The sequence below is a fragment of the Squalius cephalus genome (genome assembly GCF_949319135.1).
Source record: "Squalius cephalus genome assembly, chromosome: 9".
Lineage (NCBI taxonomy): Eukaryota > Metazoa > Chordata > Actinopteri > Cypriniformes > Leuciscidae > Squalius > Squalius cephalus.
The window spans coordinates 183,928-252,500 of record NC_137130.1 but is presented as its reverse complement, the minus strand read 5'-3'; the positions used below and the strand labels follow the sequence as shown (position 1 = coordinate 252,500).

Sequence of the window (68,573 nt, the reverse complement as noted above, 5' to 3'; positions counted from 1 at the left end):
TGGGTTTGAGTGTATATCACAACACACACACACACACACACACACACACACACACACACACACACGTAATGTCGGATGTTTCAGAAGTGGTTTCTGAGTTTCTCAATAATGCCTCAAACTCGACAACTGTTGATTCGAGCTTTAACTGTTCTCTCTCTCTCTGAGACGATCTCCGGTCAGTAATGGGTCATTATCATATCACACGCACAGCAGATCCTTAATTAAATATAGATATTTCAGCACAGGAACTTTACAACATTGGATACACATTTAAATACTTTTACAATGTATAAATAGCATCATTTTTACAAAGAGTCAAAACCTGAGTATCACTACCTGAGGTAGTGTTAATGTCTCTCTCTCTCTCTCTCACACACACACACTCTACCCCCCCCCCCCCCCCCTCTCTCTCTCTCTCTCTCCCTCTCTCTCTCTCCCTCTCTCTCTCTCACACTCTACCCCCCTCTCTCTCTCTCACACACTCGACCCCCCCCTCTCTCTCTCTCCCTCTCTCTGTCTCTCTCTCTCTCTCTCTACCCCCCCCCCCCTTTATCTCGACCGGATCCATCAGTCTGTCACCTCTGATTGTAAATCAAATTAGCGAAACACACAGATGTGCAGAGATTCAATACCTGAACATGAGCTCTTGAACATTTATTTATCCCGCATCAAACTGCATTTGTTAAACTAATATCAGGAGGAGTGTTACGAGTGACAGTGCGGAGCAATGAGTCTGACATTAACAGCCTAATGACTGCGTTTACACACACACACACACACACACACACACACACACACACACACACACACACACACACTCGATGATATTTCTGTGCTGGTTTCATCCTAATGATCCAGTTTAAGTCAGAATGTGTGTGTTTGTGAACGAGTGTGTGCTGGAGAGGCTGAAGGGTATTCCAGGTTTCAAACACACTCGAGGGTTAGCAACGAGTTCATGAAGATCAATCCGAACACGGCGTTCCGGTATGTGTGATGGGAGAAGTTTCTGGAAAAGTTTTCACTGTTGACAGTGACGAGTGACGTGTCGAGAAACACAACGGAGAAAAGCAAACAAGTTTAGCAATTCATGAGCCGCTCGTGAACCCTTTCTCTGAAAACATCACATTCATAGTGTGTCATAAACATCATGCAGCTTCTCTTTACATCAGGACGCCGGTGTTGTGTTGTGTTGTGTTTATTTAATACTCCGGTGTTGTGTTGGACTGTGTTTATTTAATACTCCGGTGTTGTGTTGTGTTGTGTTTATTTAATACGCCGGTGTTGTGTTGGACTGTGTTTATTTAATACGGCGGTGTTGTGTTGGACTGTGTTTATTTAATACGCCGGTGTTGTGTTGGACTGTGTTTATTTAATACGGCGGTGTTGTGTTGGACTGTGTTTATTTAATACACCGGTGTTGTGTTGGACTGTGTTTATTTAATACGGCGGTGTTGTGTTGGACTGTGTTTATTTAATACGGCGGTGTTGTGTTGGACTGTGTTTATTTAATACGCCGGTGTTGTGTTGGACTGTGTTTATTTAATACGGCGGTGTTGTGTTGGACTGTGTTTATTTAATACGGCGGTGTTGTGTTGGACTGTGTTTATTTAATACGCCGGTGTTGTGTTGGACTGTGTTTATTTAATACGGCGGTGTTGTGTTGGACTGTGTTTATTTAATACTCCGGTGTTGTGTTGGACTGTGTTTATTTAATACGCCGGTGTTGTGTTGGACTGTGTTTATTTAATACGGCGGTGTTGTGTTGGACTGTGTTTATTTAATACGGCGGTGTTGTGTTGGACTGTGTTTATTTAATACGACGGTGTTGTGTTGGACTGTGTTTATTTAATACGCCGGTGTTGTGTTGGACTGTGTTTATTTAATACGGCGGTGTTGTGTTGGACTGTGTTTATTTAATACGCCGGTGTTGTGTTGGACTGTGTTTATTTAATACGCCGGTGTTGTGTTGGACTGTGTTTATTTAATACGCCGGTGTTGTGTTGGACTGTGTTTATTTAATACGGCGGTGTTGTGTTGGACTGTGTTTATTTAATACGGCGGTGTTGTGTTGGACTGTGTTTATTTAATACGCCGGTGTTGTGTTGGACTGTGTTTATTTAATACTCCGGTGTTGTGTTGGACTGTGTTTATTTAATACGCCGGTGTTGTGTTGGACTGTGTTTATTTAATACGGCGGTGTTGTGTTGGACTGTGTTTATTTAATACTCCGGTGTTGTGTTGGACTGTGTTTATTTAATACGGCGGTGTTGTGTTGGACTGTGTTTATTTAATACGCCGGTGTTGTGTTGGACTGTGTTTATTTAATACGGCGGTGTTGTGTTGGACTGTGTTTATTTAATACGCCGGTGTTGTGTTGGACTGTGTTTATTTAATACGGCGGTGTTGTGTTGGACTGTGTTTATTTAATACGCCGGTGTTGTGTTGGACTGTGTTTATTTAATACGGCGGTGTTGTGTTGGACTGTGTTTATTTAATACGCCGGTGTTGTGTTGGACTGTGTTTATTTAATACGCCGGTGTTGTGTTGGACTGTGTTTATTTAATACGACGGTGTTGTGTTGGACTGTGTTTATTTAATACGCCGGTGTTGTGTTGGACTGTGTTTATTTAATACGGCGGTGTTGTGTTGGACTGTGTTTATTTAATACGCCGGTGTTGTGTTGGACTGTGTTTATTTAATACGGCGGTGTTGTGTTGGACTGTGTTTATTTAATACGCCGGTGTTGTGTTGGACTGTGTTTATTTAATACGGCGGTGTTGTGTTGGACTGTGTTTATTTAATACGGCGGTGTTGTGTTGGACTGTGTTTATTTAATACGCCGGTGTTGTGTTGGACTGTGTTTATTTAATACTCCGGTGTTGTGTTGGACTGTGTTTATTTAATACGCCGGTGTTGTGTTGGACTGTGTTTATTTAATACGGCGGTGTTGTGTTGGACTGTGTTTATTTAATACTCCGGTGTTGTGTTGGACTGTGTTTATTTAATACGGCGGTGTTGTGTTGGACTGTGTTTATTTAATACGCCGGTGTTGTGTTGGACTGTGTTTATTTAATACGGCGGTGTTGTGTTGGACTGTGTTTATTTAATACTCCGGTGTTGTGTTGGACTGTGTTTATTTAATACGCCGGTGTTGTGTTGGACTGTGTTTATTTAATACGGCGGTGTTGTGTTGGACTGTGTTTATTTAATACGGCGGTGTTGTGTTGGACTGTGTTTATTTAATACGGCGGTGTTGTGTTGGACTGTGTTTATTTAATACGGCGGTGTTGTGTTGGACTGTGTTTATTTAATACTCCGGTGTTGTGTTGGACTGTGTTTATTTAATACTCCGGTGTTGTGTTGGACTGTGTTTATTTAATACGGCGGTGTTGTGTTGGACTGTGTTTATTTAATACGGCGGTGTTGTGTTGGACTGTGTTTATTTAATACGGCGGTGTTGTGTTGGACTGTGTTTATTTAATACGGCGGTGTTGTGTTGGACTGTGTTTATTTAATACGGCGGTGTTGTGTTGGACTGTGTTTATTTAATACGGCGGTGTTGTGTTGGACTGTGTTTATTCAATACGGCGGTGTTGTGTTGGACTGTGTTTATTTAATACGGCGGTGTTGTGTTGGACTGTGTTTATTTAATACTCCGGTGTTGTGTTGGACTGTGTTTATTTAATACGGCGGTGTTGTGTTGGACTGTGTTTATTTAATACTCCGGTGTTGTGTTGGACTGTGTTTATTTAATACTCCGGTGTTGTGTTGGACTGTGTTTATTTAATACGGCGGTGTTGTGTTGGACTGTGTTTATTTAATACGGCGGTGTTGTGTTGGACTGTGTTTATTTAATACGGCGGTGTTGTGTTGGACTGTGTTTATTTAATACGGCGGTGTTGTGTTGGACTGTGTTTATTTAATACGGCGGTGTTGTGTTGGACTGTGTTTATTTAATACGGCGGTGTTGTGTTGGACTGTGTTTATTCAATACACCGGTGTTGTGTTGGACTGTGTTTATTTAATACGGCGGTGTTGTGTTGGACTGTGTTTATTTAATACGCCGGTGTTGTGTTGGACTGTGTTTATTTAATACTCCGGTGTTGTGTTGGACTGTGTTTATTTAATACGGCGGTGTTGTGTTGGACTGTGTTTATTTAATACACCGGTGTTGTGTTGGACTGTGTTTATTTAATACGGCGGTGTTGTGTTGGACTGTGTTTATTTAATACGGCGGTGTTGTGTTGGACTGTGTTTATTTAATACGCCGGTGTTGTGTTGGACTGTGTTTATTTAATACGCCGGTGTTGTGTTGGACTGTGTTTATTTAATACGCCGGTGTTGTGTTGGACTGTGTTTATTTAATACGGCGGTGTTGTGTTGGACTGTGTTTATTTAATACTCCGGTGTTGTGTTGGACTGTGTTTATTTAATACGGCGGTGTTGTGTTGGACTGTGTTTATTTAATACTCCGGTGTTGTGTTGGACTGTGTTTATTTAATACGGCGGTGTTGTGTTGGACTGTGTTTATTTAATACACCGGTGTTGTGTTGGACTGTGTTTATTTAATACGGCGGTGTTGTGTTGGACTGTGTTTATTTAATACTCCGGTGTTGTGTTGGACTGTGTTTATTTAATACTCCGGTGTTGTGTTGGACTGTGTTTATTTAATACTCCGGTGTTGTGTTGGACTGTGTTTATTTAATACTCCGGTGTTGTGTTGGACTGTGTTTATTTAATACGGCGGTGTTGTGTTGGACTGTGTTTATTTAATACGGCGGTGTTGTGTTGGACTGTGTTTATTTAATACGGCGGTGTTGTGTTGGACTGTGTTTATTTAATACGGCGGTGTTGTGTTGGACTGTGTTTATTTAATACGGCGGTGTTGTGTTGGACTGTGTTTATTCAATACACCGGTGTTGTGTTGGACTGTGTTTATTTAATACGGCGGTGTTGTGTTGGACTGTGTTTATTTAATACGCCGGTGTTGTGTTGGACTGTGTTTATTTAATACTCCGGTGTTGTGTTGGACTGTGTTTATTTAATACGGCGGTGTTGTGTTGGACTGTGTTTATTTAATACACCGGTGTTGTGTTGGACTGTGTTTATTTAATACGGCGGTGTTGTGTTGGACTGTGTTTATTTAATACGGCGGTGTTGTGTTGGACTGTGTTTATTTAATACTCCGGTGTTGTGTTGGACTGTGTTTATTTAATACGGCGGTGTTGTGTTGGACTGTGTTTATTTAATACTCCGGTGTTGTGTTGGACTGTGTTTATTTAATACGGCGGTGTTGTGTTGGACTGTGTTTATTTAATACACCGGTGTTGTGTTGGACTGTGTTTATTTAATACGGCGGTGTTGTGTTGGACTGTGTTTATTTAATACTCCGGTGTTGTGTTGGACTGTGTTTATTTAATACTCCGGTGTTGTGTTGGACTGTGTTTATTTAATACGGCGGTGTTGTGTTGGACTGTGTTTATTTAATACGGCGGTGTTGTGTTGGACTGTGTTTATTTAATACGGCGGTGTTGTGTTGGACTGTGTTTATTTAATACGGCGGTGTTGTGTTGGACTGTGTTTATTTAATACGGCGGTGTTGTGTTGGACTGTGTTTATTTAATACGGCGGTGTTGTGTTGGACTGTGTTTATTTAATACGGCGGTGTTGTGTTGGACTGTGTTTATTTAATACGGCGGTGTTGTGTTGGACTGTGTTTATTTAATACTCCGGTGTTGTGTTGGACTGTGTTTATTTAATACGGCGGTGTTGTGTTGGACTGTGTTTATTTAATACGGCGGTGTTGTGTTGGACTGTGTTTATTTAATACGGCGGTGTTGTGTTGGACTGTGTTTATTTAATACGGCGGTGTTGTGTTGGACTGTGTTTATTTAATACTCCGGTGTTGTGTTGGACTGTGTTTATTTAATACGGCGGTGTTGTGTTGGACTGTGTTTATTTAATACGGCGGTGTTGTGTTGGACTGTGTTTATTTAATACGGCGGTGTTGTGTTGGACTGTGTTTATTTAATACTCCGGTGTTGTGTTGGACTGTGTTTATTTAATACGGCGGTGTTGTGTTGGACTGTGTTTATTTAATACGGCGGTGTTGTGTTGGACTGTGTTTATTTAATACGGCGGTGTTGTGTTGGACTGTGTTTATTTAATACGCCGGTGTTGTGTTGGACTGTGTTTATTTAATACTCCGGTGTTGTGTTGGACTGTGTTTATTTAATACTCCGGTGTTGTGTTGGACTGTGTTTATTTAATACGGCGGTGTTGTGTTGGACTGTGTTTATTTAATACTCCGGTGTTGTGTTGGACTGTGTTTATTTAATACTCCGGTGTTGTGTTGGACTGTGTTTATTTAATACGGCGGTGTTGTGTTGGACTGTGTTTATTTAATACTCCGGTGTTGTGTTGGACTGTGTTTATTTAATACTCCGGTGTTGTGTTGGACTGTGTTTATTTAATACGGCGGTGTTGTGTTGGACTGTGTTTATTTAATACGGCGGTGTTGTGTTGGACTGTGTTTATTTAATACGCCGGTGTTGTGTTGGACTGTGTTTATTTAATACTCCGGTGTTGTGTTGGACTGTGTTTATTTAATACTCCGGTGTTGTGTTGGACTGTGTTTATTTAATACGGCGGTGTTGTGTTGGACTGTGTTTATTTAATACGGCGGTGTTGTGTTGGACTGTGTTTATTTAATACGCCGGTGTTGTGTTGGACTGTGTTTATTTAATACTCCGGTGTTGTGTTGGACTGTGTTTATTTAATACTCCGGTGTTGTGTTGGACTGTGTTTATTTAATACGGCGGTGTTGTGTTGGACTGTGTTTATTTAATACTCCGGTGTTGTGTTGGACTGTGTTTATTTAATACTCCGGTGTTGTGTTGGACTGTGTTTATTTAATACGGCGGTGTTGTGTTGGACTGTGTTTATTTAATACTCCGGTGTTGTGTTGGACTGTGTTTATTTAATACGCCGGTGTTGTGTTGGACTGTGTTTATTTAATACGCCGGTGTTGTGTTGGACTGTGTTTATTTAATACTCCGGTGTTGTGTTGGACTGTGTTTATTTAATACTCCGGTGTTGTGTTGGACTGTGTTTATTTAATACGGCGGTGTTGTGTTGGACTGTGTTTATTTAATACTCCGGTGTTGTGTTGGACTGTGTTTATTTAATACGCCGGTGTTGTGTTGGACTGTGTTTATTTAATACGGCGGTGTTGTGTTGGACTGTGTTTATTTAATACTCCGGTGTTGTGTTGGACTGTGTTTATTTAATACGGCGGTGTTGTGTTGGACTGTGTTTATTTAATACGACGGTGTTGTGTTGGACTGTGTTTATTTAATACTCCGGTGTTGTGTTGGACTGTGTTTATTTAATACGGCGGTGTTGTGTTGGACTGTGTTTATTTAATACTCCGGTGTTGTGTTGGACTGTGTTTATTTAATACGGCGGTGTTGTGTTGGACTGTGTTTATTTAATACTCCGGTGTTGTGTTGGACTGTGTTTATTTAATACGCCGGTGTTGTGTTGGACTGTGTTTATTTAATACGGCGGTGTTGTGTTGGACTGTGTTTATTTAATACGGCGGTGTTGTGTTGGACTGTGTTTATTTAATACGGCGGTGTTGTGTTGGACTGTGTTTATTTAATACGCCGGTGTTGTGTTGGACTGTGTTTATTTAATACTCCGGTGTTGTGTTGGACTGTGTTTATTTTATACTCCGGTGTTGTGTTGGACTGTGTTTATTTAATACGGCGGTGTTGTGTTGGACTGTGTTTATTTAATACGGCGGTGTTGTGTTGGACTGTGTTTATTTAATACGCCGGTGTTGTGTTGGACTGTGTTTATTTAATACGGCGGTGTTGTGTTGGACTGTGTTTATTTAATACGCCGGTGTTGTGTTGGACTGTGTTTATTTAATACTCCGGTGTTGTGTTGGACTGTGTTTATTTAATACGCCGGTGTTGTGTTGGACTGTGTTTATTTAATACTCCGGTGTTGTGTTGGACTGTGTTTATTTAATACGCCGGTGTTGTGTTGGACTGTGTTTATTTAATACGACGGTGTTGTGTTGGACTGTGTTTATTTAATACTCCGGTGTTGTGTTGGACTGTGTTTATTTAATACGGCGGTGTTGTGTTGGACTGTGTTTATTTAATACGGCGGTGTTGTGTTGGACTGTGTTTATTTAATACTCCGGTGTTGTGTTGGACTGTGTTTATTTAATACGCCGGTGTTGTGTTGGACTGTGTTTATTTAATACGCCGGTGTTGTGTTGGACTGTGTTTATTTAATACTCCGGTGTTGTGTTGGACTGTGTTTATTTAATACGGCGGTGTTGTGTTGGACTGTGTTTATTTAATACGGCGGTGTTGTGTTGGACTGTGTTTATTTAATACTCCGGTGTTGTGTTGGACTGTGTTTATTTAATACGCCGGTGTTGTGTTGGACTGTGTTTATTTAATACGACGGTGTTGTGTTGGACTGTGTTTATTTAATACTCCGGTGTTGTGTTGGACTGTGTTTATTTAATACGGCGGTGTTATGTTGGACTGTGTTTATTTAATACGGCGGGTGTTGTGTTGGACTGTGTTTATTTAATACTCCGGTGTTGTGTTGGACTGTGTTTATTTAATACGGCGGTGTTGTGTTGGACTGTGTTTATTTAATACGACGGTGTTGTGTTGGACTGTGTTTATTTAATACTCCGGTGTTGTGTTGGACTGTGTTTATTTAATACGGCGGTGTTGTGTTGGACTGTGTTTATTTAATACTCCGGTGTTGTGTTGGACTGTGTTTATTTAATACGGCGGTGTTGTGTTGGACTGTGTTTATTTAATACTCCGGTGTTGTGTTGGACTGTGTTTATTTAATACGCCGGTGTTGTGTTGGACTGTGTTTATTTAATACGGCGGTGTTGTGTTGGACTGTGTTGTTGTGTTGGACTGTGTTTATTTAATACGGCGGTGTTGTGTTGGACTGTGTTTATTTAATACGGCGGTGTTGTGTTGGACTGTGTTTATTTAATACGCCGGTGTTGTGTTGGACTGTGTTTATTTAATACTCCGGTGTTGTGTTGGACTGTGTTTATTTAATACTCCGGTGTTGTGTTGGACTGTGTTTATTTAATACGGCGGTGTTGTGTTGGACTGTGTTTATTTAATACTCCGGTGTTGTGTTGGACTGTGTTTATTTAATACGCCGGTGTTGTGTTGGACTGTGTTTATTTAATACGGCGGTGTTGTGTTGGACTGTGTTTATTTAATACGCCGGTGTTGTGTTGGACTGTGTTTATTTAATACTCCGGTGTTGTGTTGGACTGTGTTTATTTAATACGGCGGTGTTGTGTTGGACTGTGTTTATTTAATACTCCGGTGTTGTGTTGGACTGTGTTTATTTAATACGCCGGTGTTGTGTTGGACTGTGTTTATTTAATACGACGGTGTTGTGTTGGACTGTGTTTATTTAATACTCCGGTGTTGTGTTGGACTGTGTTTATTTAATACGGCGGTGTTGTGTTGGACTGTGTTTATTTAATACGGCGGTGTTGTGTTGGACTGTGTTTATTTAATACTCCGGTGTTGTGTTGGACTGTGTTTATTTAATACGCCGGTGTTGTGTTGGACTGTGTTTATTTAATACGCCGGTGTTGTGTTGGACTGTGTTTATTTAATACTCCGGTGTTGTGTTGGACTGTGTTTATTTAATACGGCGGTGTTGTGTTGGACTGTGTTTATTTAATACGGCGGTGTTGTGTTGGACTGTGTTTATTTAATACTCCGGTGTTGTGTTGGACTGTGTTTATTTAATACGCCGGTGTTGTGTTGGACTGTGTTTATTTAATACGACGGTGTTGTGTTGGACTGTGTTTATTTAATACTCCGGTGTTGTGTTGGACTGTGTTTATTTAATACGGCGGTGTTATGTTGGACTGTGTTTATTTAATACGCCGGTGTTGTGTTGGACTGTGTTTATTTAATACGCCGGTGTTGTGTTGGACTGTGTTTATTTAATACTCCGGTGTTGTGTTGGACTGTGTTTATTTAATACGCCGGTGTTGTGTTGGACTGTGTTTATTTAATACTCCGGTGTTGTGTTGGACTGTGTTTATTTAATACGCCGGTGTTGTGTTGGACTGTGTTTATTTAATACGGCGGTGTTGTGTTGGACTGTGTTTATTTAATACGCCGGTGTTGTGTTGGACTGTGTTTATTTAATACGGCGGTGTTGTGTTGGACTGTGTTTATTTAATACTCCGGTGTTGTGTTGGACTGTGTTTATTTAATACGGCGGTGTTGTGTTGGACTGTGTTTATTTAATACTCCGGTGTTGTGTTGGACTGTGTTTATTTAATACGGCGGTGTTGTGTTGGACTGTGTTTATTTAATACGGCGGTGTTGTGTTGGACTGTGTTTATTTAATACTCCGGTGTTGTGTTGGACTGTGTTTATTTAATACGGCGGTGTTGTGTTGGACTGTGTTTATTTAATACGCCGGTGTTGTGTTGGACTGTGTTTATTTAATACGGCGGTGTTGTGTTGGACTGTGTTTATTTAATACGCCGGTGTTGTGTTGGACTGTGTTTATTTAATACGCCGGTGTTGTGTTGGACTGTGTTTATTTAATACGGCGGTGTTGTGTTGGACTGTGTTTATTTAATACTCCGGTGTTGTGTTGGACTGTGTTTATTTAATACTCCGGTGTTGTGTTGGACTGTGTTTATTTAATACGGCGGTGTTGTGTTGGACTGTGTTTATTTAATACGCCGGTGTTGTGTTGGACTGTGTTTATTTAATACGCCGGTGTTGTGTTGGACTGTGTTTATTTAATACGGCGGTGTTGTGTTGGACTGTGTTTATTTAATACTCCGGTGTTGTGTTGGACTGTGTTTATTTAATACGGCGGTGTTGTGTTGGACTGTGTTTATTTAATACGACGGTGTTGTGTTGGACTGTGTTTATTTAATACGGCGGTGTTGTGTTGGACTGTGTTTATTTAATACGCCGGTGTTGTGTTGGACTGTGTTTATTTAATACACCGGTGTTGTGTTGGACTGTGTTTATTTAATACGGCGGTGTTGTGTTGGACTGTGTTTATTTAATACGGCGGTGTTGTGTTGGACTGTGTTTATTTAATACGGCGGTGTTGTGTTGGACTGTGTTTATTTAATACGCCGGTGTTGTGTTGGACTGTGTTTATTTAATACGCCGGTGGACTGTGTTGGACTGTGTTTATTTAATACTCCGGTGTTGTGTTGGACTGTGTTTATTTAATACTCCGGTGTTGTGTTGGACTGTGTTTATTTAATACGCCGGTGTTGTGTTGGACTGTGTTTATTTAATACGGCGGTGTTGTGTTGGACTGTGTTTATTTAATACGCCGGTGTTGTGTTGGACTGTGTTTATTTAATACGGCGGTGTTGTGTTGGACTGTGTTTATTTAATACGCCGGTGTTGTGTTGGACTGTGTTTATTTAATACGCCGGTGTTGTGTTGGACTGTGTTTATTTAATACGGCGGTGTTGTGTTGGACTGTGTTTATTTAATACTCCGGTGTTGTGTTGGACTGTGTTTATTTAATACACCGGTGTTGTGTTGGACTGTGTTTATTTAATACGGCGGTGTTGTGTTGGACTGTGTTTATTTAATACGCCGGTGTTGTGTTGGACTGTGTTTATTTAATACGGCGGTGTTGTGTTGGACTGTGTTTATTTAATACGGCGGTGTTGTGTTGGACTGTGTTTATTTAATACTCCGGTGTTGTGTTGGACTGTGTTTATTTAATACGGCGGTGTTGTGTTGGACTGTGTTTATTTAATACGCCGGTGTTGTGTTGGACTGTGTTTATTTAATACTCCGGTGTTGTGTTGGACTGTGTTTATTTAATACACCGGTGTTGTGTTGGACTGTGTTTATTTAATACGGCGGTGTTGTGTTGGACTGTGTTTATTTAATACTCCGGTGTTGTGTTGGACTGTGTTTATTTAATACGGCGGTGTTGTGTTGGACTGTGTTTATTTAATACGGCGGTGTTGTGTTGGACTGTGTTTATTTAATACGACGGTGTTGTGTTGGACTGTGTTTATTTAATACTCCGGTGTTGTGTTGGACTGTGTTTATTTAATACGGCGGTGTTGTGTTGGACTGTGTTTATTTAATACGCCGGTGTTGTGTTGGACTGTGTTTATTTAATACGGCGGTGTTGTGTTGGACTGTGTTTATTTAATACGGCGGTGTTGTGTTGGACTGTGTTTATTTAATACTCCGGTGTTGTGTTGGACTGTGTTTATTTAATACGGCGGTGTTGTGTTGGACTGTGTTTATTTAATACGGCGGTGTTGTGTTGGACTGTGTTTATTTAATATTCCGGTGTTGTGTTGGACTGTGTTTATTTAATACTCCGGTGTTGTGTTGGACTGTGTTTATTTAATACGCCGGTGTTGTGTTGGACTGTGTTTATTTAATACTCCGGTGTTGTGTTGGACTGTGTTTATTTAATACGCCGGTGTTGTGTTGGACTGTGTTTATTTAATACGGCGGTGTTGTGTTGGACTGTGTTTATTTAATACTCCGGTGTTGTGTTGGACTGTGTTTATTTAATACGGCGGTGTTGTGTTGGACTGTGTTTATTTAATACGCCGGTGTTGTGTTGGACTGTGTTTATTTAATACTCCGGTGTTGTGTTGGACTGTGTTTATTTAATACGGCGGTGTTGTGTTGGACTGTGTTTATTTAATACTCCGGTGTTGTGTTGGACTGTGTTTATTTAATACTCCGGTGTTGTGTTGGACTGTGTTTATTTAATACGCCGGTGTTGTGTTGGACTGTGTTTATTTAATACTCCGGTGTTGTGTTGGACTGTGTTTATTTAATACGGCGGTGTTGTGTTGGACTGTGTTTATTTAATACGCCGGTGTTGTGTTGGACTGTGTTTATTTAATACTCCGGTGTTGTGTTGGACTGTGTTTATTTAATACGGCGGTGTTGTGTTGGACTGTGTTTATTTAATACTCCGGTGTTGTGTTGGACTGTGTTTATTTAATACGGCGGTGTTGTGTTGGACTGTGTTTATTTAATACTCCGGTGTTGTGTTGGACTGTGTTTATTTAATACGGCGGTGTTGTGTTGGACTGTGTTTATTTAATACTCCGGTGTTGTGTTGGACTGTGTTTATTTAATACGGCGGTGTTGTGTTGGACTGTGTTTATTTAATACTCCGGTGTTGTGTTGGACTGTGTTTATTTAATACTCCGGTGTTGTGTTGGACTGTGTTTATTTAATACGGCGGTGTTGTGTTGGACTGTGTTTATTTAATACGGCGGTGTTGTGTTGGACTGTGTTTATTTAATACGGCGGTGTTGTGTTGGACTGTGTTTATTTAATACGGCGGTGTTGTGTTGGACTGTGTTTATTTAATACGGCGGTGTTGTGTTGGACTGTGTTTATTTAATACTCCGGTGTTGTGTTGGACTGTGTTTATTTAATACGGCGGTGTTGTGTTGGACTGTGTTTATTTAATACGGCGGTGTTGTGTTGGACTGTGTTTATTTAATACGGCGGTGTTGTGTTGGACTGTGTTTATTTAATACGGCGGTGTTGTGTTGGACTGTGTTTATTTAATACTCCGGTGTTGTGTTGGACTGTGTTTATTTAATACGGCGGTGTTGTGTTGGACTGTGTTTATTTAATACGGCGGTGTTGTGTTGGACTGTGTTTATTTAATACTCCGGTGTTGTGTTGGACTGTGTTTATTTAATACGGCGGTGTTGTGTTGGACTGTGTTTATTTAATACGGCGGTGTTGTGTTGGACTGTGTTTATTTAATACGGCGGTGTTGTGTTGGACTGTGTTTATTTAATACTCCGGTGTTGTGTTGGACTGTGTTTATTTAATACGGCGGTGTTGTGTTGGACTGTGTTTATTTAATACACCGGTGTTGTGTTGGACTGTGTTTATTTAATACTCCGGTGTTGTGTTGGACTGTGTTTATTTAATACTCCGGTGTTGTGTTGGACTGTGTTTATTTAATACGGCGGTGTTGTGTTGGACTGTGTTTATTTAATACTCCGGTGTTGTGTTGGACTGTGTTTATTTAATACGGCGGTGTTGTGTTGGACTGTGTTTATTTAATACTCCGGTGTTGTGTTGGACTGTGTTTATTTAATACTCCGGTGTTGTGTTGGACTGTGTTTATTTAATACGGCGGTGTTGTGTTGGACTGTGTTTATTTAATACGGCGGTGTTGTGTTGGACTGTGTTTATTTAATACGCCGGTGTTGTGTTGGACTGTGTTTATTTAATACTCCGGTGTTGTGTTGGACTGTGTTTATTTAATACTCCGGTGTTGTGTTGGACTGTGTTTATTTAATACTCCGGTGTTGTGTTGGACTGTGTTTATTTAATACGGCGGTGTTGTGTTGGACTGTGTTTATTTAATACTCCGGTGTTGTGTTGGACTGTGTTTATTTAATACGGCGGTGTTGTGTTGGACTGTGTTTATTTAATACGGCGGTGTTGTGTTGGACTGTGTTTATTTAATACGCCGGTGTTGTGTTGGACTGTGTTTATTTAATACGGCGGTGTTGTGTTGGACTGTGTTTATTTAATACTCCGGTGTTGTGTTGGACTGTGTTTATTTAATACGGCGGTGTTGTGTTGGACTGTGTTTATTTAATACGGCGGTGTTGTGTTGGACTGTGTTTATTTAATACGGCGGTGTTGTGTTGGACTGTGTTTATTTAATACTCCGGTGTTGTGTTGGACTGTGTTTATTTAATACGGCGGTGTTGTGTTGGACTGTGTTTATTTAATACGGCGGTGTTGTGTTGGACTGTGTTTATTTAATACGGCGGTGTTGTGTTGGACTGTGTTTATTTAATACGGCGGTGTTGTGTTGGACTGTGTTTATTTAATACGGCGGTGTTGTGTTGGACTGTGTTTATTTAATACGGCGGTGTTGTGTTGGACTGTGTTTATTTAATACGGCGGTGTTGTGTTGGACTGTGTTTATTTAATACGGCGGTGTTGTGTTGGACTGTGTTTATTTAATACGGCGGTGTTGTGTTGGACTGTGTTTATTTAATACGGCGGTGTTGTGTTGGACTGTGTTTATTTAATACGGCGGTGTTGTGTTGGACTGTGTTTATTTAATACTCCGGTGTTGTGTTGGACTGTGTTTATTTAATACGGCGGTGTTGTGTTGGACTGTGTTTATTTAATACGGCGGTGTTGTGTTGGACTGTGTTTATTTAATACGGCGGTGTTGTGTTGGACTGTGTTTATTTAATACTCCGGTGTTGTGTTGGACTGTGTTTATTTAATACGGCGGTGTTGTGTTGGACTGTGTTTATTTAATACGGCGGTGTTGTGTTGGACTGTGTTTATTTAATACTCCGGTGTTGTGTTGGACTGTGTTTATTTAATACGGCGGTGTTGTGTTGGACTGTGTTTATTTAATACTCCGGTGTTGTGTTGGACTGTGTTTATTTAATACGCCGGTGTTGTGTTGGACTGTGTTTATTTAATACACCGGTGTTGTGTTGGACTGTGTTTATTTAATACGGCGGTGTTGTGTTGGACTGTGTTTATTTAATACGGCGGTGTTGTGTTGGACTGTGTTTATTTAATACGGCGGTGTTGTGTTGGACTGTGTTTATTTAATACGCCGGTGTTGTGTTGGACTGTGTTTATTTAATACGGCGGTGTTGTGTTGGACTGTGTTTATTTAATACGGCGGTGTTGTGTTGGACTGTGTTTATTTAATACGGCGGTGTTGTGTTGGACTGTGTTTATTTAATACTCCGGTGTTGTGTTGGACTGTGTTTATTTAATACGCCGGTGTTGTGTTGGACTGTGTTTATTTAATACACCGGTGTTGTGTTGGACTGTGTTTATTTAATACGGCGGTGTTGTGTTGGACTGTGTTTATTTAATACTCCGGTGTTGTGTTGGACTGTGTTTATTTAATACTCCGGTGTTGTGTTGGACTGTGTTTATTTAATACTCCGGTGTTGTGTTGGACTGTGTTTATTTAATACTCCGGTGTTGTGTTGGACTGTGTTTATTTAATACTCCGGTGTTGTGTTGGACTGTGTTTATTTAATACGGCGGTGTTGTGTTGGACTGTGTTTATTTAATACTCCGGTGTTGTGTTGGACTGTGTTTATTTAATACTCCGGTGTTGTGTTGGACTGTGTTTATTTAATACTCCGGTGTTGTGTTGGACTGTGTTTATTTAATACGGCGGTGTTGTGTTGGACTGTGTTTATTTAATACTCCGGTGTTGTGTTGGACTGTGTTTATTTAATACTCCGGTGTTGTGTTGGACTGTGTTTATTTAATACTCCGGTGTTGTGTTGGACTGTGTTTATTTAATACTCCGGTGTTGTGTTGGACTGTGTTTATTTAATACGGCGGTGTTGTGTTGGACTGTGTTTATTTAATACTCCGGTGTTGTGTTGGACTGTGTTTATTTAATACGGCGGTGTTGTGTTGGACTGTGTTTATTTAATACTCCGGTGTTGTGTTGGACTGTGTTTATTTAATACTCCGGTGTTGTGTTGGACTGTGTTTATTTAATACGGCGGTGTTGTGTTGGACTGTGTTTATTTAATACTCGGTGTTGTGTTGGATGATGTGTGTTATTACAGTGTGTGTTCCAGATGAAGTGTGTTATTACAGTGTGTGTTATTACAGTGTGTGTTCCAGATGAAGTGTGTTATTACAGTGTGTGTTCCAGATGAAGTGTGTTATTACAGTGTGTGTTCCAGATGAAGTGTGTTATTACAGTGTGTGTTCCAGATGATGTGTGTTATTACAGTGTGTGTTCCAGATGAAGTGTGTTATTACAGTGTGTGTTCCAGATGATGTGTGTTATTACAGTGTGTGTTCCAGATGAAGTGTGTTATTACAGTGTGTGTTCCAGATGATGTGTGTTATTACAGTGTGTGTTATTACAGTGTGTGTTCCAGATGAAGTGTGTTATTACAGTGTGTGTTCCAGATGAAGTGTGTTATTACAGTGTGTGTTATTACAGTGTGTGTTCCAGATGAAGTGTGTTATTACAGTGTGTGTTATTACAGTGTGTGTTCCAGATGAAGTGTGTTATTACAGTGTGTGTTCCAGATGAAGTGTGTTATTACAGTGTGTGTTCCAGATGAAGTGTGTTATTACAGTGTGTGTTCCAGATGATGTGTGTTATTACAGTGTGTGTTATTACAGTGTGTGTTCCAGATGATGTGTGTTATTACAGTGTGTGTTATTACAGTGTGTGTTCCAGATGAAGTGTGTTATTACAGTGTGTGTTCCAGATGAAGTGTGTTATTACAGTGTGTGTTCCAGATGATGTGTGTTATTACAGTGTGTGTTCCAGATGAAGTGTGTTATTACAGTGTGTGTTCCAGATGATGTGTGTTATTACAGTGTGTGCTCCAGATGATGTGTGTTATTACAGTGTGTGTTCCAGATGATGTGTGTTATTACAGTGTGTGTTCCAGATGAAGTGTGTTATTACAGTGTGTGTTCCAGATGAAGTGTGTTATTACAGTGTGTGCTCCAGATGATGTGTGTTATTACAGTGTGTGTTCCAGATGATGTGTGTTATTACAGTGTGTGTTCCAGATGATGTGTGTTATTACAGTGTGTGTTCCAGATGAAGTGTGTTATTACAGTGTGTGTTCCAGATGAAGTGTGTTATTACAGTGTGTGTTCCAGATGATGTGTGTTATTACAGTGTGTGTTCCAGATGAAGTGTGTTATTACAGTGTGTGTTCCAGATGATGTGTGTTATTACAGTGTGTGTTCCAGATGAAGTGTGTTATTACAGTGTGTGTTCCAGATGATGTGTGTTATTACAGTGTGTGTTATTACAGTGTGTGTTCCAGATGAAGTGTGTTATTACAGTGTGTGTTCCAGATGAAGTGTGTTATTACAGTGTGTGTTATTACAGTGTGTGTTCCAGATGAAGTGTGTTATTACAGTGTGTGTTATTACAGTGTGTGTTCCAGATGAAGTGTGTTATTACAGTGTGTGTTCCAGATGAAGTGTGTTATTACAGTGTGTGTTCCAGATGAAGTGTGTTATTACAGTGTGTGTTCCAGATGATGTGTGTTATTACAGTGTGTGTTATTACAGTGTGTGTTCCAGATGAAGTGTGTTATTACAGTGTGTGTTCCAGATGAAGTGTGTTATTACAGTGTGTGTTCCAGATGATGTGTGTTATTACAGTGTGTGTTCCAGATGAAGTGTGTTATTACAGTGTGTGTTCCAGATGATGTGTGTTATTACAGTGTGTGCTCCAGATGATGTGTGTTATTACAGTGTGTGTTCCAGATGATGTGTGTTATTACAGTGTGTGTTCCAGATGAAGTGTGTTATTACAGTGTGTGTTCCAGATGAAGTGTGTTATTACAGTGTGTGCTCCAGATGATGTGTGTTATTACAGTGTGTGTTCCAGATGATGTGTGTTATTACAGTGTGTGTTCCAGATGATGTGTGTTATTACAGTGTGTGTTCCAGATGAAGTGTGTTATTACAGTGTGTGTTCCAGATGAAGTGTGTTATTACAGTGTGTGCTCCAGATGATGTGTGTTATTACAGTGTGTGTTCCAGATGATGTGTGTTATTACAGTGTGTGTTCCAGATGAAGTGTGTTATTACAGTGTGTGTTCCAGATGAAGTGTGTTATTACAGTGTGTGCTCCAGATGATGTGTGTTATTACAGTGTGTGCTCCAGATGAAGTGTGTTATTACAGTGTGTGTTATTACAGTGTGTGTTCCAGATGAAGTGTGTTATTACAGTGTGTGTTCCAGATGATGTGTGTTATTACAGTGTGTGTTCCAGATGATGTGTGTTATTACAGTGTGTGTTCCAGATGATGTGTGTTATTACAGTGTGTGTTCCAGATGAAGTGTGTTATTACAGTGTGTGTTATTACAGTGTGTGTTCCAGATGAAGTGTGTTATTACAGTGTGTGCTCCAGATGATGTGTGTTATTACAGTGTGTGTTCCAGATGATGTGTGTTATTACAGTGTGTGTTCCAGATGATGTGTGTTATTACAGTGTGTGTTCCAGATGAAGTGTGTTATTACAGTGTGTGTTCCAGATGAAGTGTGTTATTACAGTGTGTGCTCCAGATGATGTGTGTTATTACAGTGTGTGTTCCAGATGAAGTGTGTTATTACAGTGTGTGTTCCAGATGATGTGTGTTATTACAGTGTGTGTTCCAGATGAAGTGTGTTATTACAGTGTGTGTCCAGATGATGTGTGTTATTACAGTGTGTGCTTCCAGATGAAGTGTTATTACAGGTGTGTTATTACAGTGTGTGTTCCAGATGAAGTGTGTTATTTACAGTGTGTGCTCCAGATGATGTGTGTTATTACAGTGTGTGTTCCAGATGATGTGTGTTATTACAGTGTGTGTTCCAGATGAAGTGTGTTATTACAGTGTGTGTTCCAGATGATGTGTGTTATTACAGTGTGTGTTCCAGATGATGTGTGTTATTACAGTGTGTGCTCCAGATGATGTGTGTTATTACAGTGTGTGTTCCAGATGATGTGTGTATTACAGTGTGTGTTCCAGATGAAGTGTGTTATTACAGTGTGTGTATTACGTGTGTGTTCCAGATGAAGTGTGTTATTACAGTGTGTGTTCCAGATGATGTGTGTTATTACAGTGTGTGTTCCAGATGAAGTGTGTTATTACAGTGTGTGTTCCAGATGATGTGTGTATTACAGGTGTGTTATTACAGTGTGTGTTCCAGATGAAGTGTGTTATTACAGTGTGTGTTCCAGATGAAGTGTGTTATTACAGTGTGTGTTCCAGATGAAGTGTGTTATTACAGTGTGTGTTCCAGATGAAGTGTGTTATTACAGTGTGTGTTCCAGATGATGTGTGTTATTACAGTGTGTGTTCCAGATGATGTGTGTTATTACAGTGTGTGCTCAGATTTATTACAGTGTCGTGTTCCAGATGAAGTGTGTTATTACAGTGTGTGTTCCAGATGAAGTGTGTTATTACAGTGTGTGTTCCAGATGATGTGTGTTATTACAGTGTGTGTTCCAGATGATGTGTGTTATTACAGTGTGTGCTCCAGATGATGTGTGTTATTACAGTGTGTGTTCCAGATGATGTGTGTTATTACAGTGTGTGTTCCAGATGAAGTGTGTTATTACAGTGTGTGTATTACAGTGTGTGTTCCAGATGAAGTGTGTTATTACAGTGTGTGTTCCAGATGATGTGTGTTATTACAGTGTGTGTTCCAGATGATGTGTGTTATTACAGTGTGTGTTCCAGATGATGTGTGTTATTACAGTGTGTGTTATTACAGTGTGTGTTCCAGATGAAGTGTGTTATTACAGTGTGTGTTCCAGATGAAGTGTGTTATTACAGTGTGTGTTCCAGATGATGTGTGTTATTACAGTGTGTGTTCCAGATGAAGTGTGTTATTACAGTGTGTGTTCCAGATGAAGTGTGTTATTACAGTGTGTGTTATTACAGTGTGTGTTCCAGATGAAGTGTGTTATTACAGTGTGTGTTCCAGATGAAGTGTGTTATTACAGTGTGTGTTCCAGATGATGTGTGTTATTACAGTGTGTGTTATTACAGTGTGTGTTCCAGATGAAGTGTGTTATTACAGTGTGTGTTCCAGATGAAGTGTGTTATTACAGTGTGTGTTATTACAGTGTGTGTTCCAGATGATGTGTGTTATTACAGTGTGTGTTCCAGATGAAGTGTGTTATTACAGTGTGTGTTATTACAGTGTGTGTTCCAGATGAAGTGTGTTATTACAGTGTGTGTTATTACAGTGTGTGTTCCAGATGAAGTGTGTATTACAGTGTGTGTTATTACAGTGTGTGTTCCAGATGAAGTGTGTTATTACAGTGTGTGTTCCAGATGAAGTGTGTTATTACAGTGTGTGTTATTACAGTGTGTGTTATTACAGTGTGTGTTATTACAGTGTGTGTTATTACAGTGTGTGTTCCAGATGAAGTGTGTTATTACAGTGTGTGTTATTACAGTGTGTGTTCCAGATGAAGTGTGTTATTACAGTGTGTGTTATTACAGTGTGTGTTATTACAGTGTGTGTTATTACAGTGTGTGTTATTACAGTGTGTGTTCCAGATGATGTGTGTTATTACAGTGTGTGTTATTACAGTGTGTGTTATTACAGTGTGTGTTATTACAGTGTGTGTTATTACAGTGTGTGTTATTACAGTGTGTGTTATTACAGTGTGTGTTCCAGATGAAGTGTGTTATTACAGTGTATGTTCCAGATGATGTGTGTTATTACAGTGTGTGTTATTACAGTGTGTGTTCCAGATGATGTGTGTTATTACAGTGTGTGTTATTACAGTGTGTGTTATTACAGTGTGTGTTATTACAGTGTGTGTTATTACAGTGTGTGTTCCAGATGAAGTGTGTTTTTACAGTGTGTGTTCCAGATGAAGTGTGTTATTACAGTGTGTGTTCCAGATGAAGTGTGTTATTACAGTGTGTGTTCCAGATGAAGTGTGTTATTACAGTGTGTGTTATTACAGTGTGTGTTATTACAGTGTGTGTTCCAGATGAAGTGTGTTATTACAGTGTGTGTTCCAGATGAAGTGTGTTATTACAGTGTGTGTTCCAGATGATGTGTGTTATTACAGTGTGTGTTCCAGTTGATGTGTGTTATTACAGTGTGTGTTCCAGATGATGTGTGTTATTACAGTGTGTGTTCCAGATGATGTGTGTTATTACAGTGTGTGTTCCAGATGAAGTGTGTTATTACAGTGTGTGTTCCAGATGAAGTGTGTTATTACAGTGTGTGTTCCAGATGATGTGTGTTATTACAGTGTGTGTTCCAGATGAAGTGTGTTATTACAGTGTGTGTTATTACAGTGTGTGTTCCAGATGAAGTGTGTTATTACAGTGTGTGTTATTACAGTGTGTGTTCCAGATGAAGTGTGTTATTACAGTGTGTGTTCCAGATGATGTGTGTTATTACAGTGTGTGTTCCAGATGATGTGTGTTATTACAGTGTGTGCTCCAGATGAAGTGTGTTATTACAGTGTGTGTTCCAGATGAAGTGTGTTATTACAGTGTGTGTTCCAGATGAAGTGTGTTATTACAGTGTGTGTTCCAGATGATGTGTGTTATTACAGTGTGTGTTCCAGATGAAGTGTGTTATTACAGTGTGTGTTATTACAGTGTGTGTTCCAGATGAAGTGTGTTATTACAGTGTGTGTTATTACAGTGTGTGTTCCAGATGAAGTGTGTTATTACAGTGTATGTTCCAGATGATGTGTGTTATTACAGTGTGTGTTATTACAGTGTGTGTTCCAGATGATGTGTGTTATTACAGTGTGTGTTATTACAGTGTGTGTTATTACAGTGTGTGTTATTACAGTGTGTGTTATTACAGTGTGTGTTCCAGATGAAGTGTGTTTTTACAGTGTGTGTTCCAGATGAAGTGTGTTATTACAGTGTGTGTTCCAGATGAAGTGTGTTATTACAGTGTGTGTTCCAGATGAAGTGTGTTATTACAGTGTGTGTTATTACAGTGTGTGTTATTACAGTGTGTGTTCCAGATGAAGTGTGTTATTACAGTGTGTGTTCCAGATGAAGTGTGTTATTACAGTGTGTGTTCCAGATGATGTGTGTTATTACAGTGTGTGTTCCAGTTGATGTGTGTTATTACAGTGTGTGTTCCAGATGATGTGTGTTATTACAGTGTGTGTTCCAGATGATGTGTGTTATTACAGTGTGTGTTCCAGATGAAGTGTGTTATTACAGTGTGTGTTCCAGATGAAGTGTGTTATTACAGTGTGTGTTCCAGATGATGTGTGTTATTACAGTGTGTGTTCCAGATGAAGTGTGTTATTACAGTGTGTGTTATTACAGTGTGTGTTCCAGATGAAGTGTGTTATTACAGTGTGTGTTATTACAGTGTGTGTTCCAGATGAAGTGTGTTATTACAGTGTGTGTTCCAGATGATGTGTGTTATTACAGTGTGTGTTCCAGATGATGTGTGTTATTACAGTGTGTGCTCCAGATGAAGTGTGTTATTACAGTGTGTGTTCCAGATGAAGTGTGTTATTACAGTGTGTGTTCCAGATGAAGTGTGTTATTACAGTGTGTGTTCCAGATGATGTGTGTTATTACAGTGTGTGTTCCAGATGAAGTGTGTTATTACAGTGTGTGTTATTACAGTGTGTGTTCCAGATGAAGTGTGTTATTACAGTGTGTGTTATTACAGTGTGTGTTCCAGATGATGTGTGTTATTACAGTGTGTGTTCCAGATGATGTGTGTTATTACAGTGTGTGTTCCAGATGAAGTGTGTTATTACAGTGTGTGTTCCAGATGAAGTGTGTTATTACAGTGTGTGTTCCAGATGATGTGTGTTATTACAGTGTGTGTTCCAGATGAAGTGTGTTATTACAGTGTGTGTTATTACAGTGTGTGTTCCAGATGAAGTGTGTTATTACAGTGTGTGTTATTACAGTGTGTGTTCCAGATGAAGTGTGTTATTACAGTGTGTGTTCCAGATGATGTGTGTTATTACAGTGTGTTCCAGATGATGTGTGTTATTACAGTGTGTGTTCCAGATGAAGTGTGTTATTACAGTGTGTGTTCCAGATGAAGTGTGTTATTACAGTGTGTGTTCCAGATGAAGTGTGTTATTACAGTGTGTGTTCCAGATGATGTGTGTTATTACAGTGTGTGTTCCAGATGAAGTGTGTTATTACAGTGTGTGTTCCAGATGATGTGTGTTATTACAGTGTGTGTTCCAGATGAAGTGTGTTATTACAGTGTGTGTTCCAGATGATGTGTGTTATTACAGTGTGTGTTCCAGATGAAGTGTGTTATTACAGTGTGTGTTATTACAGTGTGTGTTCCAGATGATGTGTGTTATTACAGTGTGTGTTATTACAGTGTGTGTTCCAGATGATGTGTGTTATTACAGTGTGTGTTATTACAGTGTGTGTTCCAGATGAAGTGTGTTATTACAGTGTGTGTTCCAGATGATGTGTGTTATTACAGTGTGTGTTCCAGATGAAGTGTGTTATTACAGTGTGTGTTCCAGATGAAGTGTGTTATTACAGTGTGTGTTCCAGATGAAGTGTGTTATTACAGTGTGTGTTCCAGATGATGTGTGTTATTACAGTGTGTGTTCCAGATGATGTGTGTTATTACAGTGTGTGTTCCAGATGAAGTGTGTTATTACAGTGTGTGTTATTACAGTGTGTGTTCCAGATGAAGTGTGTTATTACAGTGTGTGTTCCAGATGATGTGTGTTATTACAGTGTGTGTTCCAGATGAAGTGTGTTATTACAGTGTGTGTTCCAGATGAAGTGTGTTATTACAGTGTGTGTTCCAGATGAAGTGTGTTATTACAGTGTGTGTTCCAGTTATGCACAGGGCCTTTAATGTGTGATTTCAGTTGCTGTAGAAAAGTGCAAGAAAATGACATTTATTAATGAGTGTTTAAGAGATTGCAAGCTCAATTACTCTGTCATAAAACATATAGAAATATAATATATGCATATTATTTTATTTTATTAAATAGTATACGTATATGCAGATTTTCACATATTTTGCATGTCATAAAATGTATAAAATATAATGATCCAGTGGTGAATTGGTTACAAGCACTCAGCTAAATAGTCATATTACCAAGTTAGCTATATATATATATATATAAATAAATAAATAAACGGATACATCATGTTATTAACAGCTAAAACTATTGGAATTGTTTTAATAGAATAGAATAGAGTAGAGTATAATATTTATGATAGAATAGAATAGAAGAATATGACATGATCTGATAGAATAGGATAGGATATGGTATAATGCTATGATAGAATAATTTGATATAATAGAGTAGAATATATGAAAGTACAGAATAGAATAAAATTGGATAGAATAGAAGAAAGTGACATACGATAGAATAGAATAGTATATTATATGATAGAATATATGATAGATGACAGAAATAATTTGAATAGTATATTATATGATAGAATAGAATAATTATATAATATATGATATGATAGAATAGGATATATGATATGATATGATATGATATGATGGGATATGATCAAATAGAATAGGATATGATATGCTAGAATAGGATAATGCGACACATTTTAGATGTGACTGTATTCGGCTTTGAGTCCCATATTGCTCAAATATAGATTATGATACACACACATATATATATATATATATATATATATATATTTATTTATATTCAGTGTACTGTAAGAGATTAGCATTAAGGAATGCTGTAGGGCAAATCCATATGTTTATATCCGTATGTAAGTGATAATATGTGGGATTCAGGCCTTGCTTAAATAATCCTGTTGGAATATGAATAAATGAAGCCGTACAAATTGAAGCCAGTGAGGATTTTTTTGCCCAACAATAATAATCAGTATTATGATGATGATGATGAAGGCTTGCAGGAATCCTGTGGGAGTTTGGGATCCAGTCGTCCTCATTATGAGAATAATCTTCTTCATTGACAGCGTGTTCGAGGTTGGAGAATTATCTAATCTGACTCTTCCTCAGGCCAAAACTTCACATTCATCATTTCTATTTCTCACATCAGAAGCAGAATTAATATGATCTCCGCCGCAGAACTAAACCATCAGCGGACTCAATATCTCACACTCGCTTGACAAACACCTTCAGTCTCAGAGGACGTGTTAATGTGCGAACATGTGAAAGATGCTCAGCCTTTAATAATGCCTTTAATAATGTAAAACAGCGTCAACATACTGCAAATATTCTGCAGTTTTACTTAGCAGTTGAAGATCGAGTTGATTGATTTTTGATAAACTATATTTAAATAAAGGCATTTCAGTGGTTTAAGAAGCGAAGGCCAGATTTCCTGAACCCAACATCTTCTATATGAAACTGTACAGAAGCTTTAGTGGCTCCATCATCATGGCATCTTTTATGCATTTAGTTTTAATTCATTCATTTTTATTTTAAATAGATTATACGAATTAAACAGATCATATTAAAATAACCTGTTAAACATGACATTATTCTGCCATCATTTCAGAGTTCTATAGAGCCGCACTCAAGCGTGCAAATATTCATATTTATTTACTGGGATTGTCTTAATGCATCTCACACCTGACGCTGAGTCTGGTCATGCTGTTCTTATATTGATTTGTTTATGAATTGCTCATTTTTTAATGCATGTGTATGTGTCCACAGGAGCGTCCCACAATGCACTGCTTCCAGGTAAAGAGTGTGTGTGTCGCGTCTCACGCTGTGTTTCTGCTGCTGTTCGTGGATTATAGTGTTCAATACCTGAACACACACTTTCTGTTTAAAGTGTGGAGTTTTCAGAAGTGTTTCTGTGAGCGTGTCCATGTCACACACACACACACACACACACACGAGTTCTGTGATGTGTGCTAGTGACCGAGGGCTGAGCGACACACACACACACACACACACACACGAGTTCTGGAGCTGCGATTCGACACGTCCAGATGTGAAGCTAACGTCAGCGCAAGATAATTTAGTGTTTCTGCCCTCAAACTGAAGGAAGGAAATGTGTCTGAGATTACAGGTAATACAGTCCGTCGGCCCATAAACACACACACACACACACACAGGCCTGCAGGACACACTCGTTCACACTTTAATGGCCTTAAATGAGCTGGTGGAGTCAGGCAGGGTTAGAGATGCTGTAAACTCTCTCTCTCTCTCTCAGGGAAAATGACAGGGAATTACATCACCAGTTCTGGAAGATCGGAGTTATCCGACCAAACATTCACAAAACTCGTTTCCAGTTTCCCATCGGCCTCTGAGCTCCATCCGGGATCTATTATTCATGCACAATTTAACATCTTAATAGTTATTCTCTTATTTTTACATTTTATAAAGGACATTTTTTGTTATTATTTGTTCAGTATTTCACCACCAACATGAAAGATTAGACTCGGATCTCATATGATTTTCTGTCGGATGCATCCAGAGCTTCTCTCATGGTTCTCCGTCTCAGGTTCACATTTATGATGCTTATTATTGTTATGGGTTTTACTGGATCAACTCTGAACTGAAGCGATCTGAATAATGACACTATTGTCCTTCTTCTGTTAGCATCATGATCATGATTTCTGTGTTCTTTGACACAATCTATAAAGCGCTGTAGGAATAAAGGTGACTTGACTTATTCTTCAACATGGAGGCGTCTTCATTTCTGTATTTCTGTGATATGTAATATTGCGCGGTGAGGACAGAAGGATGTTGTTCTTGTTAATGTTTGGCAGCAGAAATTGATAAATTACTTGCAACAAGTGGCCAAAAAATAAATCATGGTCAGATCTTTGCATGATTTATCGGCTGTACTTCATTCTAGAATGGTTTCAGAAGTGCAAACGCATTTCATTCATTACGAGCTTTGACAGTGCTCTCGTCGAGTGATCTCCTCCGCTTCAGGCCTCGCTCTCAGTGTGAAGGTGTCGCCGTGGCTCCGCACGCTTACACTCCGGACTCAGATCTCTCCCGTGTCGAAGGGTTTTTGGGTCATAAGCGGAAACTTCTATTATCACGGCTGGAGTGTTTACCGAGGCTGAAAAGGATCAAATCGCTAAAAATCAATGAGCGCTTTAAGAGCAATCGTCCGTGTTCAGTTCCTCAAAGGATTGTGAGGCCGGATAAACGTGGCTTTTCCTCGTCTGTGATCCGATACCATCGATGTTCTGTGAAACCCACCGAAACATCCCCGTCCGACCTCCGTCTCTAATGCTGTGTTTCTGAGCAAATCACTGAACTTCATTTTAATAATGATCTACAGAAAAGGAGTAACGCAGGCGTAACAGAACTGAGAGAAGGGAAACTCGGAGTATTGTTCTGTGAATGTCCTGGGAATATTTCAGCACATCTCTACACTTACCTCGGCTACACTCGTAACCTTTGCTTCTGAAACATTCTTTCAGTCGTCAGAAGGTTTTCTCATGCCGTCGCGTCTCTACCTTTCCCACTGGATCTGCTTTCCAGAAACAAGAAGCATATATCTATTCAAAAGCCATTTAGTTCATTCCTTTCTTGGCCTGTAAACGCATTCATCAATTGTTCTGCTTTGTCGATGGCTTTCTAATGCTAATCTGCCGTGTTAAATATCTTTTTGTTCCCCTTTCACCGTTTTGTCATTCAGTTTATCCAGTTTTGGTCACCCATTTTATTTATTTATGCGCCTGGCTCCATTCATGCGCTCATGTATTTTTTATTATGTTGTTTCACTGTCATCCAGTGTCAACTCAGTCTATTCAGTGTGGGCTACTTGAAGGACTCGCGGGACAAAGCGTGTTCACATCGAGCGCTATTCACTCGGCCAGCTGGAGCGCTCGGAAAAAAGGGGGGGAAGAAAAAAAACCTTGTGAAAAGAAATCCTCAACAATGAACACAGAAGAAGTGCACAATGCTAACAGTTTTCCAAATACCACTGATTGCTTTAAGCACAATGAGAGAAAGCCGGCGCTTTTTGCTGAGCTCCACTTCAACAAACAACAGGCTCACAAAGGCCTCGCAACTCAGGGTTTGTCCCGGACAAAACCTCCTCGACGGTCTAAACGCTCCTGTGAAGGGAGACAAAGTTCTTTCAGTCCGGGCCTCTTTTCCCCAGAGTGAAGCGGAGAACCGAGGAAAGAGGGAAAAGGGGAAGTGGTCATTTTGAGGAGCGGCGACCTTCGTTCGACTGAGACGCTAAGCTTTACTAATGTTGCTTGTTCGGGAGAAAACCTGGAAAATGCTTTAGTCAGGAACTGTAAAAGGTGCTAAATAAATGTTTAATATTTCACTGTAAGGGTGGAATTAAATCATGTACGCACCAACAGCACATTTTCACTTTTTTAAACACTAGAATAAACGAGCGTGTTTAAGGACAGCTGCACTGAAATGCACATATTTCAGTGGAAAGGCATTTACTCTACACTAATGTTTAATAGTTTGCTGCTGTTGCAAACAATACAAAATAACGTGCATCAGTCTGGAAGCTGCTCTGAAATTAGTAACTCGTTGTTGACTAGTTCTCCTGTAAATAGCGTGCATATTAATATCCACACAGGCCCGTGATTTGATGATTAGTCAGTCCATAACCAGTGAAACGGGGTCATTTCTCTAAAGCCCAACCGGAAGTTCCCGGAGAGCCGCGATCGCGCGCTTACAATAGAGAATAAAAGATTCAATTAACCGTGGCGAAGGTAATTATCCCTGGACAGTCCAAATTAGTTTTGCATAATTGGTCTGAGCATATGAATTAACTTCTTAATGTAATCTATGAGAGCAGTTTACATTAAGAAGGACCCGACGCGGAGCATATGTGAGGAAACAGGAGATTATACTCGAAGTCCGTCGCTTTCGATGTGTCAGAATTAAAGAACAATTTAATTATATAAAATCCTTTTATTTTTTTCTGCTTGGGCCTCGACTAAGTGCCTGAACGGTTTCGTTTTTCTGCTTGTATGGATTAAAAGTAGCGAAACTCCTCAGCTTTATCTTCCTTCCTATTCATGATGCGAGTTGTGATAAATCAGGATTTTGGCTCTTGATTACAAAGACTTGCTTTAGAATTCTGAGTAATTCTATTCAAAGCCTGAACAAAAGCGTCCTTTAGAGGAAACTTTACACTTCACCTGCTCCGACCGAGGAAAGGCTTTCAGATACAAATCTTGTTCAAGAACTACAGAGCAATTTCTTTTTCTTTTTTTTTTCGCATTCGCTTTATTATATCCCCTTGTTCAATAAATGAACGATAGGCATTTCAAGTACATATAAGTGGAATTATGCAAAACATATATAACATACAATTTCACTTCGAGTTAGTAAAAAACCGGACTGACTTCTTTACGTGAACGCATGATTGATCTGTGATGTAGAATAACCCTCAGAAATAGCAGAAATATTGTTATTTCATGTGTTTCTTTTCATTAAATTACACTTATAAGCGCTCCTGTTCTCCCGCTGTGCAAATATATCAAGGGAACACGGCGTGTCCCGCGGCCAACAGAGGGTTCACTGACTGGATTAACAATAAATATTACATATACATCCATGGAAATAGTAGATTCGAAACTCCAAATATCTGATTTCTAGTCCGAGAGCTCCGGTGTTTAGAGCACTAACTAGATGTGGTTTAATAAAACTGTACACATTTACAGCAACAAGACTTAATAAAAAAAAAAAAAAAAAAAAAACGGGATTCTTTAAGATTGAGTTTCAAAATAAAACAATGCACTTTTTTCCTCCAGAATAGCAATGCATCACGTTACAGCATCGGCCTGCAATAGCGACACACATTACAGAGAGTCAACAGGTTATTCTCACCGTGGCGTCTTATTATTTCTCACAGATTTATTCACATTGATAAGAGCACTCGTTCAGCACAGTCGCTCGTCTTTAATTTCCACCTAATCATGATACACACACACGTGATGTCTCGTTTATCACATGTTCAGCTTTGCTCCGCGTGTATTGCATGTAGTCATTCATTCATTTCACATTTAAAAACTTTCCCCCCGGTGTCCCGGCTCATAGCGGGTACGGGTCCAGGCCCGGCTTGCCCAGCCCGGGCAGGAGTATATAGGCGAGCGGGGGCTGGAGACCCGCGGGCGGCCACGCGGAGCAGGTGCACGGCATCATGTACCCCGGGTTCCCCGGTGACGGGTGCGAGTGCGCGTGAGCCCCGGAGAACGCCGTGCCCGCGCTCGGGTAGCCCAGCGGAGACGCGTAGGAGAACGGCGGGGAGAGTTCGGGCATTTTGGACCCGAGGTCGAAGAACGAGTACGGGTTGGCCATGGCCGGGTTGAAGAACACACGCGCTTTCTCCGCGTTGCTCATCAGAGACTCGGGCACGCCGCCCGGGTGCGCGCTCACCTTCAGCGCCTCGTGCTCTCCCAGGTTATACGCCATCGGGAACGCGAACTTGTCCTTCTTCATTAAAGTCTTGGGCTTTCGTCTGGGTCTGTACTTGTAGTCGGGGTGTTCCTTCATGTGCATCGCGCGCAGCCGCTTCGCCTCGTCGATGAACGGCCGCTTCTCGGCTTCCGTCAGGAGTTTCCACTCCGCGCCCAGTCTCTTGCTGATCTCAGAGTTGTGCATTTTCGGGTTTTCTTGGGCCATTTTCCGTCTCTGCGCGCGGGACCACACCATGAACGCGTTCATAGGGCGCTTCACGTGATCCATGGGCTTGGACATGATGCACCTGTGCAGGTAAAATCCACGGAACTGGCACTCACCCACGGGAGATTAAAGTCAGCGAAGTTAAAACAACAAGGAAAAGCGTTCCTTCAGGATCAGTGCTTCATTCTGGCGCGCGCGACAAACAAGTCCAAGTCAAGCGTAATTCGGCTTTAACTTTCACGAAAGCAGTGTTTTTCTCAGAAGCATTGTTAGTATAAATCCTGAAAAAGTGTCGGATGAAGAATCTGTCGTGTTCCTCCTCAGCTGAGCTCGGTGTGTGTTTTCTTCAGCTGAGCTCGGTGTGTGTTCTCCTCATGATGAAATGTTAACTCGAGTGATTGTCAGCCGAGAGTTCAACATGTGAAGTAATGCGCGCACTGGCAGGTGTTGAAGTGCTTCTGCGCATGCGCACTGCATCTGTCAGACCTCGCGCTCCACAATCCCACCCAGCGCGAGGACGAGAGTGAAATGATAAACTCACTTTGCTCAGAGAAAAGCAATCCAGCATCGTGTGTGTGTGTGTGTGTGTGTGTCCAGGACACGCTTTAATAACAGCCTGTTCTCGCCGTCCGCGCGACAACTTTACAACGACTGTCGACTTTAAATTAGGACATTTTAATGCTGCAGTTTGTTGAGGTTTGTTTCACACAATCCGAATTGTAAATTCTTGTACATTTTTTAAACAAAAGTTTTTGTGGTCTGATATATTTATGCCATGCATAAATAAATATATTTTACATAGGCCTACACAATATACATAAATATATTTTGTCAATGTTCCGTCCAATGATGTTCCTAACCCAAATCTCTGGACTGTTGCTATGGTTACCCTCTCAGGTGATTTCGGGAGCTTATTTAGTGTAAACACGCTTTTTGATTCATTTGCATTTAAACGGTTGGGTTTGGTTCAGTATTGGAGTCACATTTAGCAGACATAACATAATAAAACACTTTTTTTAGGCATGTACTCTTTCTAAGCATACCAGATCAAGGTGCACGGAATCTGCACAGAATGAAATTGATGTTTTATTTAATTAATAATAATTTTGTGCAATATGTACATCACAAAATTACATCACAAAAATGTTATCTGTCAAAGTGTGGCTGAACGGTCCAAATGAAAGGAAGTTAATTCTTTAATTTATCTGAATATTTTCAGTAAAACAGACGCGCATTAATAAGCACGAGGTGTTTATCTACAAAACTTCTTCTTCTTCTTCTTCTTTCTCTCAGACTTCAAAGGATTCTCCGTGACCCGAGCATTAGCTCGAGGAATATTAGACTGCGCAATTACAGATATATATCTGAGAGTTCTCGTGTTTGAGTGGATTCTGCCGCACCTTCTGTTCTTCCCTATTATTAAAATCACAGTGAAAATCACCGCGTTTAACGAGTGGGAAAATAATTTAATTGCAGTGTCTCGTGGGAACTGACTTTACAATTAAACCTGTTGTCAGACCTTTTTCCTCTTAATATTATTGCGACAATACTGAACAGAATTTTTAAACAGAAATAATCGATCCTTTTATTATTATTATTATTATTATTATTATTATTATTATTATTATTAGCCAAATAGAAATTCCAAGCATCTTCCTAATTTAGAGAGGTCGCATATGCAGTTTTATTATCAGAGATGATGCAACATAATTAATAATCATACGTTTAATAAGGGAGCAACGACGATGCAGATAAGAAAATATTCATGCAGATTTATGGTGAGGAAAGTCATGTGTGTATTGAAGGACTAAACGGTGATCCTCTTCATGAGTGGTTGGATCTGTTGTTTGCATAAGTCTGGTTTCCTCCGCATTATTCGGACAATCGAGCTTCTGAAATTTAATTACGCCTATCGAATGAGATTAATGCTGCACTATTATCGGCCTAATACGCATGTCTTTTGTTCAGCCTCGAGTCCAGATGATGACGAGTGTCAGAGAAGATGATTGACAGCTCAGACACTGTCCAACTCTGACGTGTCGACGTGTTTCCCGCGCGTTTCTGTGTGTTTCCGGTGCTCGAGGCCACGTCAGAAACAAGACGCTAATGATAAAAAAATAAAAAACATAAATAGTAGGCCTATAGCATTTCAAGATAAACACGGCAGCCTTTTAATGTGATTTAATCAAATGAAAAGGAAAAAAGCACATACAAACTAAGTGGTGTACCAAATAATAGTTACGAATTATAATTATTGAATGATATGCTTATTTCCAATGATGACGATGCACAAATGTAGATGGTCTGACTGATTTATAGCAGAGTTCATAAATATAAATTCTTATTTTCATATAATTCTTATAAATTATTATCTATCTCATATATATATATATATCAAATGTTGACTACTGTATGTATTGTCGTTTCAGGGCGGCAGCAGAGGGAAGTGTAAAGGCGGTTCCCCAGCTCATGTTCGGACCTCGGGGATCATCCAGTAGTTTTGCATGAACTCCATGTGATCTTGAATCAGCCGCAGAAGAAGCGGTTCAGAGCGTCTCACGAGGAGATGGTGGTGAGAAGTTTCCTCTGATCATGTTCTGGTGTCGTGAGCTCCTCAGACTCGAGTGTGTGGACTCGTTCTGTCATTAGCAGGAGATCGTGAGTGACTCTAATCAGATGTTCCATCGTTTGCTGCCCTTCCTTCCTCAAGAGTTGCAGATCTCTAACTGCATTTCCTAAATGAGCCAACGGATCCACTTCACTGCAAAAACAACATGATCTGATCACACAAACAAGCTTTTATTGTGTTTTTGGGGCTTCATGGCCTTTTTTTAGCAGTTAAAAAGGGCCATATGTACAGTGTTGAAATGAAGGAAGTGTCTGTATTGATTTTTCACATGTTTAACCTGTATTTTGATTTATGCATTGCTTTGTTTTTTTATGTTTAAAGGAAATGTCCATAAACCGAGCGGATATTGTCCTGGCAGAAAATAATCAGTATATCCTTTCCATTATTTTACAGATGTTTCGGCTGCGAAGTCACTCCAGTGAAGTTTAAAGACAAGATTAGGCAGAAAGGCAGATTAAAATGAAACTTTAAGGCATTAAATAGCTTTAAATGATAAATAATTGCACTTTATTTTTTACATGAAAGTTAACTTTTGCAAATGCATGAAAATGAATGATATGCTGAATTCTGAACTAAAGAACAATAGTGAAAGAAAGTTAATAAGTGACTATTTCTCTGTAAAAATGCAGAATGTGAGTCGGCTGGATAATTATAGTCATGGTTTTTAAAAAACGATGCAGAATTTGGCCTTATTTCCAGCCCACACGTTTATAGGCATAATCATATGCGCAGAAAGATTTGTATTAAAGCGGATAGTGAGTTCGCTCGCGGGCATTTGGACTGTCAGTTTCTGTCACTGCTGCCTTTGATAACCTCCTGTTTCTCTTCTAGTCTTGCAGGATTTCTGGATCCAAATATCAAGCGCAGAATAAAAAATATAAACATGTATTTATAAAATATTTTTCATGCCAGAATGTCACTAATCTGTAAATATGACATGATCATTCCTGGGTCAGTGCTGTATTCCTCTCAGACGATGGAGGGATGATGAAGTGCGAGTTCCTCCATCATCCATCAGTCTCGGCGTTCCTCAGGCTAGTTTACCACACGACCTTCTGAGCGTTTGACGAATCACATTCCCCAAGAGCCAGACGTGTGAGCAGAGGATAAACTGACAAGTGTTCATGTGTGGTTTACACACCAGAGTCGTGTCGCCCGCAGGCGTCGTGATCAGACGCTATTCTCAAGCGTTTAGCTGGTGTATTATCTGTTCCTTTACTCCATTCTTCCCGCTTATCCTGGCTCTGGATCTCCACCCGGTCCAAACGGAGAACTGTAATTACCCGGAGAGAGAGAGAGAGAAAGAGAATAGGACACTCTTTACCGGGAAGCAGTGCATTGTGGGACGCTCCTGTGGACACATACACATGCATTAAAAAATGAGCAATTCATAAACAAATCAATATAAGAACAGCATGACCAGACTCAGCGTCAGGTGTGAGATGCATTAAGACAATCCCAGTAAATAAATATGAATATTTGCACGCTTGAGTGCGGCTCTATAGAACTCTGAAATGATGGCAGAATAATGTCATGTTTAACAGGTTATTTTAATATGATCTGTTTAATTCGTATAATCTATTTAAAATAAAAATGAATGAATTAAAACTAAATGCATAAAAGATGCCATGATGATGGAGCCACTAAAGCTTCTGTACAGTTTCATATAGAAGATGTTGGGTTCAGGAAATCTGGCCTTCGCTTCTTAAACCACTGAAATGCCTTTATTTAAATATAGTTTATCAAAAATCAATCAAATCGATCTTCAACTGCTAAGTAAAACTGCAGAATATTTGCAGTATGTTGACGCTGTCCTATATTTCGTTTTACATTATTTACACAATAAAGGCTTTTTGAAAAAGCATCTACAGTGAAACATAAGCATATTTTCACATGTTTGCATATTAAAAAGATCCAGCAGAGCCTGAAGCTGTTCTGTGGTTGAGCACAGACGAGCACTGAACACTATTGACCAGAACATGTCACCGCTGTCTTATAAAGACCTCAGGAACTGTGGACACTTGTGGAGAAGTTAAACATGATGATGAGATGATCAGTGTAACTCCACAACAACTACAGAAATGTCTCCACTAACATTCAGAAGCTCTTCCTGAGTCTCTCCGTAAGGCTGCACTCGCTACTGGTTATACTGGGATTCTGGATGAGTGAGATTGGCCTGTTCTGTTATTGCCGGAGTTTCTGAAGCTCGTGTGAAGACTCCGCCCTCTTCTGAATGGAGGCGGAGCTAAAGCTCATTTGCATTTAAAGGGACACACACAAAAACGGTGTGTTTTTGCTCACACCCAAAAAGGGGCAAATTTGACAAGCTCTAATAAATGATGTGAGGGAATTTGAGCTGAACTTCCACAGACACATTCTGGGGACACCGTAGATTTATATTACATCTTGTGAAAAGGGGCATAATATGTCACCTTTAAGAACTTTTCACTGAGAGGTTCTTTGGGAAAACAGGAATGGTTTTTCAATGGCATCGTTGGAAGCTTTATTGTTAAGAGTGTTCATAGGCAGCAACTAGTGCACACTACATGGAGAACTGAGACAATCTGACACATGCATATTGTATAAAAGAGTCACTTTTAATAAAGCTGTTAACTATGTAACAGCACCATGCAGAAGTAAACAAAATGTCCTTCAATTTAACAATCGATATTATCATCATCTTCCATCTCGTCCTCCAAAAAATGGTTCTCAAACAGCCTTGCTTCAGGACCCAGTTTAACATTGACATCAAGTGATCATTTGCATGATTGTTTGCTTTTTGCTTTTTTGAATTAATAGCCATTATGCCGTATACTCTGTTGACAGAGCTAAACCGGTTGTTTTTGTTTGTATTTGGTTCAGTAACAGTAAAATACAGTGCAATGTTGCACAGTTTAGAGCTAGAACTTGTTGATGGCACAGAAACCCCTGCAGTTTTACTCTTCAGCCACAGATGGCGACAGTAAAGGGTCAAATCCCAGAGGAACAACAACAGAAGCAGTGAAGAGCTGTTTCAGCTGAAACTTCAACTCACCTCCAACAAATGAAGGTACGAAACCAGAAGGAAATCTCTAAGTGTTGTTTATGTGCTCTGGTTCTTCATATATATCAATATTTCAGGAACATATTGAATGTGCATTCATCAGGCTGCCAGTTTCTGAGTGATTCAGCGGGTTCATGTTAAAATTAACAACAGAATTTTATACAATTGTATATACTGTCGATTTTATAATAATAACAACATTATGATAAATGCTATGAGTGAAAATATGAGTATGTAATCTTGTGCATATAATTATCATGCAAGTTAATATTCTGATCATATTTTTTTTCCAAGCACATTTTACCAATTCCAAACCACATCAATCTTAATAACTTATTTAAAAAATTTGTATTTAATCATTTTATAAGTGATATATAATGTTTAAGGAAGGCTGGAAGTGAAAAACAGGTGTGCATAATTATTAAGCAAGTTTCATTTTACGGGTAAAATGGGCCAAAAAAGAGGATTAACTCACACTAAAAAGTCAAAAATTATTAAATGCTCATGAGAAGGATGTAATATAATGCAACACTAGACATTGCAAAATTAAGGCATGACCAATAGACAGCAAAACACTGATTGGTTCAGCAGGGTCACACAAAAACAGGCCAAGAAGAAAAGACACATTAACTGCAAAACCGATTCGGAATTAACGTGAAGAATCAGGTGTGAAATCATCAGAACCCTTTAGTCTCCAGAAGAACAAGCTCTCAGGATCTCAGACACTGTGCTAAGGTAAAGAATCCTGAAATATGACCCACACTTAATAAGAACCACAAGCTGAAGTAAAATACATGAAGACTGTTTCACAGGCTTTATAGACGGACGGGTCGAGAGTGACTCTTGAAGCACCAGCACCTCTTCCTCTCGTGCGAGACCTAACCCATGTCTGAACGCTCACCGCTGGCATGTAATGCAACAGAGATTGCTAAAGTAAACATATTAAACTAACAGGCCTACCAATCTCTGTGTAAAGATAAAATAATGATGCTGCCTCTTTCTAAAGTCATTTTTACGTCTCTGTAATTTGACTTCAAATCTCAGGTGAAAACTGTCATTTTGATCCTCCTTGACAAAATAGTCGAATACTCAGTAAATATACATCTATGACATTTAATATTTGGGCTTTCATTATGTTTTATTAACAAAATAAGAAATCTGAGCCGGGGAATTTTCTGAAATTTGGTTGACATTAATGACCTAAGGCATTTTTCACTTCCAGCCTTCCTTAACAATTATATAAATACAAAATTAATAGTAGTTATTAAGATTGACGTGGTTTGGAATTGGTCAAATGTGCTTGGGAAAAAAAATATGATCAGAATATCAACTTGCATAATAATTATGCACACACTGTATATCAGAACGCTCCTCTCTAGAGTTATTTATCTATTTATCTATTGAGTGTATGGTTATTGAAAGGCGTTTCTGAGGTAAATGTGATGTTATTGTTCTCTCGCTGTTTTATTGACGGTTGAAACACTGATTGATGGATTACATGAGATATGATTGATTTCAGGAAGATGTTCTGTATCTTTCATCATTCCTTCTGATGTTCACTGATGTTTATTTGCTGTTGTAACTACTGTAGTAGTGAAGAGGAAGAGATGATCGCTTCATCTGTCACACACATTAAACACACACACACACACACACACACATTTATGGACTCAATTTACTGCTTTAAGTTCATGCATATCTAGTGTAATGGTCGACCAAATGAACTTGGCAAATCACGATTCACGGATGTGTTTTTTAAGTAAAAAAATAACATTGCTTGTTTAAAATAAGAAAGAACAGTTTGCTAATCAAGTGCATAGAAAAAAACTATATATGCAGGATTTTTTCTCTCATTAGCATAAAAATAAGGCACTGTGTATGCAATTAAAACAACACGGAACTAATTGATCTGAATAATGACATTTTTAACAGCTACTTTACAGCTGAAAATGATGAATTTTACGTTAACTTATTTTCCTGTTTATTTCTGTGAAGCTGCTTTGAAACAATCTGTATTATATAAACTGCTGTCAAAATACATGTGACTTGACTATGTATTTGTATATGACTTATATATGTATTTGTATACAATCATTGTATAGGATTGTAACACAATTTTGCATGACTTTCTTCTCAGATGGACCGTCTGAAGCGCATTGCACATAAAACTGGAAAGCGTTTGTGAAAATCCCGGGATGATCTGCCGAAGGTTGACAAGTAAGTGGCATCAAATCTTTGAAAGACATTTTGAATCAGAATAATCCGCAGTGTGAAGCAGACTTTATGCCACGTCATCGGGAAACAGTGTTGAGAGTGTTAGTGTTTCTCCACCTTCATTCCCCTGTGATGTGGGAAGATCAGGGATTTCAGGCACTTTTGCCACTCATTGTGCCCTGAATATTTGCATGAGAAAACTACAAATCCACAGGGACCATTAGGGTCTTAAAGCTCCACGTCCTCTTCCAAACGAAAGACACAATAGGCCTCCCATGCAAACGCCACATTGCTTTGAAACAACCTGTATACACTTGTGTGTCTTTCCCCATGCTGGACTCTATGGCAGGGATAAAGCGTGGAGAAAGTGTGTGTTGAACCCGGTCTCCGCTGGTCCACATCTCGCTGAGCTCGGCTTTCATCCGGCCCAGATCTGGGCTAATGCGTCTCAGTGAAAGAGTCCCTCGTGCTGCGATCGCTCATTCTTCTCAGGCTTTTACTCCATTCTGAGCTCTTCCACTTGGGATAATTGCGGTTTAATTGGGTGACAAGAAATGAAAACTGTGTCCACATTATGTGGGGTAATCTGCTTTCAGAGTCCGTATATCAGCAGCGCAGGGAAAGATCGAGGAACATACAGGATCACACATTCAGATGTTTCATAAATACATAAAATATGCTTTCAAGAGCTTTTTTTTTCATATACACTACTGCATATACTCTACTGCATATACACTACTGATCAAAAGTTCTGGGTCAGTAAGATTATTATTATTATTATTTTTTTATAAATTAATGCTTTTATTCATCAAGGATGCATTAAATTGATCAAAAGTGACAGTAAAGACATTTATAATGTTTCAAAAGATTCTATTTAAATAACTTTCTATTCATCAAAGAATCCTGAAAGATAAAATGTATGACAGTTTCCACAAAAATCTGAAGCAGTTTTTTGAAAAAATCTGAAACTGTTTTCAAAACTGATAAAAATCATAAATGTTTCTTGAGCATCAAATCCTCATATTAGAGTGATTTCTGGAGGATCATGTGACACTGAAGACTGGAGTAATGATGCTGAACATTCAGCTTTGAAACAACTTAGAGTGAGAGTAAATGAGGACAGAATCTTCGTTTTTGGGTGAACGATCCCTTTAAAAGTGGATTTGGGTCTTAAAAGTTATTTCATGTCTCAGTCTACTTTTTTATAATAACTATAATATCTATGGTAATAATGAATACATGTTTATAGATTATTATTAATTGAATATTATGTTTATCATATGGATGTATGTATTATTTTTATTATTATTAATATTTTCTTTAAAAATATTATTTCACAATATTAGTTAGTCAAATAATATTCTGTTGTAATTTTCTGTAGGTTTTTTTTTCTCCAATTGATTGTAATATTGAAAGATGCTGCAGTCAAGCTTTCAATAATTCTCACATATCATTTAGTTTTTTGTGTGTTTGACTGTAGTAAAATAGCTTTATAAACTATTCTCAGACCTCAAAGTTCTTCTGTTTGTTTGGGGCTCTTCAAGCCGAAACTCTTGAGACTCCAAAAATGAACTAAAACACCCTAAAAAGTAGTTTCATCATTAACACGTTTAACCCACTCCGCAGATTTCCATCCGCACGTTCAGCCAGATCAGCTCACAGAATCACGGAACGCAATAATAACAATCCCGGTTTGCTCGAAAATGCAATTTCCTAGCCGGCAACAAATGCTAAAACAGCAGATATAAACACTGGATGTTTTTCAGTAATGAAGAAGCGTCTGGTGTGTGTCGAGAGAAGGATCTTTTCATCGGCTCTTTCCCAGCTCCTCGGGGGTGTGTGAGGAAAGGTTATAAACATTGAGTCATTCTCAGGGCCTCTGCAAGCCGTACCTTCCCTTTTGTCAAGGCTGTACTCAACTTTAAAAGCCCCTTTCAGTCGACATGAATGCCCTTCATTTTCTCTCAAAGAACTTTGCATTGATAGCCGGCAAAAAGGGAAGGTTGTTTAGAAAAGGATGGAGAGACAATGAGAACAAAAAAAGCAAAAAGCTTTTCAGATTCCATTATGAACATAGCACTCCCATTCTCTCTGACTGTTTATACATGTTCTGCGGAATAATGCGCTGCTGCTGTAATATGTTCCCGGTCCTCTTCTGTGAAACTGGCCTTGGATCAGCGCTAACGGGGGGGGGGGTTCGGGATCCAGAAGCACATTCACTGCGAGATCAAGGTAAAGAAGGCCAGGTGAAAGAAAGAAACCTTCCCGTGCCGTAAACAGCCATTCAGACGAGGCCATTGTGCGAATATTTCAGGTGCCCTGATGCTCGTGCCGAGAGGAGAGCTGTTCGGGTTTCTTGGGGCTTGAGGAGTGTGTGGGGAATAAAGCCATATGTTCATGTTGTGTACGGATTACTCAGGCCGTCCTCGATCGGCTCTAAGTTCAAATAAATTATATCATGTCCATCCTTTGCTTTTCATTTTGTTACATTAGTGCAAATACCTCCTGTTTTTCTTTGAAATCACTCAATGTTTTCATTTTATTCTGGTTCAAATCATAGACATCACATTGCAATTTGAGTTTGTCAAGTCAAGTCACCTTCATTTATACAGCGCTTTAACAATATAGATTGTTTTAAAGCAGCTTTACAGTGATAATAGGAGATTACAGTAACAGAGATTGTTTAGGCTTTACAGCAGATCTAGAATAAAGTTATTGTCCAGATAAAGTTAGTTTTGATTGATTCACTTCCGTTATAAAGATCATTAGTTATTAACTTAGTGACCGCTAACACAACATTATTCTAACTGAAAGCTTTTAATGTGTTCTGGGCGTTCATTTGCACGACAACAGTGTTTGGAGACAGGAACATGGTCCGTCTTCAGGGTCTTCGGTATCTTTGGGGTCTTCAGGGTCTTCAGGGTCCGTCTTCAGGGTCTTCAGGGTCCGTCTTCAGGGTCTTCAGGGTCTTCAGGGTCTTTAGGGTCTTCATGGTCTTCAGGGTCTTCAGGGTCTTTAGGGTCTTCGGGGTCTTCAGGGTCCGTCTTCAGGGTCTGTCTTCAGGGTCTTCAGGGTCTTCATGGTCTTCAGGGTCTTCGGTATCTTCGGGGTCTTCAGTGTCTTCATGGTCTTCAGGGTCTTCGGTATCTTCGGGTCTTCAGGGTCATCAGGGTCCGTCTTCAGGGTCTTCAGGGTCTTCAGGGTCTTTAGGGTCTTCATGGTCTTCAGGGTCTTCAGAGTCTTCAGGGTCTTCGTGGTCTTCAGGGTCTTCAGAGTCTTCAGAGTCTTCAGGGTCTTCGGTATCTTCGTGGTCTTCAGGGTCTTCAGAGTCTTCAGGGTCTTCGGTATCTTCGGGGTCTTCAGGGTCATCAGGGTCTTTAGGGTCTTCATGGTCTGTCTTCAGGGTCTTCAGGGTCCGTCTTCAGGGTCTGTCTTCGGGGTCTTCAGGGTCCGTCTTCAGGGTCTTCAGTGTCTTCATGGTCCTTCTTCAGGGTCTTCAGGGTCCGTCCTCAGGGTCTTCGGTATCTTCGGGGTCTTCAGGGTCATCAGGGTCCGTCTTCAGGGTCTTTAGGGTCTTCATGGTCTGTCTTCAGGGTCTTCAGTGTCTTCAGTGTCTTCAGGGTCTTCGGGGTCTTTAGGGTCCGTCTTCAGGGTCTTCATGGTCATCAGGGTCCGTCTTCAGGGTCTTCGGGGTCTTCAGGGTCCGTCTTCAGTATCTTCGGGGTCTTCAGGGTCTTCAGGGTCCATCTTCAGGGTCTTCAGGGTCCGTCTTCAGGGTCTTCGGGGTCTTCGGGGTCTTCAGGGTCCGTCTTCAGGGTCTTCAGTGTCTTCATGGTCCTTCTTCAGGGTCTTCAGGGTCTGTCTTCAGGGTCTTCGGGGTCTTCAGGGTCCGTCTTCAGTATCTTCGGGGTCTTCAGGGTCTTCAGGGTCCATCTTCAGGGTCTTCAGGGTCCGTCTTCAGGGTCTTCGGGGTCTTCGGGGTCTTCAGGGTCCGTCTTCAGGGTCTTCAGTGTCTTCATGGTCCTTCTTCAGGGTCTTCAGGGTCCGTCCTCAGGGTCTTCGGTATCTTCGGGGTCTTCAGTGTCTTTAGGGTCTTCGGGGTCTTCAGGGTCCGTCTTCAGGGTCTGTCTTCAGGGTCTTCAGGGTCTTCATGGTCTTCAGGGTCTTCGGTATCTTCGGGGTCTTCAGTGTCTTCATGGTCTTCAGGGTCTTCGGTATCTTCGGGTCTTCAGGGTCATCAGTGTCTTCAGGGTCTTCGGGGTCTTTAGGGTCCGTCTTCAGGGTCTTCAGTGTCTTCAGTGTCTTCAGGGTCTTCGGGGTCTTTAGGGTCCGTCTTCAGGGTCTTCATGGTCATCAGGGTCCGTCTTCAGGGTCTTCGGGGTCTTCAGGGTCCGTCTTCAGTATCTTCGGGGTCTTCAGGGTCTTCAGGGTCCATCTTCAGGGTCTTCAGGGTCCGTCTTCAGGGTCTTCGGGGTCTTCGGGGTCTTCAGGGTCCGTCTTCAGGGTCTTCAGTGTCTTCATGGTCCTTCTTCAGGGTCTTCAGGGTCTGTCTTCGGGGTCTTCAGGGTCCGTCTTCAGTATCTTCGGGGTCTTCAGTGTCTTCATGGTCCATCTTCAGGGTCTTCAGGGTCCGTCTTCGGGGTCTTCGGGGTCTTCAGGGTCCGTCTTCAGGGTCTTCAGTGTCTTCATGGTCCTTCTTCAGGGTCTTCAGGGTCCGTCTTCAGTATCTTCGGGGTCTTCAGTGTCTTCATGGTCCATCTTCAGGGTCTTCAGGGTCCGTCTTCAGGGTCTTCGGGGTCTTCGGGGTCTTCAGGGTCTTCAGGGTCTTCGGGGTCTTCAGGGTCCGTCTTCAGGGTCTTCAGGGTCTGTCTTCAGGGTCTTCGGGGTCTTCAGGGTCCGTCTTCAGTATCTTCGGGGTCTTCAGGGTCTTCAGGGTCTTCAGGGTCCATCTTCAGGGTCTTCAGGGTCCGTCTTCAGGGTCTTCAGGGTCCATCTTCAGGGTCTTCAGGGTCCGTCTTCAGGGTCTTCAGGGTCCATCTTCAGGGTCTTCAGGGTCCGTCTTCAGCGTCTTCGGGGTCTTCAGGGTCCGTCTTCAGTATCTTCGGGGTCTTCAGGGTCTTCGGGGTCTTCAGGGTCTTCAGGGTCCATCTTCAGATGAACATCTGCTGATCCGGGGAAAAAGTCTGATCGCAATTGTTCTGGTCAATTGCATTGCAATTTTAAGTAATTATAAACAAATCCTGGTTTGATGTGCTTGTTTTTATGGCTGCACAATTTAGCCAAAATGTGTGATTATATATCAATATGGCTATAAAAAAATTATTATTATTGTGTGTGTGTGTGTGTGTGTGTGTGTGTGTGTGTGTGTAAGTGTGTGTGTGTAAGTGTGTGTGTGTGTGTGTGTGTGTGTCTCATCTGTTCCCACTCTTCAGTCTCCTGGGGTCGCTCTAATGCTGTGTCTCTATGGCTCATTTCTTTCAATTACCACAGTTGAGTGTGGAAAATCCCACCGGTGTTAAACAGACAGGAGTGTGTGTGTGTGTGTGTGTGTGTGTGTGTGTGTGTGTGTGTGTGTGTGTCCAGAGCCTCCGTACAGCACACCTGCCCTGAACACTAATAAATAATCAAACCGAGCAGGTTTTGTAGAATTACACAGGTCATCTTGTTCATTCAGTGTTTCCTCAAGAACGTTCTTTTCACATCAAAAATATGACTTTCCAAATCATTTGTTTGAAATCAAGTATATTATCTAGAAGAATCATGCATTATTTGAGTGAAAAAATAATTTAATCAAGGCTTTTCCTGAAAAATGATTCGATTTTTTTCTTTGAAATCAAAGAAGAATCATGTATTATATGAGCAGAAGGTGTGTAATGAAACCTGTCGTGGCTTTTAATGCACAACACGCATTCGAGTAACTCTCAGTCAGCGACGGTTTCCGACACAAAATAAACAGCGGCGTCATTTAAATTCCCTCATAACCTGGAATCATTATCAGGACTCCAGAGATATTACAAAGAGGATTCCTATTGTAAAATGTTGATTTAGCACATCGTCGGAATATAAAGTGACTCCAGCAACACTTGAAATGAGCGACTCACGGTCTATTGTGTCCAAGCCTCCCTTCACCCCCCCCCCCCCCCCCCCATGGTTTCCAAGCAAATTAATTAACAAGAGAAGGAAAAAACTGTAAGAATGCAAATGGCAGAGCGAGGCCTCCCTCACTTTAGACTCTCGTAGGCTTTTGTTCTCCTGTATTGTAGCAAATTATTTAATTGGGTCTCTCTGATTGTGTGCTCACACAGAAAGGATCGCAGGCCTTTGTCAGAAACCCATATAGCTAACAATGCAGTATCAAATTCAATTCCCATCAAAAAGAAAGAAATGAATCCCCCCCTCACACACACACGCACAGAAGAGAGAGAGCAGGGTTTTTAGGCTGGCCGTGGAGATGAATGAGGATCTCCAGAATCACCAGCGCTGGGACGGCAGATTCTCAGCTCTTTCAGACTCAACAATAGCAGAGATGTGGATGTGAAGGACTGAGGAGATGCTGAAATAAACCCAGTGACTGCTGGAGTTTACAGAGCTTCATGAGCGTTTACATTACCCTTCAAATTGCGCAAGTTGAAATTGCGAATTGAAAATACGCCCAATGGAAACGCGTCAATTTCACCAAAACTCCCATATAGCGCAAAAAAAGTTTTTACGCTCACATGAGTGTTTTTCAGGCAGTTCGAAAAAGGAATATTTCGCAAAAATGCAATGAAAACAGTTTTTGCGCATTTACAGGTCACCTGACGTAGATGGACTCTAAATCTCAGAGAAATGCCACAATCAAGACCTTGAAGCAGATATGAGGGATGAACTGATTGTTAGGGAAAATCCAGCAGAATGATTTAAACATGGTAAAATGAGCTAAGAGTGTTGGATGCTGACTGCATTAAATTAGCAACAAAGTTTGTGAAATAAATGAATACTTTCAGGACTTTTATGAAACTGTGGTTGGTGGACCTCGATCCCTCGGATAAATCAATGTTTGGGAAATCTGCTTTTATACATCAAAGATGCATTGAATTGATCAAAAGTGACAGTAAAAACGTTTGTAATGTTACAAAAGATTCTATTTCAATATAGACTGTTCTTTTGATCTTTCTATTCTTTAAAGAATCCTAAAAAAAAAAAAAGGAGTTAAGAGTGAAGCAACTGAAGTCTTTATTCAAATAAAACAAACACGGGTAGATCCACTGGATAAGGCAAACGAAACCGCGTGTGACAGACACACAAAACACACAAAGTGAAGGCAATGAGGAACTTAAATACACAAGGTGAATGAACTCAATGACTATCAGACGAACTAATGAATCAAAACCCATGGCAACAAACGAAGAGTGGGAAACTGGAACAAAGGAAAAGAGGGAACTGAGAGAGAATAAAAGTCCATGAACACGAAACAAAACAGTCAGTCCGTGACATTTACAGCCCATTATGTGTTTAAAGAGTTCAAATATTGTGCTTCTAAAATCCAACAAATTTCTGGATAAAAGAGGATAATTATTTTAATTCATTGTGATTTGTCCATCAAGAATTGATTAAATGTCCAGCGGAGTTTAAGATGCATTCGTGACTTCAGCAGAAAAGGCAAGTTAAGTCGAAACAATTTTGTTGTTTAATGGTTGAAAGTGAAACCTTCCACAAACACTGTCTCTGAAACATCACAGAGTCTTCTGAGTGTTTTGGGGTGTAGGAGACGCGCCTCTCGACTCTTTTACATTCTCTGGCCCGTCCCGTTTCACCGTATTTACTCTATTCCCCTGATTCACAGTCGCTGCTCACTGGACCGGGACCTTCCAGCTGCCACCCCAACATCTCATTATTTTTGGAAATATCAGGCTTGTATCATCTTGATAAATAATTCCTTGCAGTATAATGTATCAGACTAAAACATATTTTCCGGGGGCCAGCGAGGTTAAAGTGCCAATCTTACCTTTTTACATTTTTTCTTGCCCTGAAGACAGTGATTTCCATATATAGAGTGAGCGGTTTGTGTTGAACACGCGTTGCTGTCAGAGATTGGAAATGAGGCCTGCTAAACATGTGAGACCCTCCCAGGACCAATCAGATCGCTGACATTACACACGGTATTAAACCATACTGAAGTTTTTATCTGACTCCTTGACAAACATTACAGTTTCATGCAGTTTTTGTAGCTGTGTATTCTTATCTGGCACAGAAAACATTGATCTACTTGAAAACGCTTGCCACAGGGAAGGATTTCTTTCAGTCCACAATCAACACGTTACTGTTGGACCCTCGATGTTTTCACAGCAAAACTGTTTGTCTTCACACAGGAATAAAGTGTACATTAAGGAGCATTTTTACAATGGCATTTCACATTCATCCTAAATGGCTCTTCTATCACTTTGCCCAGCAACCTTCATTTAAAATGGGATTCAGGGAAACACAACTCAGGAATACATGAACAAGTGAAGAGAATCCAGACGTTTGGATAATGGCCACAATCTTATATAGATACAGTATAATCACTGTTATTGATGAGAGGTTTCAGCACATGTACAGATGAATGAGCAGAAGTCACACACACACACACACACACACAGACACACATATATATATATATATATATATATATATATATATATATATATATATATATATATATATAGTATAGTTCGGTTTGAGCTTTGGATGCATTGAAATATCTAAAAGTGTACAAAACTGTGATTAATCGAAACAAAACTTGGTAGGCTGCATTTATGTTCATGAACAGAGCCTCTGATTTTAAACATCATGCTTCATAAAAAAAAGCAACATTTTTAACAAAAAAAGCAGATAAAATCATGTCATATCTTTGTTGTCAAAGATGTGCGGCAGCAATGCTTTTATCGCATGTTTCTGATTCTGTTTTATCAGATAACCCGATGTGATTGGTGCAGCTTGGAAACAAGGGCATATTTAATGAGCATCATTACTCGACGCCAGAGTAACTCGCTGAGCAAATTCAATTTGTGCTCTTGCGAGAACTCTGGATTTCCAGGGTTGCCACCTACCATATAATACTGAAAAAACTGCAGTCAATGGTGGGAAAGGGTTAATATCTTGGGGTGGTGTGGCGCAATGGATAAGACACATGCCTTTGGTGTGAGAGACCCGGGTTCGAATCCACTGTGAGACACCAATGTGTCCCTGAGCAAGACACTTAACCCCTAGTTGCTCCAGAGGCGTGCGACCTCTGACATATATAGCAATTGTAAGTCGCTTTGGATAAAAGCGTCAGCTAAATGAATAAATGTTAAATGTTATTTAATGTTATATATCACTGTCGTAGTATTATACTGTTTAGTTGACCGGCAGTCAGTGAAGGAATGCCTTGTTTTACCCTCTGTCACGTGAAAATTATGAATAATAACTGTGACTGACGACCAGTGAAATCTGTAGAATCGAGTGTGGGCGGGGCTTGTGCTGAAATGGTTTGCGAAAGTGAATGTGGAGTGACTTCATATGTGGCAGTAGTGTAAATGTGGAGTGACTTCATATGTGGCCGTAGTGTGAATGTGGAGTGACTTCATATGTGGCCATAGTGTAAATGTGGAGTGACAATATGTGGCCGTGGTGTGAATATGAAGTGACTTCATATGTGGCCATATTGTAAATGTGGAGTGACTTCATATGTGAATGTGGAGTGACTTCATATGTGGCCATAGTGTAAATGTGGAGTGACAATATGTGGCCGTGGTGTGAATGTGGAGTGACTTCATATGTGGCCATAGTGTAAATGTGGAGTGACAATATGTGGCCGTGGTGTGAATGTGGAGTGACTTCATATGTGGCCATAGTGTGAATGTGGAGTGACAATATGTGGCCGTGGTGTGAATGTGGAGTGACTTCATATGTGGCCATAGTGTGAATGTGGAGTGACTTAATATGTGGCTGTGGTGTGAATGTGGAGTGACTTCATATGTGGCCATAGTGTGAATGTGGAGTGACTTCATATGTGGCCATAGTGTAAATGTGGAGTGACAATATGTGGCCGTGGTGTGAATGTGGAGTGACTTCATATGTGGCCATAGTGTGAATGTGGAGTGACTTAATATGTGGCTGTGGTGTGAATGTGGAGTGACTTCATATGTGGCCATAGTGTGAATGTGGAGTGACTTCATATGTGGCCATAGTGTAAATGTGGAGTGACAATATGTGGCCGTGGTGTGAATGTGGAGTGACTTCATATGTGGCCATAGTGTGAATGTGGAGTGACAATATGTGGCCGTGGTGTGAATGTGGAGTGACTTCATATGTGGCCATAGTGTGAATGTGGAGTGACTTAATATGTGGCTGTGGTGTGAATGTGGAGTGACTTCATATGTGGCCATAGTGTGAATGTGGAGTGACTTCATATGTGGCCATAGTGTAAATGTGGAGTGACAATATGTGGCCGTGGTGTGAATGTGGAGTGACTTCATATGTGGCCATAGTGTAAATGTGGAGTGACAATATGTGGCCGTGGTGTGAATGTGGAGTGACTTCATATGTGGCCATAGTGTGAATGTGGAGTGACAATATGTGGCCGTGGTGTGAATGTGGAGTGACTTCATATGTGGCCATAGTGTGAATGTGGAGTGACTTAATATGTGGCTGTGGTGTGAATGTGGAGTGACTTCATATGTGGCCATAGTGTGAATGTGGAGTGACTTCATATGTGGCCATAGTGTAAATGTGGAGTGACAATATGTGGCCGTGGTGTGAATGTGGAGTGACTTCATATGTGGCCATAGTGTGAATGTGGAGTGACAATATGTGGCCGTGGTGTGAATGTGGAGTGACTTCATATGTGGCCATAGTGTGAATGTGGAGAGACTTAATATGTGGCCGTGGTGTGAATGTGGAGTGACTTCATATGTGGCTGTGGTGTGAATGTGGAGTGACAATATGTGGCCGTGGTGTGAATGTGGAGTGACTTCATATGTGGCCATAGTGTGAATGTGGAGTGACTTCATATGTGGCTGTGGTGTGAATGTGGAGTGACAATATGTGGCCGTGGTGTGAATGTGGAGTGACTTCATATGTGGCCATAGTGTGAATGTGGAGTGACAATATGTGGCCGTGGTGTGAATGTGGAGTGACTTCATATGTGGCCATAGTGTGAATGTGGAGTGACTTAATATGTGGCCGTGGTGTGAATGTGGAATGACTTCATATGTGGCCATAGTGTGAATGTGGAGTGACTTCATATGTGGCCATATTGTAAATGTGGAGTGACTTCATATGTGGCCATAGTGTGAATGTGGAGTGACTTCATATGTGGCCATAGTGTGAATGTGGAGTGACTTAATATGTGGCTGTGGTGTGAATGTGGAGTGACTTCATATGTGGCCATAGTGTGAATGTGGAGTGACTTAATATGTGGCTGTGGTGTGAATGTGGAGTGACTCCATATGTGGCCGTAGTGTAAATGTGGCCGTAGTGTGAATGTGAAGTGACTTCATATGTGGCCGTAGTGTGAATGTGGAGTGACTTCATTTGTGGCCATGGTGTGAATGTGGAGTGTGTGAATGTGGAGTGACTTCATATGTGGCCGTGGTGTGAATGTGGAGTGACTTAATATGTGGCCGTGGTGTGAATGTGGAGTGACTTCATATGTGGCCATAGTGTGAATGTGGAGTGACTTCATATGTGGCCATAGTGTGAATGTGGAGTGACTTAATATGTGGCTGTGGTGTGAATGTGGAGTGACTCCATATGTGGCTGTAGTGTAAATGTGGCCGTAGTGTGAATGTGAAGTGACTTCATATGTGGCCGTAGTGTGAATGTGGAGTGACTTCATTTGTGGCCATGGTGTGAATGTGGAGTGTGTGAATGTGGAGTGACTTCATATGTGGCCATAGTGTGAATGTGGAGTGACTTAATATGTGGCCGTGGTGTGAATGTGGATTGACTTCATATGTGGCCATAGTGTGAATGTGGAGTGACTTCATATGTGGCCATAGTGTAAATGTGGAGTGACTTCATTTGTGGCCATGGTGTGAATGTGGAGTGACTTCATATGTGGCCATAGTGTGAATGTGGAGTGACTTAATATGTGGCCGTGGTGTGAATGTGGATTGACTTCATATGTGGCCATAGTGTGAATGTGGAGTGACTTCATATGTGGCCATAGTGTAAATGTGGAGTGACTTCATATGTGGCCATAGTGTGAATGTGGAGTGACTTAATATGTGGCTGTGGTGTGAATGTGGAGTGACTCCATATGTGGCCGTAGTGTAAATGTGGCCGTAGTGTGAATCTGAATTGACTTCATATGTGGCCATGTGTGAATGTGGAGTGACTTCATTTGTGGCCATGGTGTGAATGTGGAGTGTGTGAATGTGGAGTGACTTCATATGTGGCCGTAGTGTGAATGTGGAGTGACTTCATATGTGGCCGTAGTGTGAATGTGGAGTGACTTCATTTGTGGCCTTATTGTAAATGTGGAGTGACTTCATATGTGGCCGTAGTCTGTATGTGGAGTGACTTCATATGTGGTCGTAGTGTAAATGTGGCCGTAGTGTGAATGTGAAGTGACTTCATATGTGGCCATAGTGTGAATGTGGAGTGACTTCATTTGTGGCCATAGTGTGAATGTGGAGTGTGGGAATCTGGAGTGACTTCATATGTGGCCATTGTGTGAATGTGGAGTGACTTCATTTGTGGCCATAGTGTGAATGTGGAGTGTGTGAATGTGGAGTGACTTCACATGTGACCATAGTGTAAATGTGGAGTGACTTCATATGTGGCTGTAGTGTGAATGTGGAGTGACTTCATATGTGGCCGTAATGTAAATGTGGAGTGACTTCATATGTTGCCTGTAGTTCTGAAGCTTTCATCATATAATGGCACATTTGAGCTTTAGCTGTGTATAAACATTCATAACCTATACTACAACATTGAGCATCAGTTCAGGATTCAGCTCCACACTCCACACTCCACAAGCTCCATTAATGAATTCATAAAACTTTTTAAATGAAGAAAAAAAATCATCTGTAGCTTTTTATCACTGCTCTTCATATTTGAGGGATGTGGGAGCATGTTGTGCATTTGAGAGCAGAACTAATGCTATATAAACCTGCAGTCATAAGCATCCGCCTAGAGCTGTTGTCTAAATGAAGATTTCACAGCCAATCTGAGTTTGCTGCTGCATTACTGTTGTGCCGTGAGTGTGTTTGTTTAACAGGTGTGCCAGATCGATATTTTCCCCTTTCTTTGCTCCGCTGCTGCGAGGGAGGAATGGCTGCCTTGTCTCATTTTGTTGAGCTTTAACTTTCTGAAGTCTGGAGGAGAATCAGCTAGGAGGAAACTATGAAACTGTAGTTTGTCAGGCTACAAGCTACTCAGCATTTAAAGTAGTTCAACTACACTCAAGCTGCCCTTTAAAAAAAGCAGTTATTATTAAAAGTAGTTATTTAAGGTTGCAATGTCTCTTTAAATGCACAATGATCAGGTGTTATGCACTACTGTTCAGAAATTAATACTTTTGTTCATCAAGGATGCATTAAATTGATCAAGTCAAGTCAAGTCAAGTTTATTTATATAGCGCTTTTCACAACATAGGTTGTATCAAAGCAGCTTCACAGTATTAAATTAAAACAATACATCAATGTTTGTTTCTAGTGGAACGTCCACGTTTGGTAATGCTGATCAATAGTATCGTTGATTGATTAATTAAATTAAATATCCCCAAATATCCTCAAGTGACAGTAAAAAACATTTATAATGTTACAAAAGATTCTATTTCAAATAAATTCTGTTCTTTTGAACTTTCTATTTATCAAAGAATCCTGAGCAATACTGACATAATCACAGTTTTCACAGAGAACTGTTTTTAATATTGATAATAATCATAAATGTTTATTGAGCATCAGATCCTCATATTAGAGTGATTCCTGAAGGATCATGTGACACTGAAGACTGGAGTAATGATGCTGAACATTCAGCTTTGATCACAGGAATAAATTACACTTTACTATATATTCACATAGAAAACAGATGATTTACATTGAAATAATATTTGACTGTATTTGTGATCAAATAAATTTGTCTTGGTGATGTTTAATATTGTTAAAATCTGACAAGCATTTATGGTAAACTTAAATGTACTTTAATGTATTTTACTTTAATTTCTATTGATGGCATTTATTAAATATATTTGTTTTTACACATTTGTAATGATGAAGTTGCAATTTAGTACATTTAAAATCTAAATAGCTTGAAATCAGATTTTTACACGTGCTTTAGTATCTGAACGCATCTTTAAAGCACTACAAAAGATTATTAAAACATAATTTAAATGTATTTTAAAGTGAAACTTTTAATTTGACATTATTACAAAGTGCACTTTTTAAAAGTGTATTTAAGTGTGTTAATAAACATAGTTTTTAATTTGTGCTCTCTTTAAGTGGCCTGTTTTATTTCATTAATATTATATTATCAGCCAGTAGAGTTTATAAAAGGAAACTGTAAGTATCTTCTGTGATTGAGTTGTAGTACAGTAGAGGAGTTACTGTTCCTCCGCTGTCTGCTTCATTAAAATTCATCAAACTGCTCTAGTTCTGGATACAGGCTTCGTTCGAGAGCTTCAGGTGTGTCCGGCTCTTCTCCGGCTTGTCTCCGGCTCTTCTCCGGCTGGTCTCCAGCTCTTCTCTCTTCTCCGGCTCTTCTCTCTTTTCCGGCTCTTCTCTCGACTCCAGCTCTTCTCCGGCTCTTCTCTCTTTTCCGGCTCTTCTCCAGCTCTTCTCTCGACTCCAGCTCTTCTCCGGCTCTTTTCCGGCTCTTCTCCAGCTCTTCTCTCGACTCCAGCTCTTCTCCGGCTCGTCTCTGGCTCTTCTCTCGACTCCGGTTCTTCTCTCGATTCCGGCTGTTCTCCGGCTCTTCGCTTTTCTCCAGCTCTTCTCTCGTCTCCGGCTCTTCTCTCGACTCCGGCTCTTCTCCGGCTCTGGCTCTTCTCCGGCTCTTCTCTCATCTCCGGCTCTTCTCTCGACTCCGGCTCTTCTCTCGTCTCTGGCTCTTCTCCGGCTCATCTCCGGCTCATCTCCGGCTCTTCTCTCGACTCCGGCTCTTCTCTCGACACCGGCTCTTCTCCGGCTCTTCTCTCGACTCCGGCTCTTCTCCGGCTCTTCTCTCGACTCCGGCTCTTCTCCGGCTCTTCTCTCTTCTCCAGCTCTTCTCTCGTCTCCGGCTCTTCTCTCGTCTCTGGCTCTTCTCCGGCTCTTCTCTCGACTCCGGCTCTTCTCCGGCTCTTCTCTCTTCTCCAGCTCTTCTCTCGTCTCCGGCTCTTCTCTCGTCTCTGGCTCTTCTCCGGCTCTGGCTCTTCTCCGGCTCTTCTCTCGTCTCCGGCTCTTCTCTCGACTCCGGCTCTTCTCTCGTCTCTGGCTCTTCTCCGGCTCATCTCCGGCTCATCTCCGGCTCTTCTCTCGACTCCGGCTCTTCTCTCGACACCGGCTCTTCTCCGGCTCTTCTCTCGACTCCGGCTCTTCTCCGGCTCTTCTCTCTTCTCCAGCTCTTCTCTCGTCTCCGGCTCTTCTCTCGTCTCTGGCTCTTCTCCGGCTCTTCTCCGGCTCATCTCTGGCTCTTCTCTCGACTCCGGCTCCTCTCCGGCTCTTCTCTCTTCTCCGGCTCTTCTCTCTTCTCCAGCTCTTCTCTCGTCTCTGGCTCTTCTCTCGACTCCGGCTCTTCTCCAGCTCTTCTCTCGTCTCCGGCTCTTCTCTCGTCTCTGGCTCTTCTCCGGCTCTTCTCCGGCTCATCTCCGGCTCATCTCCGGCTCTTCTCCGGCCCCTCCGGCGTGACACTTCGGATTTAATTTCCCCGCTGGCCTAAAAGGGGCACGAATTCAACCAAAAATCACAAGCTGTTTTGCTGGCTGAATGAATCTAATGAATATAAAGAGACAGAAGGAAAGGGAGGGTGAAGGAGGAAAGTCAATTCATTCTGACTGTGTGGCTTTTGCAGTGCGATTGAGACTGGCAACAAAGGGACAATGACTAGAGGTTTCGTCCCCTTAATGTGACTTTGTGTTCAGGTTTCATCACTAACACCATCCAATCACGAGTGCAATTCATTAATGCGTTCAATCCCATATTATTTAAAGTTTTAGTTAATTTAGTTTTAGCTATTGTAGTACTTAAACCATAAAAACATTCACATTTAGTTAGGTAGGTAACAATAATAACCCTGGATGACTTTAAGAGTAACATTCACACACAGTGCTTTACTGAACATCACGTAACTTCAGAGTCTCGTCACAAGCGTCGCGGTATCACTTTCCATCTTTTTCTCCTCTGTTTAATTCTATATACATTGTTCAAATTTAATAGGCATCTAATTTGTGTTATCAGCTTACAGGGCAGTAAGTAATAATTTGCATGGCTGCCTTTAGCAAAAATGCTTCCATAAGCAGCCCATAGAATGGATAATCCTTCATATTGGTTATGCCCCGATGATCAATGTTTCAAGAAGAAGAAGAAGAAGAAACTTTGGTGGAAGATTGAAAGATTTCTGAGGCCAGAGAAACCACAGAAATATGATGTTATTGCACAGGAGTTCCCTTGTTGGTGTGTTTACTTCACTTTTTAATGCCCATCAAACTTGAACTCGTAAAGGTTTGTTTGCCACACATGAAAAGCAGTTTTAATTAGATTCAATTACTGATGCTTTTACTGATCAACTTTTTCTATGATCTTAGATCCCTTTTTCCACGGAGCTCGTCGCACTGCATTCTGGGATTGTCTTCTCTGCAAACACACAGAACTGGATGTTCATACGAGGTGTGTTCCCTACGTCAGTCTGATGCCTTCAGTGCTGTCTAGATAGGCGGATCACTTGGTTTGAAGCAAGCCCAAATATTCCCTCTTTATCTTTCATTTCATAATACCTTTACTGACAAACTTATATCTCTGTTGGAAGTTTAGCTCGAGATTATACTGGAACAAATTTTTTATTTACTTTGAAACAATTTTCCCTCAGAAATTGGTAGTAAATTTCACAAATAGTCACAAAGAAAGGTCAAGTAACACATTCAACTTTACATTTTGAAGTTGAGACTAAAATCGTATTTTATTGTAAAATGCTCTAAAAATAATCTTTGTTTTATTTACAATTTTGAAAAGTCATTTTTTACATTGTAGATGTTTGCATTTTACTGTATTTACTGAACCTCAGACTGCAACAATGATATGATGATGTAACATGCTAATCTAACCTGTCAAGTCATCTTTATTTCTATAGCGCTTCTTACAATCAAGCAGCTTTACAGAGATAACAGGAAAATAATGCAACAAAGTTTGTTTCTGCTGTACAGCAGATCTAGAAGAAAATAGCATCAGTAAGTTCAGTGATGGTTCATTTCTGTTGTATTTTTTTTTATTAATTTAGTTAGTTAGTTTTACTAATATATATATATATATATATATATATATATATATATATATATATATATATATATATATATATATATATATATATATATACTAACACAAACACCCTATATATATATATACAGTAAAAAAATTAAAAAAAAGAAGCAAATTTTTTTTAAAATAGAAATCTTTTGTAACAACAATATACACTACTGGTCAGTAATTTGGGGTCAGTAATTTTTTTTTTTTTTTTTTTTAAATAAATCAATACATTTATTCAGCAATGATGTGTTAAATTGATAAAAAGTGATAGTACAGAAGATTTATATTATTAGAAAATATTTTTTTATTTTGAATAAATGCATTTCTTTTTAACCTTTTATTCATCAAATATATTAGGCAGCAGAACTGTTTCCAACACTCATAATAAATCAGAATATTAGAATGATTTCTAAAGGATCATGTGATAGACTGGATGTCACATATGACACTGAAGACTGGAGTAATGATGCTGAAAATTTAGCTTTGCATCACAGGAATAAATTATTTTTTAAAGTAAACTATTCAAATAGAAAACTATTATTTTAAGTTGTAATAATATTTCACAATATTACTGTTTTTTTCTGTATTTTTGATCAAATAAACACAGCCTTGATAAGCATTAGAGACTTCTTTCAAAAATCTAAAAAGACGTAATGTTTCCAAACTTTTGACCTGTACTGTATATGTATATATATATATATATATATATATATAGGGTGTTCGTGTTAGTTCAGAGTAACAAATGTTAACCGATTTTTAATGAAATGTTGATTAATAAATACAAGCAGTAGTTAACTAATTAACTAACATGTTAACTAATATAAACAAATGAGAACTTATTGTAAAGTGTGACGGCATGTTTTAGTTCTCACTCATTGAGTATAAATGTGTTTAATTCCCAGCAGCATTGTTGTGTTTGACCTTTAAGCTGTTTGAGATGTAGTGGTTCTCTGAGATGTAGTGGTTCTCTGAGGTGTAGTGGTTCTCTGAGATGTAGTGGTTCTCAGAGGTGTAGTGGTTCTCTGAGATGTAGTGGTTCTCTGAGATGTAGTGGTTCTCTGAGATGTAGTGGTTCTCAGAGGTGTAGTGGTTCTCTGAGATGTAGTGGTTCTCTGAGGTGTAGTGGTTCTCAGAGGTGTTGTTGTTCTCAGAGGTGTAGTGGTTCTCTGAGATGTAGTGGTTCTCTGAGGTGTAGTGGTTCTCAGAGGTGTAGTGGTTCTCTGAGGTGTAGTGGTTCTCAGAGGTGTAGTGGTTCTCTGAGGTGTAGTGGTTCTCTGAGATGTAGTGGTTCTCTGAGGTGTAGTGGTTCTCTGAGGTGTAGTGGTTCTCTGAGGTGTAGTGGTTCTCAGAGGTGTAGTGGTTCTCTGAGGTGTAGTGGTTCTCTGAGATGTAGTGGTTCTCTGAGGTGTAGTGGTTCTCTGAGGTGTAGTGGTTCTCAGAGGTGTAGTGGTTCTCTGAGATGTAGTGGTTCTCTGAGATATAGTTCTCTGAGGTGTAGTGGTTCTCTGAGGTGTAGTGGTTGTGGTTCTCTGAGGTGTAGTGGTTCTCTGAGGTGTAGTGGTTCTCTGAGGTATAGTGGTTCTCTGATATGTAGTGGTTCTCTGATATGTAGTGGTTCTCTCAGATGTAATGGTTCTCTGATATGTAGTGGTGATGTAGTGGTTCTCTGAGGTGTAGTGGTTCTCTTAGATGTAGTGGTTCTCTGAGATGTAGTGGTTCTCTGAGGTGTAGTGGTTCTCTCAGATTTAGTGGTTCTGCGAGATGTAGTGGTTCTCTTAGATGTAGTGGTTCTCTGAGATGTAGTGGTTCTCTGTGGTGTAGTGGTTCTCTGAGGTGTAGTGGTTCTCTCAGATTTAGTGGTTCTCTGAGATGTAGTGGTTCTCTGAGGTGTAGTGGTTCTCTGAGATATAGTGGTTCTCTGAGGTGTAGTGGTTCTCAGAGGTGTAGTGGTTCTCTGAGGTGTAGTGGTTCTCTGAGGTGTAGTGGTTCTCAGAGGTGTAGTGGTTCTCTGAGATATAGTGGTTCTCTGAGGTGTAGTGGTTCTCAGAGGTGTAGTGGTTCTCAGAGGTGTAGTGGTTCTCAGAGGTGTAGTGGTTCTCTGAGGTGTAGTGGTTCTCAGAGGTGTAGTGGTTCTCTGAGATATAGTGGTTCTCTGAGGTGTAGTGGTTCTCAGAGGTGTAGTGGTTCTCAGAGGTGTAGTGGTTCTCTGAGATATAGTGGTTCTCTGAGGTGTAGTGGTTCTCAGAGGTGTAGTGGTTCTCAGAGGTGTAGTGGTTCTCAGAGGTGTAGTGGTTCTCTGAGGTGTAGTGGTTCTCAGAGGTGTAGTGGTTCTCTGAGGTGTAGTGGTTCTCTCAGATGTAATGGTTCTCTGATATGTAGTGGTGATGTAGTGGTTATCTGAGATGTAGTGGTTATCTGAGATGTAGTGGTTCTCGGAGATGTAGTGGTTCTCTTAGATGTAGTGGTTCTCTGATATGTAGTTGTTCTCTGATATGTAGTGGTTCTCTGAGGTGTAGTGGTTTGCTGAGCATATGCAGGTATGGAGAGTGTTAGCTGTTAGCGCTCGAGAGCCTATCTCTCGCACCGGACGCTGATAACAGGAGGTCAGAGCGATTACTTCAAGCTGTCGGATGAACAGCCTATCCGGACCGATAACCCCGAGACACCAGGAACGCTACAAATCCTCTTAAGACACAACCAGGGTCCTGTTATCACACCGGCTGTTTAACCTGTGAGGAACAACAGAAGAGCTTCTGCTCGAATATCAGTCACTTCAGGAGAACATATGATAATATCCTCACAACACACATCTGCTTATTTGAGCAAAATTGCACAGAAAAAAATATTGTTTTCAGAGAATATTTACCTGGAATTTTATTTAAAATCCAGTAAACTAATTATGAATTTTATGGTAACACTTTACAATAAGGGTAATTAATAAACATTAGTTAACATGAACTAAAAATGAACAATACTTCTTCAGCATTTATTCATCTTAGTTAATATTAATTTCTAAATGTACTAATACGTTATTAAAATCAAAGGTTTTATTTGTTAACATTATTGTTATATACACTTTTTCTTATCCTCTCCTTGAGTGTCTTTAATAGTATCTGGGCAGAAGAGAAGCAGATCCAGTAAAGCTGTCAGATGAAGAGTTTGAGTTTGAGTTCCTTTGTGTTATAAAACACGAATCGTGATTTCTGTTGCTTTCAGCTCATCCTTACGCTGGATATTTCAGAACAAACAAACAAAGTGCTGTCAACACCAACTTCCTGCAAAAGCCGTCCAATCAATTATTCTTATAAATAAAAGATTTAAAGTGGGCTGTCTCTAAAGATTGATTAAAACAGTAAAGATTTTACTCCATGTCATGCTGATTAAAATCGCAAGCTTTGTAATTCACAGTGCTGTCTGATGAGAAATCCCTTTCACTTGCTGAAATCATTGTTGATTCAGTTATGATATCAATAGGAAAATAATTAATAACCATGCTTTAGGGTGGCGACAGCTCCTGTCATTTAATCAATGCAAACAAATCACACAGCGCCATGATTATCTGGAGGAGGGTGAATATTAATGTATGAACAGCCGCATGCTTTAAAGAGGAACAGAATAAGCAGCTAAAGTTCTTCTTTCAGAGTTTAAAGAAAAACTCTTTATCTATTCAACAAATATTTCAGATTGGACTGGCTGTGTTCAAAAGCAGATTTATTGAATATTGGTGACTTTTATTATATTGCTATTAAAGCAATAATCACTGTAATGCTCAGCCCAGCTTATTGCTTTAAGAAATGCATATTCTGTAGTAAAGAGAGGAAATCACACAGGTGAATCTGTAGTTACAGAATAGAAATGAATTGAAATCTGGCGAGTCTGGCATGTAAAACCTCCCTCAAATTAGCCCGTCTCAAAAACAGATATTACTCTGGAAAGCTTTTTATTGGTGAAGTAATGGCATTTGGGAAGGGCCAGATTCCTGGTTTCATTATTTGATAAGAATGCACTTAATGAAAATATCAGCCAGAAGCAATACATGCGAACACTTGATTTCAAAGTCCTTGAAGGCCAGAAGGAGAGAAGAGAGAGAGTGACAGTATTACCATCGACCTTCATTAAATCACTCCTGAAACAGCAGACGACTTAATGGATGTCATTTCAAGTGGGGAAACCAGAAGGAACGTCTCTTCCGCTCTCGACTCAATGATCCTGCATCGCAGAAGAAAAGACTGAACGAGAGAAGTCACGAGTTGAGATCTTACCTAGACAGGACAGTAGATTCCCTCAGTAAAAAAGAGCGTTTAAATCAGTCACTTATAAGGATCCAGTGGATGCGGTCGGTTCAAAACATCAAAACAGGGCCGATCTCACAACACGACGCTACTGTTAGTATATTTATATATTGCTTGAAACTTGATATATAAACACACTATATTGCCAAAAGTATTGGGACACCCCTCCAAATCCTTGAATTCAGGTGTTCCAATCACTTCATGGCCATAGTTGTGTGTAAATCAAGCACTAGGCATGCAAACGCTTCTAAAAACATCTGTGAAAGAATGGGTCGCTCTCAGGAACTCAGTGAATTCAAGCATGGTACCGTGATCGGTTGCCACCTGTGCAATAAGATGCAGTGATGTAAAGCGTGGGATGCAGTGGTGTAAAGCGTGGGATGCAGTGGTGTAAAGCGTGGGGTGCAGTGGTGTTAAGCGTGGGATGCAGTGGTGTAAAGCGTGGGATGCAGTGGTGTAAAGCGTGGGGTGCAGTGCTGTAAAGCGTGGGATGCAGTGGGGTAAAGCGTGGGGTGCAGTGCTGTAAAGCGTGGGGTGCAGTGGAGTAAAGCGTGGGGTGCAGTGGTGTAAAGCGTGGGATGCAGTGGTGTAAAGCGTGGGATGCAGTGGTGTAAAGCGTGGGATGCAGTGCTGTAAAGCGTGGGTTGCAGTGGAGTAAAGCGTGGGATGCAGTGGTGTAAAGCGTGAGATGCAGTGGTGTAAAGCGTGGGATGCAGTGGGGTAAAGCGTGGGGTGAGGTGGTGTAAAGTGTGGGATGCAGTGGTGTAAAGCGTGGGGTGCAGTGGTGTAAAGCGTGGGGTGCAGTGGTGTAAAGCGTGGGATGCAGTGGTGTAAAGCGTGGGGTGCAGTGGTGTAAAGCGTGGGGTGCAGTGGTGTAAAGCGTGGGGTGCAGTGGTGTAAAGCATGGGGTGCAGTGGTGTAAAGCGTGGGGTGCAGTGGTGTAAAGCGTGGGATGCGGTGGTGTAAAGCATGGGGTGCGTGGTGTAAAGCGTGGGATGCAGTGGGGTACAGCGTGGGATGCGGTGGTGTAAAGCGTGGGGTGCGGTGGTGTAAAGCGTGGGATGCAGTGGGGTACAGCGTGGGATGCAGTGGGGTACAGCGTGGGATGCGGTGGTGTAAAGTGTGGGATGCGGTGGTGTAAAGCGTGGGATGCGGTGGTGTAAAGCGTGGGGTGCGGTGGTGTAAAGCGTGGGGTGCGGTGGTGTAAAGCGTGGGATCCAGTGGTGTAAAGCGTGGGATCCAGTGGTGTAAAGCGTGGGATGCAGTGGTGTAAAGCGTGGGATGCAGTGGTGTAAAGCGTGGGATGCAGTGGAGTAAAGTGTGGGGTGCGGTGGTGTAAAGTGTGGGGTGCGGTGGTGTAAAGCGTGGGGTGCGGTGGTGTAAAGTGTGGGGTGCGGTGGTGTAAAGTGTGGGGTGCGGTGGTGTAAAGTGTGGGATGCAGTGGTGTAAAGCGTGGGGTGCGGTGGTGTAAAGCGTGGGATGCGGTGATGTAAAGTGTGGGGTGCGGTGGTGTAAAGTGTGGGATGCAGTGGTGTAAAGCGTGGGATCCAGTGGTGTAAAGCGTGGGGTGCGGTGGTGTAAAGCGTGGGATGCGGTGGTGTAAAGCGTGGGGTGCGGTGGTGTAAAGCGTGGGGGGCGGTGGTGTAAAGCGTGGGGTGCAGTGGTGTAAAGCGTGGGGTGCGGTGGTGTAAAGCGTGGGATGCAGTGGTGTAAAGCGTGGGGTGCGGTGGTGTAAAGCGTGGGGGGCAGTGGTGTAAAGCGTGGGGTGCAGTGGTGTAAAGCGTGGGGTGCAGTGGTGTAAAGCGTGAGATGCAGTGGTTTAAAGCGTGGGATGCAGTGGTGTAAAGCGTGGGGTGCGGTGGTGTAAAGCGTGGGGTGCAGTGGTGTAAAGCGTGGGATGCAGTGGTGTAAAGCGTGAGATGCAGTGGTTTAAAGCGTGGGTTGCAGTGGTGTAAAGTGTGGGATGCAGTGGTGTAAAGCGTGGGATGCAGTGGAGTAAAGCGTGGGATGCAGTGGTGTAAAGCGTGAGATGCAGTGGTTTAAAGCGTGGGGTGCGGTGGTGTAAAGCGTGGGGTGCAGTGGTGTAAAGCGTGGGATGCAGTGGTTTAAAGCGTGGGATGCAGTGGTGTAAAGCGTGGGGTGCGGTGGTGTAAAGTGTGGGATGCAGTGGTGTAAAGCGTGAGATGCAGTGGTTTAAAGCGTGGGGTGCGGTGGTGTAAAGCGTGGGATGCAGTGATGTAAAGCGTGGGGTGCAGTGGTGTAAAGCGTGAGATGCAGTGGTTTAAAGCGTGGGATGCAGTGGTGTAAAGCGTGGGGTGCAGTGGTGTAAAGCGTGAGATGCAGTGGTGTAAGGTGTGGGATCCAGTGGTGTAAAGCGTGGGAAGCAGTGGTGTAAAGTGTGGGGTGCAGTGGTGTAAAGCGTGGGATGCAGTGGTGTAAGGTGTGGGATCCAGTGGTGTAAAGCGTGGGGTGCAGTGGTGTAAAGTGTGGGATCCAGTGGTGTAAAGCGTGGGGTGCAGTGGTGTAAAGTGTGGGATCCAGTGGTGTAAAGCGTGAGATGCAGTGGTGTAAAGTGTGGGGTTCAGTGGTGTAAAGTGTGGGATCCAGTGGTGTAAAACGTGAGATGCAGTGGTGTAAAGTGTGGGGTGCAGTGGTGTAAAGTGTGGGGTGCAGTGGTGTAAAGTGTGGGATGCGGTGGTGTAAAACGTGAGATGCAGTGGTAGGTTTTGGCATATTGTGCTTGTAATATCAAGCATGTCCCCTCTTTATGACTTTCTTTATCTTTATAAGGGCCGGCTCACACCGAACACGTTTTTCAGAGCAGGTCAGTGGAATCTAACAAAAACACAAGGTTTAGAGACGTGTTTTTTAAAACTTCCTTTAACTTGAGCTCCACATGACGCAGCGGTTAAAAATGTCGGTGGACAGTTAATGAAAAGCACTTTCTGTGTGAACAGCTCCTAACATGTGAATAACTGAAAGCTGCACGGATATATCTGCACACCGTCATATAGAAACGAGGTTGAAAACGTTCAATCGATTCACACTTTATATCATCACCACACTTTATATCACCCAGTCCTAGAAAGCAGTAATGCTTAAACACATTTGACTAGCTAGTTCAGAAAACCAACAACTGATTCCCTAACAAGACTGACTAGCTATTGCTAATGTCCAGCACTAGTGCTAATGCTAATGTGCAGTACCAACGCTGGCCACTAACTGTTATTAATCATTACATGACTTCATTGATCTTTAGGGAAAAGGGACATATCTAAAAACAAAATGCTGAAAAAAAACATCACTGACAATATGTGGCCTATTTTATTACATCAAAAAAGTATTGGAATAAAATAAAATAAAATATTTTTTTTCTGAATGACCTGCCAGGGTTATTATAGTTTACTGAAACTAAAACCATAAAAAATGTGTTAAAAATTAATAAAAACTGTAGACATATTTAAAAAACAAACATTATGAAATTGACAAAAACACACAACCAAATTACTAAAACTTTACCTGAAATTAAAATAAAGATTTGTTTCTATTATTTCCTAACCCTAACCCACCCTAACCCTAACCCTAAAATAAATAAGAAAATACAAAATAAGACTAATTCTAAATATGAATAAAAACTATACTAAATTATAGTAAAACAACAGTGAGCTGACTGTAGATTAATCAAACATTCATGAAAATCAAACTTCTATTTTGAAATTCCTTCCCATAATCCACAGACAGACCTGTGCTTTTGAACATATAGAGTATAATTGTGAGAACATTAGCCAGTATATTTTTAAATAATTCATAATTTGGGTTTACAGTATAAAGTCCTACAGGTCTGGTTTGGACTGATATAACGTGAGTAAATGATGCCGCAATACTAATTTCTGAACTATATCTTTATTTGTATTGCTCTGTACGGTTTTCCCTTCTGCTGGAGTTTAGGAGAAACATCTGAGACGTACTTCAGAGGATTGGTGTGTGAAATAGCGACCAGAGCACGAAACTCTTCCTCAGCTTCAGTACGGAGTGACGGGAGACGAGAGGAATGGATCGGGTGAAGTCATCAGGTTAATTCTGCGTCTGTAAAATGCAACATGTCTTTTTATCTCATGCGCTGTCTGTCTGTTTGTATCTGATGCAGCATGCCATAGATATCCTAATCTGGGTTCGGATGATTGTGTCGGATTTATTATTTTGTTTCATATTTGTGTTTAAACTTTGACACTTTCACTGTCGCATGAAATTAAGTGATTTAAAGGAAATCAGATTTATCAGAGAGAGGAACCGTATTTTTCTAGAGAGCGTCTGATTGGTCAGAATTGTGTATACTGAATCTAAAAAGATGGCAAAATATTTTTGGTCCATTTTCCTTCAAGAGAGAACAAAGTTATTTAATTTAGTTGAATTAAATTTAACTATGTATGTTAAAAGCTATTTTTAGGAGTACACCAGCATATAGAAGAGCTCAAAACTACAGATGCCAAAAGCCACAAAAGCCCAGATTTGATTTCATGGTGTTTTTAATTATGTTGCATCATAAAGGCCAAACTTCCAGTTGAAAACGGTTGGTTTACAGCAGACAGGTCCATTTCTGTAGCTTTGTGTGTGTGTTTGGCCTGTTCAGGGCCCTGAGACGCCAGCGCTCTGCATCTGAAGCCACACAGGCTCGGATAATGTTGCGCTCGGTGCCACAAAAGCAGACGAATCGCTGCGCATTAAGAGCGGCCACACAAAGAACAACAATGGCATGCATAAACAGCGTTTGGGGCTTTGAAAGGCGTTGAGGGGCGTCCGCTGAGTCGGCTCATTGTGACGAGGTGAAAAGAGGCCTAATGAACAGGAAGCCTGACTTGAGCCGCTGACAGGAGCCATACAACGGCAGTATTGTGGGCCTGCCACCGACCCCGTGGGTCCCGCATTAGGAGGAGTGATGAGAAACTCGCCCCTTTAACACACACAGACCCGAACCCGGGGGAAAGCCCAAACAAGCGCGGCTCTCCACCTGGAGCGGCGCGGACACCGAATGTGCGAGACTTACGGTTCCTCTAGCCATTAAATCTTTCTACAGTGTATTTTTATGGCAAGAACTGGTGTTTTAGTGTTATTATGAACATTGCCGTTACATTCAGAGATTGTCAGAAAACGAAATATTGCTAAATGTAAAGGCAACCAAGCAGTTGTTGCACTTTAATATCTAACAGGACCCGTGTCCTTTTGTGTAGTGAAATCACAAACGTGCACATGCTGCTGCTGCTTAACTTTAGCATGTACACTTTAACTTGTGTGGAAATGGGCATGGAATGGTGAATAAAACATGGTAATATCTAAATTAACTTATTATTATCTAATATTATATAAAAATATTATTTAACATCAATCAACCAACCAACATACATCAATTTATATCAACTAAGTTTTATATTTTAAATAAAACAGAAATAGCTCTTTAAGGTAACTATTGCAGATCACCACTTTATAAAGTGAATAGTGATTTTATTAACTAAAATGACTTTGGTCCTCTGTTAGATGGGAAAGTGTGACACTCGTTATCTTATAATCATAATCATAAACACACTGGTTTGCAGTTCTGATTGATTACAGCACTTAGATATTCTTCTAGTTATTTACCTAAATCAGGAGTCTGGCACCTTCACAGAGAACGTCTCTCTTCCACATGGCAGAATATGTGAATATCAGAAAATGTGTGTGTGTGTGTGTGTGTGTCCGTGACCGGATTCAGCGCGGTTACACACGTGCCCAGACTGCGGCCAAAGGGGAAACTTTGAAGTAAATGTGGTGGAGCAGAGAGACTCTGGCAACTTCACTTTTCTCTGCTTTGAGCAAAGTCTCAGATGAGCTTCAGATGGACTCGTAATCAGCGTTCTCTCGATGAGCTTCAGACTCAGACTCGTGACCAGCGTTCTCTCGATGAGCTTCAGACTCAGACTCGTGACCAGCGTTCTCTCGATGAGCTTCAGACTCGTAACCAGCGTTCCCTCAATGAGCTTCAGACTCAGACTCGTGACCAGCGTTCTCTTGATAAGCTTCAGACTCGTAACCAGCGTTCCCTCGATGAGCTGCAGACTCGTGACCAGCGTTCCCTCGATGAGCTTCAGACTCGTAACCAGCGTTCTCTCGATGAGCTTCAGACTCGTAACCAGCGTTCCCTCGATGAGCTTCAGACTCGTGACCAGCGTTCCCTCGATGAGCTTCAGACTCGTAACCAGCGTTCTCTCGATGAGCTTCAGACTCGTGACCAGCGTTCCCTCGATGAGCTTCAGAATCGTAACCAGCATTCCCTCGAAGAGCTTCAGACTCGTAACCAGCGTTCCCTCGATGAGCTTCAGACTCGTAACCAGCTTTCTCTCGATGAGCTTCAGACTCGTAACCAGCGTTCCCTCGATGAGCTTCAGACTCGTGACCAGCGTTCTCTCGATGAGCTGCAGACTCGTGACCAGCGTTCTCTCGATGAGCTTCAGACTCGTGACCAGCGTTCTCTTGATGAGCTTCAGACTCGTAACCAGCGTTCCCTCGATGAGCTTCAGACTCGTAACCAGCGTTCCCTCGATGAGCTTCAGACTCGTAACCAGCGTTCCCTCGATGAGCTTCAGACTCGTAACCAGCGTTCCCTCGATGAGCTTCAGACTCGTAACCAGCGTTCTCTCGATGAGCTTCAGACTCGTAACCAGCGTTCCCTCGATGAGCTTCAGACTCGTAACCAGCGTTCTCTCGATGAGCTTCAGACTCGTAACCAGCGTTCCCTCGATGAGCTTCAGACTCGTAACCAGCGTTCTCTCGATGAGCTTCAGACTCGTAACCAGCGTTCTCTCGATGAGCTTCAGACTCGTAACCAGCGTTCTCTCGATGAGCTTCAGACTCGTAACCAGCGTTCCCTCGATGAGCTTCAGACTCGTAACCAGCGTTCCCTCGATGAGCTTCAGACTCGTAACCAGCGTTCCCTCGATGAGCTTCAGACTCTTCAGACTCGTAACCAGCGTTCCCTCGATGAGCTTCAGACTCGTGACCAGCGTTCTCTCGATGAGCTTCAGACTCGTAACCAGCGTTCCCTTGATGAGCTTCAGACTCGTAACCAGCGTTCCCTCGATGAGCTTCAGACTCGTGACCAGCGTTCTCTCGATGAGCTTCAGACTCGTAACCAGCGTTCCCTCGATGAGCTGCAGACTCGTAACCGGCGTTCTCTCGATGAGCTTCAGACTCGTAACCAGCGTTCCCTCGATGAGCTTCAGACTCGTAACCAGCGTTCCCTCGATGAGCTGCAGACTCGTAACCAGCGTTCTCTTGATGAGCTTCAGACTCGTAACCAGCGTTCCCTCGATGAGCTGCAGACTCGTAACCAGCGTTCTCTCGATGAGCTTCAGACTCGTAACCAGCGTTCCCTCGATGAGCTGCAGACTCGTAACCAGCGTTCCCTCGATGAGCTTCAGACTCGTGACCAGCGTTCTCTCAATGAGCTTCAGACTCGTAACCAGCGTTCCCTTGATGAGCTTCAGACTCGTAACCAGCGTTCCCTCGATGAGCTTCAGACTCGTAACCAGCGTTCCCTCGATGAGCTGCAGACTCGTAACCAGCGTTCTCTCGATGAGCTTCAGACTCGTAACCAGCGTTCCCTCGATGAGCTTCAGACTCGTAACCAGCGTTCCCTCGATGAGCTTCAGACTCGTAACCAGCGTTCCCTCGATGAGCTGCAGACTCGTAACCAGCGTTCCCTCGATGAGCTTCAGACTCGTGACCAGCGTTCTCTCAATGAGCTTCAGACTCGTAACCAGCGTTCCCTTGATGAG

General features: G+C 41.1%; 1 protein-coding gene and 1 long non-coding RNA gene across 2 annotated transcripts; one reads left to right on the top strand and one right to left on the bottom strand.

Annotated features, from left to right (window-relative positions):
• Nucleotides 1-29,737: 29,737 nt before the first annotated feature.
• sox21b (SRY-box transcription factor 21b) lies at nucleotides 29,738-31,691 on the bottom strand. Its single transcript, XM_079881812.1, has one exon. The coding sequence runs from the start codon at nucleotides 31,213-31,215 to the stop codon at nucleotides 30,550-30,552; it is 666 nt and encodes a 221-aa protein (XP_079737938.1). The 5' UTR covers nucleotides 31,216-31,691; the 3' UTR covers nucleotides 29,738-30,549.
• A 5,054-nt stretch (nucleotides 31,692-36,745) lies between these two features.
• Nucleotides 36,746-64,874, top strand: LOC307165092. The gene is made up of 4 exons (XR_013822405.1): nucleotides 36,746-36,818; nucleotides 38,950-39,029; nucleotides 55,759-55,840; nucleotides 64,714-64,874. It is a non-coding gene; the product is annotated as an uncharacterized lncRNA (long non-coding RNA).
• Nucleotides 64,875-68,573: the final 3,699 nt, after the last annotated feature.

Excerpts from the sequence above, each read along its gene's own strand:
- sox21b (XM_079881812.1), bottom strand. The coding sequence starts at position 31,215 with ATGTCCAAGCCCATGGATCACGTGAAGCGCCCTATGAACGCGTTCATG.